This window comes from Papaver somniferum, chromosome 2, assembly GCF_003573695.1.
Source record: "Papaver somniferum cultivar HN1 chromosome 2, ASM357369v1, whole genome shotgun sequence".
Taxonomy (NCBI): domain Eukaryota; kingdom Viridiplantae; phylum Streptophyta; class Magnoliopsida; order Ranunculales; family Papaveraceae; genus Papaver; species Papaver somniferum.
In genome coordinates this window covers 24,107,442-24,179,530 of record NC_039359.1, presented here as the reverse complement: position 1 = coordinate 24,179,530, position 72,089 = coordinate 24,107,442, and the positions used below count along the sequence as shown (strand labels likewise).

The following is a 72,089-nucleotide window of genomic DNA, read 5'->3' as shown; positions in this document are numbered from 1 at the left end:
CTTCTTCTGTGTCGTTTATTTTGGACGCTTTCTGTGGGTCGCATATTCACTGTTTTATTATTTCATCTCCATTTTCATCCTTGTAAACACCCTTTGAGCAATAAATAAATACTTTGAGCGTATTTTTATCATGATGAGCTAAACCCAACACTGGGACGACGGAGGAGGTCGAATTTCATCCATGTGGTAATTTCATTAATTCTTTTATTTACTTTTTGCACTAATTTTAATTGAATTAAGCTTTTAAATTAATTACTTGTGATTTCATTTGATGGAGTATGCTTAGTCCTAGGGATTTTTGATATGCCATGCTTCAGAAATACAAGTAATATTTTATAAAATCTATCTTGGCAATAAACTAGAGTTAATATTTTTTTTGTTTTTGAACTATAATTGCTAGAATTAATTTCTGAACCATTTGAAGAAAAAAAACGGTCGAATCTTTAGTCCCAGTACTCTTGCCCATATTGTTAATATTTTTTGTATATATTTATTAAATCTAAAAATTCCATTTCCTTCACAAGTCTGAAACGAATCCTATTTACTACATCCCACGAAAAATCATAAATCACCATGCCTGATAGTGAACATGTTGTAGTTCACCTTGCTGAGCCAGAGAATGAAGAGACTGATAGAGTCTCTAAAGAGACCAATGAGGGTCCTGTTGAGCCTCACTTCGTTCCCAGAGCCCCATTCCCACGGTTGCTAGTACCAACGAAAAATGAATCCAACTTCAATGACATAATGGAGGTTTTTAAGAAAGTTACCATAAACCTTCCGTTACTAGAGGCAATTAGGCAACTACCGGCTTATTCCAAGTTCCTTAAGGATATTTGTACACGGAAGCGTAATCTTAATGTCCATAAGAAAGCCTTTTTAGCTGGTCAAGTAAGTTCAATTCTTCTGAACCAAACACTCCCTAAGTACAAGGACCCTGGATGCCCTACCATATCTTGTGCAATTGGTAATCACATGGTCGATAAGGCATTACTTGACTTAAGAGCTAGTGTTAACTTACTCCCATATCATGTATACAACCAGCTAGGTCTTGGTAAGCTGAAACCGACCAACATGACACTACAATTAGCTGATAGGTCTGTCAAAGTCCCTCGTGGTGTCATAGAGGATGTTCTGATTGAGGTTTATAAATTTATCTATCCAATGGATTTTGTTGTTCTAGACACCCAACCAGTTCAGGACCCAAGTGCTCACATCCCGGTGATTTTAGGTCGCCCATTCTTAGCCACATCTAATGCTATTATCAATTGTAGAACCGGACTTATGAACACATCTTTTGGTAATATGACTACTGAGTTAAATGTCTTCAATGTCATTAAGTCTTCTGAGATAGATGATTTAGAAATGGTGAACATGATTAGCACTCTAGTACCTGATCCGTTAGCCTCCAATATGCTTGATAATCCATTGTTTGATGAACCCCCCAATGCTTCGGAGGAGGTAGACTTGACAAACACCTTAGCTGATGAGCCTATGCTAGAGATTTTCTTTAATAATCCATTATACGAGGATATTGTTCATTTAGATGAACAATCCCCAAAAGAATCTAGTTATTGTGCCGACTTTATGGACCCTAGAGTCCATCCCATAGACTTTGGTCCATTCGAGAAGATTGTTCACCCTAAGTTTGGGGGTAAAGACGATTCTGGAGATTGTCGAATATCTCTAATCGAAGTCCCTAACTTGGGACTCGAGTCTTGTACGTCTGAAATATTACTAGAGTTTGTTCAGACTCCGCAACCCGATCCTCCTGATACTGTCCAGAAGGTAACCCAGGTATTAGAGACCCATTTTGCGGATGATTCTAGTTATCAAGACACACATTTGAAGCTCAATCATGCGAACCCAGTTGTATTGACAGAAACCTTAGATGAGGACGTATTCCTTCTGTTCATTTTCTAATCCAGTGCAGTTGTCTCATGCTTGTGTTAGCTCTGTTTGGTCTTATGGACCCACAATTGTTTCGACTGTTGGTATACGACTTTGGAAGGTGATAATTCTTTTAGAGGTACTTGATGTCTAGCTAATGACTATAAATTTAGCATTTACTGGGAGGCTCCCGCACTCATGTGATTCGGTAATATCCTTCCTTATTTCATTCCCTCCAGTGGTATCAATTTCTCCTTGTTCATGCTTTTAATTTCATCTTTAGAACATTGAGGACAATGTTAAATTTAAGTTTGGGGGTGGGGAAGAAACTTTTTGTTAGCTTAAACTCCAGAGCCTAGAAAATTTATGCTTATTAAGGAGGGCACTAACCGATCTAAGTGGATGGAAGCATTTTGGTTTTAGGAGTTGAGGAACCAATCTGACTAGATGGAAACATCTATAGAGTTTATTCATAAAAGCACAGAGCTCAGGTGTTACAAATAACATGATAGTTTCGCCATATCTTGTCGAGTCCTTTTCACTTTCTATTTTTACTTTTCGTTTTCAAGTGATTCGGTGGGGCACACGATTCAATTTGTTACCATTGCTAGGGTGAAATAGAGTGACTGAGTACCTTTTACAAAAAAATAAAATAAATTATTATTATTATTTTAGACCAGACCAATAGACCAATCGTAATAAATACTAACACTTGGATAGCAATATGTGTGTGTTCTCCCTGTCTCCGTCGCCTAAACAAGCGTGGAATGCAGGATCCACGGGAATTACCATGTAATCTGCTGATAAGAAGCATGCACTTGGATCCACAAGATCTAATCATGTTGTTAGTTCTTAAATAAATGTGTGTTCAATAAAGTCGACCACTGGTACCCTTGTATATGCCAGCTATGTTGACCTAGAGTTAGGATTATCGACCACTGGTTCCCTTGTATTTGCCGGTCGTGTTGATATTATTCAGACCGGTATCTCAGTAATTTAGGTTAGGTTCATCTTGGCAGAGGCCTTCAGACAGATATGTGAAACACCGTTCACTTTTCAACCATCTACATTTTTCTTTTTCCATCTTCTTGATTTTTTCATGTGATTAGTTTGAATCCGAGTATGATGTCCATTGTGAAACTATCTTAGTAGAGCTCTGCCACTTTATATAAATTTTAGTATGCTTGAGTGCAAACTCGTGTACAACAATTGGAATTTCGCGTCAGGGTACTTCCTCCTGTAGTCAATAAGTATGCCAACCAAGGAGATTCTTTAGTGCCTTCCAAGGTTCTGCATAATTAGCTAGGGTCTGGAGTAAAGGTTTTGTGGGTGCACCTCTGGTAAACCCTCCGGAGACAACACTCCCCCACTAGGGCCACCTAGGGGTTCAAATGATTTTCCTTTCTAGAATAAATTTGCTCGAGGACTAGCAAATAATAAGTTTGGGGGTATTTGGTAGACACATTTTTGTGTCTGAATTGTCCTCAATGTCTCTATTGATAGTACTCGTTTTCGTCCTTATTATGGTGTTTTATGTGTTTGTAGGTATTTTTTTGGAAATAAATAATTTTGGAAAAATCGGCTCGAAAAATTATGCGGAGCATCCCGGAGGACATTTGTTATTCGGACTCTCTGTTTTGGATAAGGGGAACCTCAATTTATAAGAGGCACCTGAGTTGGACACCTGCTAGTTACACTCCACATACGGTTAGGGGGAAGTCATCTTCAAGAATTCAAATTCTGAATTTTGGCGGGAAATACTTAAACAGTTCTGGAAGAATTTCAATTGAGAAAATGAAGGGGTTATGGGTCGATTCAATGGCTGAAATTTGGTAGAGAGATGTGATATAGGTTAAGAAACACAGTATGAGTGACAGGATCGATTAACTTTGGATGGAATTCTCGGTGTGATTCACAAGCCCAAAACAGAGTACGTGGACTGTAACACGAGCAAAAATATGCTTCTGTTGTGCATGGAGAAGTTCTGCTAGCGTTAGACGAATTCTGAGGCGTGTATTAGCTGAATTGGAGCGTGCTACAATGAAGTTTACGTGTGAAATTCCAAAAATGGTAACAAAATATTCTCTTCACTGCCCGAGTAATGAAGGATTATTTGGAGTTATACCGATGTATTTCAGCGTGTTTTTGAGTATAAATATGCTCCTTGGGTCTACTAGAAAAGTTGGCAAGTGAGAGGGGATAGAATAGAGCAACACAGAGTTCAAGGGAATCGATAAAAAAACTTCCAGAAAAGAAAGTTTATGCTGCTGCTGGAAGGGAAGAACGCGAAGAACACACTGACGAAATGGTCGTAGTATTCTAAATACTACTGCACTTTAGGGATATCGTTCTTTGTAATGGTGTTTGCAACAGTTATAAATGCTGCAAACACCCGATTTTATCATTTTTCTCTATTTCATCCTTGTAAACATCGTTTGAGCAATGAATATCAATTTTGAGAAAGTTTACACAATGATGAGCTAAAGCCATCCTCTGGGGCAACGGAGGAAACTATTCGGCCAATGAAAAAGGGGTAATTTCTATTTTAATTATTTATGCAATTTATTATATTTAATTATTTGCCTTGAACAAAGAGTTTTTCCAAGGATTTTTATTAAATAGTTGTCATTTTAATTGATGGTATATGCTTGACTTAGAGTTTTTGATATTCCTTGCTTTTAACTTACATTTATTCTTTTATAAAATCCATTTTTGCAATAATTAAACTATTTAAAAGGAAAAATTTGCATAATAATATTAGTAATATCATTTTAAATTGGTAGAAAAAGTGGAATCCTTAGCCCCAGTTTCTCCAAAAATATTCCAATCACTTTGCTATTTTGTTTCACTTATAAAATTTATTTAAATCTAAAAAAAATTATCTCCTTCACAAGTTCGAAAAGAACCCCAGTTCTTACCACTATTCACAACAACTTTTGAAAATACATCAAAGACTTAATGGGTAAATGAATAACCATAATGAGTTATACAAATATAAAAAATATCTTTAAGATAAGTTAAGAAAACATACGATGATTAAGGACGAGTATAAACAAAATTAAATTGGTTAAAAATTGACTGCGAAATCCTCGACAGAAAATCATAATTCCGTACGTTACGCAAAGTTACAGGGGGAAAGTAAAAGTATTGAAAATTCAAGTTTTTCAGCATGGAAACTTGAATCAGCCTGACTAAGTTAAAATCAGGAGACTTACAAATATCATTGAGTTCATACACATGAGTAATCTGAAAATACTGGTACATACTGATTAAATCCATCTTGAGAATGATAGAATGCAAAACTGTAGGGCGACGTGATGCCAATATTAGTTGATACTGCAACAAAACTGTTGATAGATAGAGAATGTTGGTAACAAAAGTCCAACATTGAATACCTTTCATGGTTAGGATGAATGACATCTTACAAAAAAAAATTAAGTAAACATTAAACATAGGACCCATTGAAAATCAAGTAAAACAAATAGGAGTAAGATGAGAGATTAAATCAATCACTAAACTAAAACCAGAATTCAAAAGAGCTTGAAGAGAAGAAAAAAAAACGTTAAACCAAGTTTTCAGAGATGATGAAAAATATAAACAAGATATATAAGAGAAACTACGAAGGATTCATGAGAGAAAGATGTGATTTAGAAGAGGATTGAAAAAATTGAGTTAATTCACTTTTCGCCTGATTTGCAGAGAGTGTTATAGTTTCCCAGTATTCAACTTGTATATGTCTAAGGTTGAGATAATGCAAACATACCAGAAAAACATTTATGAGCCGATATACACTTAAAGATTTAGAAATATGTTTGAGGAAAGAACTTCTCCATAAATAAATAAGACAACGTTGTTGGGTATAAGATAAAAAAATGCTACCCATTTATGGAGTCTTGATGCAAGGATATAAAGCCTATCTACTAAACTACTAAGCCCTATCTAGTTATATGTTATTTTGTTCAACTTCATTGCAAGCTAAAGAAGATCTAAAAGAGAGAGAAAAAATACCTGAAAGAGAGAGAGGGAGAAAAGTCGCTAGCAAAATGAGGTATAAACTCTAGAGCCTAGTTAGCAATTTTCTCATAATCACTCGTGATTTACCAATTTAACGTATCATATGGTCCCCGACTGATATGACGTCGGCCGTATCATCAGAACTCTGAACCCAGCTCGTGAAATTTTATGAGTTTGTTTAATTATTTACGATTTTAACCGCATTAGAATCGGGCAAATAAATTCTTCCCATTAGTCTACTGTATTTGTTCTCAATTGGCTACTGGGCCTACATCGATTTTTTTAGGGTGAATTTTCATTTTTCCTTTTTTTTCCTAAAGTTTTTTCCTTTTAATCAGACGGCTGGAGTTATAGGGACCCCAGTTCAAAAAATTGATAATAATGGCATTCACAGTCCTAACATCTGAATTTGTTGCAAACACAACTTATATTTAATAACATGAATTTTGGTCAAAATATTCCTAGTTATCAAGGTACCAGTTAAATACAACCTGGAATTTTGTACCATAGTAAACACATACCCCATTATCAGACATGTTGTTGCCGACAATGATAAAGGTTCAAAAGAACAACTTGACACAACTTGTATAATAATGATAAAAGTTCAAAAAAACTTGACAGTTACACTCTATAAGAACGCTAGACTGAAAGATAACTAGAAATAGTGAAAGAACCAGGATGTTTCATTTGTGGAGTCCAACAATAAAAAAATATTCTGACGCGTGATAGAAAGGGAAACAATATAAGTAAAATTTAAGTGTTCATGCAAGTGTTATCCCATCAATATTGCAAAACGAGCCTGTTTTTCTAACCGGTAAACATGTTTTATATTAAGAAAATGGTAAGTACACATTGAAATGCTACTCGTACAGTTTTATTGTAGCCTTGAAAATCTACAAATAGAGAGATCCTTGTAACAGGATTTCTTAGTCCTTGACACTCTTGTGTCATAGTTGAAAATGCTAGAGTCGTTCTCTGTAACCTAGGTTCTTCATAGAACTGTATTCTAGGTTACGACTTTGAAGATTTCACTTAGGGATTCGTGAATCCCGGTCAGACTATATTTTTACATGATAGTTCTTGTATCTAGATTTTGTTTTATTGGTTATTGTAGTTCACAGACTTTAGATCAGTAACAAGATAAATACATAATATTCTCTTAGTCTCATACTTTGTGATTCCTCAAGATACATATCTAAAGTCTTGTTTGATTTTTTTGGATTATTTTTTAGATATAGTTAATAATCCAGGCTTCTTTGCTAACAGAGTATAAGTGTTCCGCATTCGAGAGGTTTGCTGGACTTTTTATACAACAAAAATATTTTTAAACCTATATTGAAACATATCAAAAGGAACATCAAAGAGGTTTATCTGTTAGAGGAAGATAAGTACCAAAAGAAGGATGAAACAACTCATATGCTGTAAAGGACGTCATCTAATGGAATTAAGTGCGTAAAATCTTGCGAGATTCAAGAGCCATAAGGAACATGACTGCAGTTGAATTGCGTGGAAGTTTAACTCGGTCTTAACTACATTCCAGTCCGAAGTATGATATTAAGCTAGTATCTTTAGCGGTTTAATACAATGTAGTGTTCAAGATGGACGAGGTCCCATGGGTTTTCTGTAGGTACAGTTTTCCTCGTTAACAAAATTTCTGGTGTCTTATGTTTTTTCTTTTTCGTATTATATTGTTTATCTTTATAATATGAATAATACAAGTAATACATAATCAATCTAAATAGTTTAAGTCTTTATTATTTGAGATAAACAAGAACTCTTATTGTTGTTGTTAAATTTATATATTGAAAGATAGATTGCAAGTTCATACTTGCTATAATTAGGATCCTTTTACTTCGGATACGACTAGATTGATCTTGGATATTTATTTTTGAAATCGTCCAAGGACTCTTCTATACAATCAGGTATACGGAATTTTGGTCTATACATATTGTTTGTGGAAGAAAAAGATAAAAGTGGAAATTGAACTACTGTCCTTCCTTTTGATTGGCCTTCACAAATATCCCTAACAAACTTTACAAATGTCCCTAGTGGCATAATTGAAAATTTTCATTAAAAACATACTTTTAATGATTCTGTATTTATCCTCCTCACTGCCCCTCTTCTTCAGCACTTCTTACGACAGAAAAAAATCAAATCAATGAAATCGCTCCCACCATCATCTACATCGCTTCCACCACCACCACAATCAGCACCACCAAAATCTACACCACAACTTCGTCACTTCCTGTGTTTGATTTTGTGTTCTATCATGTTTTGCTTGTCCTTATTCTTCAACCAGATCCATCGACGACATCATTTCATCAAAAAAAAATTAATCGATGGAGAAAAGTCGATGAAAATCATCAACAATAACTGAAAAGCGAAGATTAATCAACGAAAAATGAATCGAAAAATAAGTATGATATCTCCTTTAATCGATGGAGATCTGATTTTAGGTTCCAATTATAGATCAAGATCTGATTTAGGTTACGATTTATGGTGGTGGTGTAGCAACGACGGCGGATGAGGTATGTATTTGAATCTAAGTTTCTTTCGGTACTGGTGGTATTATAAGTGATTGTGACGTAGATGAGAATAGTTTAGAACTAAGAAATTGATGATGTATATGAGGTGGTTTTGGTTGGAATGATGAAATTGGTGTTGGATTTGGTTCTGGTTGTTTTTGGTGGTGGTGGCGGTGGTGGTGGCGGTGGTGGAAGCGACGAAGGTAGTGTTTATGAAGCTACAAATAATGATCAATTGTTGTTGTTTATATGTTTTATGGGATCAATTGTTGTTGTTGATCCATTTTATGGGATCAACTCCTGTTGTTGACCCATTTTTTTATTGGATCAACTATGGTTGTTGATCCATCTATGGGATCAACTCCTGTTGTTGACCCAATTTTTTATGGGATCAACTGCTGTTGTTGATCTTTTGAACTCCTATTGTTGACAATATTTCCTTGGATAAGTATAATCATGTTTGTAGTTTAAATTATGCTTTGTAGTTTAAATCATGTAAATTTCTTCCAATGTTGAACTTGTGGTGCAATGGTAGCATGACTAATTCCATGTCGAATGATGCGTTTTCGACTCACGCCAAGTTCACTCCATTTACATGGATCAACTTTCATTGTTAATCCAATTTTATTGGATCAACTTCTACTATTGATCCTTTTTTTTTTGATCAACTATCGTTGTTGATCCCCTAAACTGGATCAACTTCTACTGTTTGTTCTATTTTTATTTGGATCAAATACTGTTGTTGATACAAAAATATATGAACCAGTGGCGGCGACAGTGACGGTGGCGGTGGTGGCGGCGGCGGCGAAGTAGTGGTGGTGGCGGCAACAAACTAGTGGTGGTGGTGGTTATGGAGTGATGGTGAAATATTAGTGGTGCTTGCGGTTGATAGGTGGTGGTTGTTGAACGGTGGTGGTAAAATGGTAGTTGAATGTTGGTGGTGGTGGTGCTAGTGGTGGTGGTGAAGTGGTAGAGGAAGAAATTTGTTCCATTTTGAAATAAAGAAAAATATTATATGGATGAGGGTATTAAGGTAATCTAATATTAAATGGATAAGATTATTAAAAAGTAGGGACATATTTATTGTTGTATAAGGATATATTTATTGGGTGTCAAAAGTAAGGACATATAAATAATATACCCAAGATAAAAACTCTATATACAATCTTCTTCGAGGGTCTTTACTTGACCTACTTGTGATTGTATTAGGTTCTGCCCATACAGGTTGCCAAACGAAAAAGTTGGTGGTCTACTTGGTACCCTCTCCTTTTCAGTATATTGTCAAGATTAGAGCAACTATATTTTGGCATTGACACAAGGGGGTCGACTAAACCTCTTTTATCAAGGGAGAAATTAGATCACTAAAGTCTATTTTCCAAATTATCACAAAAGGAGTAATGGGTGTTGTGAGATGTCTGTTGAGATCTTTACTATTTAGTCCAGAAAACCCGACCCGGATTACTGGCTGGTCCAGCGGGATATAACAATTAATGGCTAGTCCAATAAAGTTTAAAAACATGTTATTTTACCTATATGCCCTGGACCACGTGATGTGTACAGTTTCCGTCCGTTTTCTTTTCATTTTTTTTCCGGATGCATTCTCTATCTCTTCTGCAACCTAACTCTCAATTGAAAAACGCAAACTGCTTCGTCTTTCTTCACATTCAGAAAACTGCTCCCGTCTCTCTTCTGCAACCTAACTCAATTAATCACCATTATCAGAAAAAGATCGAAAAATCACCATTATCAGAAAAAGAAATTGCTTCTTCTTTCAGTATCTGACCTAATTTTCATTAAATTCAATTGAAGAAGAAATGGGTACAAGTAGAAAAATTAAGAGGACGATTACAGAAGAAATTGTTGAAGTATCTCCATCACCAGTGAAAAGAAGAAAGAAATCTGACGATGATTCACCAACAGAAGCGTCCCCTGCTTCTAAATCTCCTACACTATTGAAAAGAAGAAGCAAATCTGTCGATGATTCAACAACAGAAACCTCCCCTACTGCTAAATCTCGTACACCAGTGAAAAGAAGAAGGAAGTCTACCGATGATTCACCAACATGAACCTCCCCTACTGCTAAATCTCCTACACTATTGAAAAGAAGAAGCAAATCTGTCGATGATTCAGCAACAGAAACCTCCCCTACTGCTAAATCTCGTACACCAGTGAAAAGAAGAAGGAAGTCTACCGATGATTCACCAACAGGAACCTCCCCTACTGCTAAATCTCCAACAACAAGAAGTATGAGTAAGGTTCCTCAGGAAAAAGGTAAATCAAATCAAAAACAAAGACAAATATGTACTTCATATTGACATGCAATATTCCCAAAACCTAAAATATGTACTGTTACATATTGAAATGTAGTGTTGGTTAACTAATACATACTAAAATTTAGTATGTCAATTTATATGTGTACTACATATCAATATGTTGTCTGCAATTTGTACTTCATTTTGACAAGTTATATGTTGTACCATACTGATATGTAATGTGTACAAAACTTTTTGATATGTAGTCTGCAATTTGTACTTCATTTTGACAAGTTATATGAGTAAGGTTCCTCAGGAAAAAAGTAAATCAAATCAAAAACAAAGCCTAATATGTACTTCATATTGACATGCAATATTCCAAAAACCTAAAATATGTACTGTTACATATTGAAATGTATTGTTGTTTAACTAATACATACTAAAATTTAGTATGTCAATTTATATGTGTACTACATATCAATATGTTGTCTGCAATTTGTACTTCATTTTTACAAGTTATATGTTGTACCATACTGATATGTAATGTGTACAAAACTTTTGGTTTACAAAAACAACAAAAACCAAGGGAAAGAAAACAGATGATGCTCCTGAAGCAAAAAGAAAAAGAAAAACAGCAGCGGCAACTACTAAAGCAAAAGGAAAAAAAAGTGACAAAGGCTGCTACTCCTTCACCACCAGCAAAGGGGAACAAAATAAAACAAAATAATGCATAATGTCTTATGCAGCTAAAACAAAATAATGCATAATGTCTTATGCATCTAAAAAAAAACTGATGCATAACCAGAAAAGTGAGAAAAGTAATGCATAAGACATTATGCAGCTAAAACAAAATAATGCATAATGTCTTATGCATCTAAAAAAAACTGATGCATAACCAGAAAAGTGAAAAAAAGTAATGCATAAGACATTATGCAGCTAAAACAAAAATAATGCATAATGTATTATGCATCTAAAAAAAACTGATGCATAACCAGAAAAGTGAAAAAAAAAGTAATGCATAAGACATTATGCAGCTAAAACAAAATAATGCATAATGTCTTATGCACTAAACAAAATGATGCAGAAGACATTATGCACGTGCATAAAAATCCATAAATCAGAAAAGTGAAAAAAGTAATGCATAAGAAAATATGCAGCTAAAACAAAATAATGCATAATGTCTTATGCATCTAAAAAAACTGATGCATAACCAGAAAAAGTGAGAAAAGTAATGCATAAGACATTATGCAGCAAAAAAAAAATTAATGCATAATGTCTTATGCATCTAAAAAAAACTGATGCATAACCAGAAAAGTGAGAAAAGTAATGCATAAGACATTATGCAGCTAAAACAAAATAATGCATAATGTCTTATACATCTAAAAAAACTGACGCATAACCAGAAAAGTGAAAAAAAATAATGCATAAGACATTATGCAGCTAAAATAAAAATAATGCATAATGTATTATGCATCTAAAAAAAACTGATGCATAACCAGAAAATACTTCCGTATGTAAATACTTCACTACTGGTGATAGATACTGACATTTTGATAGACTTAACAACATATTTCATTATTCGAAAATAACTACAATAACTACATTTTGATAGACTTATAATGTTTCAAAAACCAAAAGATGTTCTAAGAAACAACAAAAACAGTATTTTCAGTACACTTGTAATGTATGTACTGTAAATGAAATGCTTATTAACCAAATTCAGTTGGTACTGACAAAATCAAAAAGAAAAACGGTAGAATAGAACAAGGGCTAGAGGAAAGAATTGTGGAAAAGGAATCTGGCAACATCATCGATATAACATTCTGCTGCACGTTAAAGCCTGTGATAAAAGAAAAAGAGAAATCAGAACACTACTTGCTTAAAAGTACATTGTATTGTATCAAACTTACTTAATTAAGACATTAATATGTATCTGACTGAAATACATACCTGACACAAAATCATTCTTCAGAAAGTTCATACTGTCGGATAAGATTGCATGCAAAGTTCATACTATCGGTGAGTCAACCAGCTCCACATATTACAGATGCAAAATTTCAAATCCTCTAAAGTTGAAAACGATGTAACCTCATATGAAAAATGATATTGCTTATGGTATACATGAAAATAGATGGAGAAGTCTGGTTTGGGAGAAACGTCAGACATGTTAACCCTGTAAATGATCAAAAAATTAACTAAGTCTCTGAATGGATATAAGTTATACATATTGATATGTATTGGCATCTACTGTATTGCACGATACATACTAAGAGTGTAGGCTATATGTAGTACGTATTGGTATGTAACATGTAGAATAACTAAGTCTCTGAATTCCTATACGTTATACATATTGATATGTATTGGCATCTACTGTATTTTAGTAAGATATATTTGCAGGCTATATGCAGTACGTATTGGTATGTAACATGTAGAATATATTTTACATCATATCAATATGTTTTGAGTTTCATCTTTTATAAATAGAAGAATTGCAACTATATCAAAAAGAGAATACAAAATTACTACACGATCTATCTAACAAAACAAACATATATAAAAAAATACAGTAAAACAAACCTATATCAGATTACAAAGAAACTAAAACAGAACAGCAGCAGAGAAAAGGTGATTATAGTAACATACCTTGTTCAAATCTGAGATTAACCTAATTCGATTTTAAGATACCTAATTGAAACACACAAAAATCACAATGTAAATCGAACGGAAACTGAATTGAACAATGTAAATCATCACAAAACTGAAATCATAAAAGAAAGATAACAATGTACATCATAGACAACTATTCTGATAGAAATCGGATCAGAATAAACCTAATTATTCATCAACATTCCAAGAACAACAGCAGAGGAAGATGATTTACGAGATAAATACCTTGTTCGAATCTGATTTCGAAGCACAGATGATTTACGAGATAATAGCTGTGATGAGCCTAATTGAAAGACGCTACCAGATACTGTGATGAACCAAAACGCAGGAGCAGAGAAAACCAAAGAGAAACAAATCTGAGATGAAAAAAAAGAGAAAGAAAATGAATTTGATTTGTTCGTGGAGTTGTAGAAAGGGTATTTTTGGTACTTTTGAAAAACTTGTCTTGTGTGACCCGCACGTTTTGGACTAGGGAATAAATATTCTGGTCCAAAAACATGTTTTTGGACCAGCGGATAATTTTATTCTAGGGATGGATTAGAGAGTAACCGGTACTGAGTTTCCTGGACTACCTAGTAATTCCTAGATGTCTGTTTGAGATACATGCCTACGGAAACCCACTTATAGACCACATAAAAAATTCTTCATAAGCATCACGTAGAAAACGAAGTTTTATCCAAAGATTAACATTTCCCTTTTTCTCCATTTGTCTCCTTAACATAAATCAAAGATCTATTATTTTTTTTATCATCGATTTTTATGTTGTCTTTTCCTGTTTGAGTGATCTTTTAATGGAATCAATGATTCGTGTCGTTTGGATTGATTGTTTGAATTTCCTTAATATAAGTTGATCTTCATTTGTTTTTAGAAGATTCAGAAGAGCAAAAAGCAAAAAAAAAAAAAAACAAGAAAAAAAGAAATTACTTTTTAGTTTTTTTTTAGTCTTACAGTATGGGTTAGACCTGACCTAGATTGGGTGGTATGGTTCAGCGGTAGAGAAGTCCCGGTCAGCCGGTTTTCAAAATTTAAAACGATTTCTATAAAAATCAATAGGTTATTATTGGAACAAACCAAAATGTTATTAGGTTACCGGTTTCCGGACCTAACCGGTCGGTCCGGTGCGGATCTCAAAATATAGAACATGACCACATTATTATTCCCAAACGAGTCTTTAGGCTTAGTCTTATGGTCTTCTAATCTAGCATCTAGATTGGAAGTCCACGCCAGTTAGAATATCCACCTAAGTCTTACGGTCATTCCAACCTACCATCTAGATGCGCTGAACCATTCCACGTGGTTGAGCTGAATAGGACAACGCAACCATCTTAGACTCGGATCAAAAAGTAAAACAATCTCGCTGAACCATTCCGCGAAAAGTAGAATTTTGGTTGCGCTGAATGAAACAACACAACTATCCGCTATTAGTTGACATTCGAGATTAAGAGAGCACAGGAACCGAGCCGAAAACCTGGACCGGTCCTGAACCGATGGAACCTTACCTGTTTTGTACCGAATCGAGGAAGGGGATACATGTACCGGTCTAAAAAATAGGAACCGAGGCTAGGGAGGTACAGGTACACGGTCCTATCCAAGTCTCATACCGTCCCGGACCGAATGTACCGAGTACTAATAGCCGTTAGATTTAGGGGTAATAAACTAATAATAGCCATTAGATTTAAGGGTGGTATATATAGAACAATAAGGCTAGGGTTTCTCTTTTTTTTTTTATTTTTTTTCCGTCTTCTCTCTCTCTGAGAAGGAAGAACTCCATTAGATTTACAGGGAAGAGTTTTCTTCTCTTCTTCATTAGACTTCAAGTCCACGAACACCAGATACACTTACACCACCTCTCGATCCAGAAGAAGAAGGAGGAAAAATTTCAAATTTGAGTACATCAATGGTGCGCTTGTTAGCTTAATTTTGTAAATTAATCAAAACCCACTTCAATATTTTAGATTATTAATCATGGGTCATTTGTGGTTTTTCATGATTTGCAGTATTAGAAGATGAAAGATCAACAACCTCTTTTTTGAACCTGTACTGAGAATCCAAAAGGGTAAACGGTAAACCCCTTATCATCTATGTAACCTTCTCTCATTTGTTGATTCAAGCATATGGGTTATGATTGATGGAGGTAATGAAATCTTAAAGATTTTTGCGTGTTGTGATTTTGCTGAATTGATGCTTTTAGGGTTCAATTTATTGGTACTAAGTCAAAACTCAATCTCTAAAATTTGTGCATGTGATTGATGCTTTTGTTATTGTTACGTTATTAATTTGATTTGGGTTTTTATAAGTTTAGTTGATTGTCAGATGAATCTATTTTGGTAGATTGGGGTTCTTTAATATGGGTTCTCCCAAAAGCCAAAACTGAACTGGGTGACTGATGGATGAGACATGGGGTACCAATAGCATATACAAAAGGGGTTAGCAATAGGCAAAGTTCTGTGTTATTTATGTTGAATATTTGGTTGAAATGTGCATTAATTTGATCTGTATGTAGTTCCCTGTCATCTAATTTCCCTTGAATGTGAATCTATTTTACCAAGTTCAACAATACACAGGTATCTGTGTTATTCCAACCTAATCTACATTGACAATCTCAGTGATTAGTTTTGCAATTCAGGATATTTACCTAAACAGATGACAATGTTGAATATATACCAGATGACAAAGCTGAAGTTGAAGAAGGTAACATACTAACATATATATATTACATTATTACTTGTTTTTGGTAGTAATAGACATAGACTAATAGTTACTAACTGCTATTACTTGTTTTTGCAGCGTTACTTGGTCCTATCAACAATAATGCCACCACCAGTGTTGCTGCCATGGAATAGATTTTCAAGACTTTGTATTTGCAATTGCCACAAGTGCTACTTGTTACATTTTTTCCACCAGTGCTACTTGTTACATTTTTACCACCCTGTCCATTCAGTGCTACTGCTACTTGTTACTTTGACTCTTTTGCTACTTGTTAAGACTACTGTTTAGTTGTGTGTGTGAGTGACCGTGTCTGTCAGTCTTTGACTCTTTTGTTACTTGTTACTTTTTCAGTTTTTCAAGACTTGGTATTTGAGACTTTTCTTTGCTGGTATTAATATTATTGCTACTTGTTGTTAGTTGTTAATTGTTATGTATTGTGCTTTGAGATATTTTTTAAAATATGGTTGCTCAGTAAAACAGGTTCTTAACAGGAAAAATTTGTCTGGAAAAATTAAGGACCGAGACTAGTACCAGAACCGTACCTGGTACCGTACTGGTCCCGAATAATGCCGGAACCGAGGTACATGGTACAGATACCGGTTCAAAAAGTAGGAACCGAGGCTAGGGAGGTACAGGTACTCGGTCTCGGCAAGAACCGAACCGTACCGTGTGCACCCTTATTCGAGATATATCTGGAGAAAAAAGTAGTGTTGAAGAATAGATAACGCTTTGAGAAAAATTTACAACAGTTTTTGTCTAATCTAGAAACCAAATCTAGCCCACAAGACTTAGCCTTAGGTCCTTTACATAATTGCACTCAACTAAATAGTTTCTCTTGTATCGACCCAATGAACCCGGTTGAACCACTGGTCGAATCATGTGACCCTGTCCCAGTGACTTTTCCGATTCAGTGTCCGATCCTGTTTTTAGAACATTGTTTACGCTCACTGCCCATTTGGAGCTTGTTTCTCGTTGTCATATGGTGTAAAGTCAATGCCAATAATCGTTCTCGGGTATGCATGTTTGTCGGTGTAATCTGCTTTTAGTTTGGTGATACTCTCCTCTCGATCGGTTTGCATTTCCCCGTATTCTGTGGAGGCGGGTGCTGAGGCTTTAAGTTCTAGAAATTATTAGTCGAACACGGCGTTTTCTTCATCATTTCTTAATAAACTTTGCCTAGGATCTTCACTTTAGCAATCACATTGAGATAAAGAACTTTCCATTTAGAATCAAAAAGATTAAGCCATTTGTATCAATAGTGAGTGCCACCACAAATCTCTCTTTTAAACTAATCCCACCATCTAAAATCACAAAAATGGAAAGGAAAAAAGCTTCTGATAGAAGAAAAGAAATATAAATTGAGAGAAAAAGTCTCAATGTTGGAACCGTGTTTTTGGTGAGATGAATGAAGATATTGCTTTTGTGTTCCTAATTAATCGTATAAAAGAAAAGAAATGAAAAATAGTAAAATCATGTTTTTGAATTTTCAATTAGATGATATACGTCGTATATATTGATTTGAAACAATCAGTGGTAGGAAAAACATATAAATACATTGTTTTTTTCTAGATGTTATGAAAATTTTGCGTGTTCAATTTCGTTGTTTTACCTCTTTTAAATGCCACGGTGTTTACATTTTTGCGTTGCCAAATCCGTAGTGCTTAGGTAAAACTAGCTTTTGGATGACGATAACTCCATCCATCCCTAGAGAAATGTGGACTTTACAAAAAGAAAGGGTAACAAAGTTATCGAGCAAGGGGAGGAGCCGAGGGGGTCAGCTGCGTCAGCATATGCATAACAAACTCGGGCCTACGAGGAAGATCCAAAAAAAGCAAACAGAAAATATCCACTATGGTAGTTTCTAAAGGAATCCCAAACAAAAGGTGTCCTAAATTCCCTGTGAAAGATCCAATCAGCAAAACAAAGATACGGCACCTGGGTGGAAGACTAGCCATGAAAAGATGAGAGCTTTGATACGGCAGCCTAAGACTATATTAACAAAGATAAAAATTGTTAATTAATAAATTAATGTGGTAGTACGTTGTTGGAACTTAGCTTGTTAGGCTTCCAACTAGTTAATATAACAATACTTTTTATATTAATAATAATAATGATAATATATTACAAAATATTGTTAATTAATCTCATCAAATTCTCGTAATCAAATTCCCCAGATCTTGGAGTTTCCGTTCAGGTGCGGAGCCAAGAATTTACTTATGGGGTGCAAAAAAAATAATTAGAGGTGCAAAAAAACAAAAATAAGCTTAAATATAGAAGAAGAAAAAAATTCTATTAGGCCTCAAATAGGCGTTGGAGCCAGCTGGATAGGGGTATAAATGCACATCCTTATAATGGGCTGGTTTCGCCCTTGTTTCCGTTGCGATCATACCTTGACTAGATGATTTCGGAACTAGGATGTGCACACCAACCAGCCATATTTATGCTTCAACCTAACAAAAACAACTACATTCTAGTCAAGGAAATCCACTTTCAAACCTGAGAAGGGTTTTAGACATGGTCCACTTTCTTCCTATCTTTATATTCTTTGTTCGAGGTTTTATCTGTCTATTGATAAACTGACAAGGATAGTTCTTGTCCAAGGCTTTAGGTTTCTAAACATGCTCTTATTATTACCCGTCAAACTTTTTGTTGACGACTCTCTTCTTTTCTCTGCGGCTAGCTACTGCCCATAATTTTCAAAATATTTAAGGATTATTTGGGATTCAACTTTGAGAATCTGGTATCATGCTTTATAAGGAAACTCCAGATCATGTAATGGATCAATTATCTTTTATTATGAATATTCATACCCGTAAAATGGGTGAAAAGTACCTTTGAATCCCATTTCGTTTTAGAAATCAAAAATTCAAACTTACATCAGTAATTTACAATATGCGGATGCTAGAACTACCTCCTTGTACCATAAACTTCTTTTTCAGGTTGTTAGAACCTTTCTTATTAAGACACGTAGGTCAAGCTATCCCTCTTTATCAGATGGATGCTTTTCTTATCCCTAAGTATCTTTCCAGAAAGATGGAATCCCATCTCTGTAAATTCTGGTGGGTTGACACCCTTAACCCCAAAGATAAGATACTTCACTTTCTTAGTTGGGATATTCTCGTTTCCCCTAAGTATGAAGGTGGCTTAGGCTTTAGAAATGCTGAACTAAATAACTTTGATGTGTTTGATAGAAATACCTGGAAAGTGGTGGAATGTCCTGATTCTCTCTTATGCACTGTTTTAAAAGCTAAGTATTTCTCAATTTTTGATTTCTTAAATGCTAAGTGTTTTAAAGCTTGTTATTGGGCCTGGAGATGTTTTCACACTATGAAAGTGTTTATCAAAACCTTTTGTCTCTTGGGCAGTGGGAGATGGTCAATTTATAGATCCTTGGTGTGACAAATGCGTTCCCTCATTTGGTCCTGCCATGTCAATCCCCAAGTCCCCCGAAATCATAACCTTAAAGTTTCGTATTTTATCAATCAAGAAACTAGATCTTGGAACATTACTATATTAAGCACTCACTTTGACAATACTTTTGTTGAGAAAATTGTTACCATTCTTTTAAGCCAGGTGCGCTCCTGATAGTAAGGCTTGGGAGTTTCAGAAAATGGTAGATTTAGTATTAAGTCTACCTACACGGGTCTCAAAGGTTTTTAACCTTCCCCACGCAAAAATCTTTGAAAGTGTGTTTGGAAACTTAGAGTTCCACAGTGCATTCAACTATTTTTTGTAAGAATGCTCGAAATGACATCCCTACTAAATTTCTGTTACAACTATATCCATATTGCCTCAGTTGTTTGTCCTAGATGTTCTATTTACGATGAATCTGTTACACATGCTCTTGTTCTCTGCTTTTTCACCATTCATATTTGGATTATTTTTCCTTATTGCATTAGTATTCTTGTTTTCCATGATAAGCCATTGCTTGAACGGATTTTATTCTTCTTTATCTTATTTCTTATTTAAGTAGCCGAGGTTTTTAGTTATCTCTTTGCAGTCTACTTGGAGTAGCAGAAATAATTTCTTGTTTAGTGATTAGAATGAAACTCATGGTGTTGTTATATTGCTAGAGTCAGGGATATATGTTGGCTACTATAAATCATGTTATACCTCGTAGACCCTTCTCTGATGTCATTAGGAATGATAAAACGATCCCTTCTCGTTTTGCTTGGACTATGTACAATATCGATGGTGATTTCGATGGTGTAGAGTATGTGATGAGAGATTACACCAGTGACGCCTCATTTTGTGTTGTAATAGTCTTTGACGTGTCTCCTCCTTCTGAAACAGAGATGCCGTCTATATGGGCAGTTTTGAAGAAATATTTGGAACTAAAGATCACTCATGCCATTATCGAAAGTGATGCTACGGAGTTGAGTGACCAATTTTCTGTTGGAAAGCTTGATGGTGATCAACACATGGATATTTTTTTTAAGGATATCTCCTTATTTAATTCTAGTTTTGTGTCTTGCAAATTTACTTCCCAACCTTTTATTTTGAGTTGTCACATGACTGATCATAAGATTAACATCAAATTTTAAATTATAACGACCACTCCAGTTTCTCCACAAATATAGATCCAAAGATTCTACCAATATAACGATTTTAAGATGCCAAGAACAAGTAGACATGACTAGGTTAAATTCCCATGTTTGGGATGGTTATAAACAAACCCAAGCTATTAAGAACACTGCACTAGAAAGAGGTGTTAAGATCAAAAAAAGATACATTCATTTCTCAAGGTTTTTCATAACTAAGTTAAATGGTCATATTGTTAAAAACAACACCAAATGATTTAACAACGTCGCACAAGACAGTTATATTAGGATCAAGAAATGATTCATCCATTTCTCAAGGTTTTTCGTAATAAAGTAACTATAGAGACTAACTAAATAAAATTAAAATAAGTTATATGGCTCGGCCTGAATCCGTCAAATATAGTTTAAAAATGGAGCCTTAGTGATTGGAGTTGCTGGTGTTGTTGCTCTTCTGGTTTCTTAAGAAGGGCTTAAAGTTTATTTAGTTGTTTATGGATTTAGTTTTCATATGAAAAAACCTTTCTGTAAAACTTAGTCTACCTCACGATTGATGAGCAAATCACAGAGAAAAAAAAGAGAGAGCAAGTGATTGATATAAGGACATCTTAAAAACAAACCCTATAAATCTAATCAAGACAAATGACTACAAGAGAAACTAAGATTACCCATAAAAGATACATGTATATATCTAGTTGTCTAGAAAACATACACACATATATATATGTACATATGTGTATGTGTATGTAAAATACTGTTTCAATTTCAATTTGTTGCTTGGCTAATGAAAGACCGAAAAAGTTTTTATTCATCTGTAAAATGCTGAATGAATTTAAATCACATATACGTGTAGTCGGTATTTTATAGAACGATTTGATTTGTTTTTATTTTTATATTAGAAAGCTCTTCATAAATCTATGATCATCCATATCTATGAGGATCATCATTCAACTGTGGATGTTTAAGCCTTAATATTATAGGGATTGCCCTTGGGGTATTATAGTTGATTCAAAATCTTGTTATTCAAATTTTAAGTTCATTATGCCATGTCATTTTTTTATAAATAGACGGTGAAACAATATTGTATGGAAGGTAAGTATCGGGAAGCGTATGAGGATAATTTTTCAAGCTTCGTGCAAGTTAGGAAGCACAAGTACATAATATCATCGGATAACAACCTGATCAAGGGGGAGTATCTGAATGCTTCTCATTTTCCTCCTTTTTAAAAATATCCCTAAAAGTTATATTTGAAGTTTTCATGATTTTTTACTAGTTTTTTATGAAGCATAAAACTTAACTTGCAATCAAGCATTTTCTTGACGCGTGAAACCCAACTCAAACGGGATTTTTTTATTTTTCACAAAGCAAATTCTTGCTAGCATTAAAAAGGAAAATCTTGGAGATTAAAGGTATTATACTCCCTCCAATCTATTATTTTATTGTAATTTTAAGGAATTTAAAAAGAAATCTCTCTTCTTAATATTAAATCACAGAATGCTGATCATTATATTATTATATAATTATAATTTGTATGTATTGTTTCATAAACTTCAAATTTCAATTAATTATCTTATCTTCGATCTTTTTTTTTTTTGATAGATCACCTGACAAAAACAGGTAAGAAAAACAAACAGAAAAGGAAGAAAAATACAATAACTAAGTAGCATCTGCGACAACAAGAGAAGAAATGCAGTGGGAGATTTGAGGAGATATCCAATAGCTCTGGATATTATGCTGAAAATCATACTTGGCAAGAGCATGCGCAACACCGTTCGCATCTCTATTAATAAAGTTGTAGCTTGTAAGGTATTGATTGGAAACTCTCTTGATCTGACGAATGAGCCGAGCCACCTTCCAAGGAACACGGTACAAATGGTCTGAAAGAGCCTTAACCATTGTCTGACTATCGCCTTCCAAAATGACCTGGTTAAAATTCATTTTGATACAATGTCTATGATAGCTATAAAATAGGCATAATTGAACAAATCAATTATAAGTTCATTATTTAGAGTGTTTGGATCTAAGAATAAACTTTGTAGGTCTATGATACATTGTCTATGATAGCTATAAAATAGGACTAACTGAACAAATCAATTATAAGTTCATTATTTAGAGTGTTTGGATCTAAGAATAAACTTTTGTTGATGGTGGTTTTCAGTTCAGGGTTAGAATTGTAAAACCTAGAATTTAATGTGCCGTCACTCTGCAAAGAAACGGAGCCATGTAAAATGGTGAGTGATTTAACCTCTCCACTGACGCATTTATTGAGAAACTCAATATATATTCTCATGAAATTTATCCAGACTGGTGCATGTAGCACCAATACCAAACATTCTGTAAATTTCGGCACCTTGCTTGTGCTATTCAATTAATATAAGTTTCTTTGAATACTTTCTGTGCTATGTTACCCGGCCGAACCTTAATATTGATATGGCATGACAATTTGTGTTCACTCGCAGCAGAGTAACACGAATTTCCAAGTATCAAGGTTAAGGTTCTTCCACAAAGTATTCAATCGGAAAGCATACTGCTCTCTGGCAATAAACTTAAAGAACTCTATATCAACACAAAAAATTCAATCAATTTTGTGAAAATTCACAAAATTCAAATATTAACCTAATTTGCAAAATTAGGGTTTTGCGCCCTGCGCCAAATATTAGACCTCGTTGGTCGAAACCAAGTCTAGGAAGACTAGGAAATTAATCCGTCGTGGATTAGTAGGTGCAGAGTCCCACCTAAAAGAAAGCAAGGAATAAAGGAGTCGCGGAGAAGGAGCAGCAACAAAAGAAGGTGTGTCCACGACATAGGACGGTCTCCGCCACTTGCAAGTGGCCACACCCCATGTTGCCCAACCGACCTTTATCTTCTGTCGACCAATCAGGTCGCTTTAAACCTGCCACACTCCCATGAGTTTTGGTTGGGCCCATACTTGCCGGCCCTATTCCCCATCATCCAATCAGGTCGTTTTATATCTACCACGCGCACCATAAGTGTGGCCACTCCCATGCTTGGCAGGCCCTCTCTTTTATTGACCAATCAGGTTGCTCTAAACCTGCCACAACATTAAGAGAGGTGGTATTGCGTCAAGTGTCCGACATGCCAAATTGACTTCACAAAGCCAGCGCCCGCGCCAACATGCTAATGGAATGCCAAACAAGCAGGCCAAACGAGCATGCCAAGCGCGCAGGCCAAACGTGCCACTTTACCGTAGTAGCACGCCAAACGTGCCAACGCGCCATGAATAGCGCACCTACGTGCCAACCCACCTTCTGTTCGTGTCCAACGCCATAACAGACTTCAACGTGGTTCTCCTATCCAGTAGCAAGACCTTTCTCTAGTGGCGATGGATGAAACCCTAATTTCCAGTCGTGGCGTAAATTATGCCACTTCGGGCCCCACAACATGCCACGAGCCCTGCGGACTTAAGAAACCCTAATAAAGGCGCCATACCATAGCCATTCGTGGAAATAATTGCTCTTGTGGCCATTTACACATGATGGCCTGGCTATGGTTCCTTTGGCGTGGCTCTGTCATCACTTGCACAAAACGCCATTGTGCCACGGTCACATGTCGCATGCCGGATGTGCTAATTAGGGTTTCAGCATGCCAAACCCTAATTTAGGCAAAGTTGCTACGCCAACGAAGCCAAATAATGTTCCACGGAACATTGGGATTGATGTGGCTACTGGAACTGATATTGCCACATCACAATTGAGTCCAACACCAATGTGCCAAAATATGGCTGCCATGGCTACGCCAGGCGCCACTTGCACCATTGTGCTACTGGCATGCGCTGACCATGCCAATCATGCCACTGGCACGCGCTAAAAGCGCCACTATGCTGTTAACATGTATCAATGGCGCCACTGTGATATTGAAAGGCGCAAATAGGTTGTGGCCATAATCAATGGCCACCCTTTCTCATGAGATACAATCTTAACCATCCAAATTCGCCATGGAATTGACAGGCCTGTGGCAAGTTTCTGGCGACCATCCAAGACAAGCCTAATAGCATCACATGTTATTTTCCTGTAGTAAGTCTCTTGACTTTGAATTTCCACACGTAGCAGACTGCTACACGTTTTCCACGAAAACACTCGACATCAAACACGTCACAAACTTGGGATACTCATCAGGGTATTGGTCTGGCGGTTTGCAGCGTGCGGCGTGCAACACGCCCATTATAAGAGAGTGTCAGGAAACATGGCAGTTAGTGGTGGCAAGAAGTAATGGGTGTAAACAAATCCGTTTCCTTCATCGTGGAAGCGTGGTTTCTGGCGGTTACACATTACTCCACTCTTCGATCACTCAATCACTCCCACTTCCTACGATACCACGGTGCGTTCAATTATGACTTGTATAAATAGGTTTCACCTATTTCCACCAAGCAACAAGTTTTGGTCAGAACAACAATACAGTATCAAGAAAAATACCAAAGAACTGATAGCTTATATTCCGCAAGCCAGTTCCATATTATGATACAAGTCATAAATTGGCCACACCTTCATGATTAACCATTCTGGTTTCAACACCTTCTTCGCTTCCCTCCCTAAGACCAACCCTTCTCCTTCACTTTGTGACCGAAGCAAGCCTGTAACGGCCATTTCTTGGTTTAGGCCAGGATTGTACAGATTGATTTCTCGAATCTAAAGTACTCCCGTGCATTGCATTTGCTTAGGGTTTAGATTCGTTTCTCATCCACACACCCAAATTTACCAAAACCAGCAGAAACAGTTTTCACCCACAAACAATTGGCGACCACAGTGGGAGATTAATATCTCGGTTGCCATATAAAATTCAATTCTCAATTTCATTTCCATCCCAATTAGTCTTAGGCTTAATCCAATCGTTAATTGAAACCCATTTCAGTCAAAGATTCTTTCCAGATGTATTTGGGTCGTTCGAACCTTGCAGAAGCAATGAATAGCTGGCATCCAACTACCACGGAAGACATGACAAAAATGCTAGAGGATATGGTTGCCAGACAAGTCAATATTATCAGGCGGCAAAACGAGACGCTTCATATCCTGAAGAGTATAATAAGCCGATTGTGGAAAGAATCAGCAAAGGCTTTTCCGGAGGATCCCGCCAATTTCAAGAGTAATACGAAGTATGTTAAATATTTGGCTAAAGCATGCGCCTCTACCAATGAGGATGATGACGGAGCACGTATCCACATCATAAAGGAGCAGCAGAAGAGCGGCCAATTGGATTCTTCCAACACACAGAGCCAAGACAATTTCACAAGACCGAGGGAGGAGACTTTCCAGGAGCGCCACAACATCTGAAAGACAAAGGTAAAGAGCCTTTCTATGAAGCCTTGCTGGAAAAAATTTATCTCCAAACCCTCGCAGAAGTTCAAAGAGTTGTCCAACAGTACGCAACCACGACTGCTTTGCTGAAAAGAGAAGCACCTGAAGAGGGGAAAATCTACCAAGATGCTTATGGAAACGAACACTGTACCAATGAGCTGGTAATTGTGGAGAGACCCCTAATCGAATAGAGTATGTGGACGTATCGGGCGAGAGAAAAAAAAGGAATGGCCAACACCAATGTACCATCCGCAAGCGCAGTCAACAAGTCCCATGGGGTTACATCCTCTACCACCAACACCAGCATCACCGGAAGCATCCCCTCTGACGTGATGCCTCTTATTACCAGATACAGAGCCGCCACTACTCCTAATATTTCTTCGAGCATGACGCCTCCAATCATCACCAGGGATGTCACCACTTCTTCGTCAGGATGAGAGACTGGAGGAGCCAGAGGAAACCAACCTTCCCATTACCATTATCGATTTAATGGAGAGACAGGAATTTCTTTCCAAAACTCAGACGGACAAGGCCACAACTCAGAAGGAGCCTCTTCAATGTTTCGCTCCAGAAGCCGCTCCTCTTCAACGTTTCGCTCCATAAGCCACTTCAACGTTCTCTCCAGAAGTCGCCACTCCTCCATGTCAAGTATCGTGATCACAACCATCTAAGGTTCGTGGTTGTGGCTAATTTTTGATCCATCTCGCCAAAACTCGTGGTCGTGGATAGTTTACTCTCCTACGCATCCAGCCAATCCCTTTGCATCCATGGACTCCCATGCAATTCCAGCCAACCTATTTTGATTCCCATGACAATATAGTCTCTTCTGCTTCCAAGTACTGTTGATGTTCGTTTGTCAATACCAGCCAGAGATTTACCATAGAAACAACCATTACAAAGGTAATCCATACTTCTCCATATTTTAGTTTCACATAGAAGAAGTAATGAAGTCACCAGTACGGATGCAAGATGATATCTTTATCATGGTCAACTCACCGACCATACAAGATAGAAACATGTAAACCAAACTTGGGGATTGAGGCTCTGCACGGAATCCCTTCACTGTCAAAGATCAGGAGACACGCTCAACCCAAAAGGCATAGCCACGACAAGGTCATCTACTCTTCAAAGGTGTAAGGTAAGGATATCATCACCTCTCCTTCTAGAAGGCGCCTGCAATAATTTACGAGGCCCACGGCGGGTCCCAAGCCTATATAGAGAAAACAACTTCAGTGACCGAAGAAAGAATGTTTCGTCCATGTGATGTTCCAAGCTATAGATGGTGGATTTTCAACAAGGGTTAAAATCATAAAACCATAATTATAATGCTCCCGATCCAGCAATCGGATGAGTATTGAGGCTCATGTCTCTCATCGAAGAATGAAAGCTCATGTCGCATGAATCTCTAACTGAGTATACTATCTCTCAGAGTATACACAGATGTGCAGTCCTCAGCTGAGGCAACAACGTATCTCATAAATGCTGAGCAATTTCAGTAATTACTTCTATATAGAATCGAAGGATTGGACGGCTCCTAGACAGCTTGCCTACTAGTATAGAGCAATAACGTCTTCAGGGTACAACAAGGTTTTCCCTGACTATATAAAGGATGACGTTTCAACAAGCTCATGTTTCTCAATTCTCAGATAATTAATGCTCCTAGACAGCATGCCTGCTAGTATAGAGCCATCAATTAATTATCTTTAATCGCTAACTGAATATTCAGCAATATTCTACGATTTTTCATAATATTTCGTCACTTCAATTCGTGGTTCTTCCCAGCAGAATTCTACGGGTTAGTGATAAATGTTCAACGTACAGGCTATCGAGTAAGCCTCGACCAAAATGGTGCAAGTGTACTCATCAATAATGCACAAACGAGCACCTGAATGCACGAACGAGCATCCCAAATCACGAAGGAACAATGAACCTATACAAAATAGAAGAAAATAATAAATAATAAAAAATTAATTGAGGCGCCAGGAGACTGGGCCCACCGTCCAGCCGGTCATGCCGTGGCCAGTCCGACGCCCAATTTTATATTTTATTATTTTTCTTGATCTCATGAAAATCTCTTCATTTGAGCAAATATCCTTCGTTTCATGAAAACTCCTTAAATTCATGAAATTTCCCTCAAGTCACGAAATATAATATAAAATTAGGAAAACTCGTGGGACCGCGCCCTAGTCGGCCGGTCATCCCTAGCCGGTCCCACACGCCCCTTATTTTATTATTATTATTTTTTATGTTTCCCTCATCTCATGGAAACTCCTTGATTTCAACAAATTCCTTGGTTTCAACGAACTCCTTGGTTTTATGATATTTTCCTAAAATCATGAAAAATATTACTCACTGGAGTATAAAATTAAGGAAAGTGCCTTGGGACCGGGCTCCTTGTCCGACCGGCCATGCCTTGGCCATAGCCGGTCCCACACTTCATGACTCCCTATTTTTATTATTATTAGGGATGTTTTGACTTTGGGTCACATAAAAGTGACCAGAGTTGCGTTTGGGTCACGAGAGAATTTTAATTAGAGTTTGGGTCACAGGACCGTGGTTGACCGTGTTGACAGTTAAAAAACTAGTTAAAATTTGAAATGACAAAATAGTATTAAGTTTTTAATTTATTTACTAACTCTACCTACCATTTCCGTTTGTCACACGTGTGGTTAAAATCGTCCATGAACAAAGGGCTGAGATAAGCACACTATCCACCAAAACCTAAATCATTCTCTTCCAGTCGTTTCTCCTTCCCTGTAACTCTATCTTTCTCTTTTCTTCATGTCTAGGATTCGGTGAATGCATTCAATTTTTTTGAAAATCTCTCTTTCTCGTTTCTCCTTCCCTGCAAATGGTAGTTCTATTGACTAGGGTACTTAAGCAGAGATCGAGAGGAATTTTGCGTTTGATTTTGTTTTGAGAGACTTAGAAGAACACAAATCGCGGATGAGTAGGCTTTCTGTTTGTTTGATCGAGAAGGAATCATAGAATCGTGAAGAAGAAGGGATTTTAAGAGTTGGAAGAACGGGATCTGCTTTTGTTTGGATTACGTGAGTTGGAAGAATCTGATGATGTTAGGTTAGGGTTGTTGTTCAATGTTTTCTGCTGATGTCGATTGAGGATGAATGGAATAATTGGTGAAGATTAATGGAAATTTAGGGTTTGTAGAGGATATCACATATGGGGTTCTGATGAATTTACTTCTAAGAGCACTTTATGAAGAAATCACGAATCTGTGTTGAATAATGATGAAATTAGGGTTTGTCTGAAATGAATTAAGGAAGTTCATTGTGTCTGCTTGAATTAGAAACAAGAGAAGCTGGTTGAGGATTTGAAGCTGAAGTTAGGGTTTCTCTGAAATTGAAAAAAAAATGAAGAATGGGTTCGAAATAAATGAAATTTGGTTATTCACATGAAGATACAGGTAAGAAAACTGAAAAAAATGGTAATGGTGGTAGTCTTAGTTGTAATTTGTAAAGCAGATGGCGGTGCAGATGAAATAGATGCAGTGGAGGTAATGGAGTCTGCAGCTCAGAGAATGAGAAGTGTGAAAGAATGGATTGATGTTGATTTTGGTCTTCTGAACTGCCTTTGGAAGATATCTGTTAACATCAACTAACGAAGTTAAATAAATTGTAAATAATTTAAAAAAAAATTATTTCTTAAATGTCAACGACGGTCTTGTGACCCAAACTCTAATTAAAATTTCTTCGTGACCTAAATGCAACTCTGGTCACTTTTTTGTGACCCAAAGTCAAAATATCCCTTATTATTATTTCCATAATCTCATGGAAATTCCCTAACCTCATGAAATTCCTCAGTTTCATGGTATTTCCTTCACATCAGGGAAAATACATAAAATTGGGAAAGGTGTTGCGGGACAGAGCTTGCTAGATGGTCGTCCATGCCCTAGCTGTGGCCGGTCTCACACCTTGCAATACCATATTTTATTAATTATATTTCATCATCTCATGAAGATCCCTCGGTTTCAGCAAGACCCTGAATCCTTCATATTTTCTCAAAATGTTGCTCAAACGCGCATCAGAAAATATCGAAACTCTCAAGACTGAGACACGGACATTATGGTGACACGCGCATGTCTCCTTGACCGACCAAGGACGGTTTAGGGCTTGCAAATATCTGGTCCCACATGTTTTAATAATTTTGACCTAATTTGCTCAATTGCTCATATTAGGTCCAAACTCTTCTCAAACAACTGGGAGTTTGCTCAAACGACCATCGGCTGGTCCCACGACCACCAAGAGTCGTTCCCATGACTCCTTGGTCGGTCCCTCATCTCTCCATAATCAGTTTTTACTACCTAACGCTCACACGAGCATTATTTCAATAAATGATTAAACCAGCATTTAATCATCCTTTCACCAACTGGTGTTCAGGAAACTTTGGTATATTACTCATTTGAGAATCTGGGCGTTACATGGTCGACTCTTCATACCATGTAGCCAGTCCCTCTTTCACTTTGTGGTTGATTTTCAATAAATCACCGATTGATCAAAAATTAGGGTTTTGAATCCAGAGCTCTGCAAAACATAAGTATGAGCAGATTCAAATACTAATAATTTTATGATAATCCCGTGATCAACACTTTTATTATTATGCTCGGTCTAGCTTCTAGTGTCTTAAATTAATATTTTATCTTATCTGGTCCTGACACCAACAATTCATCAGACGAGCAACACTTGCTCATACGAGCAATATTTGCTCAGACTAAGGAATATTGGTTCAACTTACTGAGTTGATAATTATGATTTTGGTGATTTACGTTGGGAAAGGTGTGTTTGCTTATAGTTTTGGGACGTTGAAGACGTTAATTCTTTTTTTACTTACTGAAGATAGTTGAACAGTAATAAATGTTTTCCATTTTGGAATTTTCTTCATGAGGTAATTTTCGTGCTACTACTAAGTGGGAGTGGCGTTGGTAAAGTGAAGCTTGAAACTGAACTTTGGCATCACCAACTAATGCGCTTTTTCGACCCATCACTCGGGGTTTTTTCTTTTTCTTTCTAGGTTAGTGTAATTTCTCTTCTTTACTTTCTCATTTCCATTTTATTTGTTTATTTGTTATTTACTTCCCGTAAAAACTTTGGGTACGAAGAAATTCTTTCCTTCAAATCAAAAATAAATAAATAAATATCTTGTGATTATTGAAAATTTCTAGTTTACAAGCATGCGTCTATTTTTTTAGAGCATGAGTTTGAACTTAAAACCAACTAGTGTACTAATAATTCTCCTCAAAAATAAATAAATAAAGGATAAATGGTCAAAATACCCCAATTTCGAGGGTATGGTCTGAGAAATGCCCCGAGTTTTTATAAACAGTTAAAATGCCCCAATACGTTAACTCTTCTATTAATAAATTTGGCACAAATGCAACTTCTCACATGTGAAATTAAAAGACAATAACAACCCTTCGGGGTTAAGGGTTTAAGGTTTAGCATTCAGGGTTTAGAGTTCAGGTGGCGAAGGAGGAGGTGATGGTGGTTCAGGCGGTAGTTCAGGCCCTGGGGGGCTCATGCGGAAATGGTGGTGGCGGAGATGACGGATTACACTGCACCAAATTCAAGGATTAGTAACTATATTTCGCAACAGTTTTGCCTCTGTCGCGAATTTTTAGTTGCGTTCAGTTGCAAAATTTTCGCAACAGTTGGGATTTGTTTCAAATCTCGCAACTGACTTTTTCTGTTGCGATTTGCAACAGATTGGATTTGTACGCATGCGACTCGTGGGTGTGGCTGCCCACACTTTTTAGCTGATTCACTATTCAGCCTGTTCAGATGGTTGGGAAAGCTAACTCGTATTTTTATCTCTCTTTTATAATCGGTAAAAGCCATTCTCTCTCTCATTCTCATATCTCTCTCGCTCTTCTCTTTACTTTACCTCTTCCTATTATAGCAACCATCGTTATCATCTTCATCAGATTCAAGCCTTCATTGTTGTCGTCGAATAAGAAAGCTATCCTCATACCAGCACATGAACTGTTTCTTCTCCTTTTTCATTTCACTTTTATGAAGTAAACCTAGATTCGGTGCTTTTTATTCCCCTTCAAAATCTTTAACCCGATTTGGATTGTTTAGATAAACACAAAAACACAATCTCTATGACTCAAATTAGCAGTACAGGGAGAGGGCAGTGCTATTATGATTTCTTAGACTCCCTAAAATTAAATCTCCACTGAAAACCCTAGATTTGGTCATGACCAGATTGAAAACTTCATCTTCTTCTCGTTTGAATGATTTTTTTATCTACCGTTTCATCTTCTTCGTTGTGGATTCCGCGAATCAACATCAGTAAGTATAGTTAGGGTTTTCATGTTTCTCTTTTTGATTTGAAGGTAGAAACTAATCTCTTTTAAATTCTTTTTCAACATGTTCTAATGGGTGATTGAAGGTGATTGAAGCATGAATATCAGTCCTAATGGGTTTAAGAGATTGGGTTTTCCCCAATTTTGAGTCCACGGTTAGGGTTACAGGGCTGTGAAGATGATGGAGTTGATGTGGAGTTATAGGAACAGGAATTTGTGGTATCTGATGATGATGTATGAAGTTGTTTATGGTCCTGCTTGATGCTGATGGGAAAATAGCATAGCATATTTCCAGATTTTTATGAGCAGCCTACAAACATAATTGGACTAATTCTGGTAATCTCTAACATTTCTAAATGTTCTAAAGATTGCATCTTTTTAAGTTATAGAGATTTTGTTAAATCTTGTGTTTGTTTTTGATGGGTTGAGTGTGTTAGAGGTGATTAGTTTGACATTTTAATATTATATTTGATGGGTTTTTGTTTTTAGAGAAGTGGGTTTTTAATGCATTTGCTTATATGATTTTTCCTGATGGATTAATTGAAATTTTGGTGACAAATATGTGTTTATCTGGTGTGGATTTTAGGTTGAAATTTTGGGTTTGATTTTAATGGGATTCTAAAAATTGGTCTTCATTGATAATTCTATATCATGCTTTGATTCAATATATGTGATTTCTGTTTTAGACTACCGCTAGTGTTTAATTGAGATTTTGTCAGTGGATATTTGATTGGTTAGTTGATTTGCTTGTAGAGACAAGGCTGTGGTGGTTATAAGGATCGGACAGCGATTGTTTGATTGAATGTTTTATGAATTTTGCGAAGGTATTTGTATTGTTCATACAGGATAACAATATTGAATTCTAGAGAAATTTTTGGCCGAGTACTTAGCTCCTTGTGCTAAGAAGAGGTGGTGCATTTCTCAGGTATGGAAGTGGCCGACAAATGACTGGAGTTTTTTCTCAGGTATGCTCTAGAGACTCTTTTGCATACTTGTTGTGTGAAGCATTTTTGTCATGGTCTACTCATAGTTTTACCAAAATCAAGTGATATTAGTAGTAGGTCATTCGATTTTTAGCCAAATAAGGTTGACTTGCTGATGACCTTTTTCCCCTGTACCCCATGTTAAAAAGTTTTGGTTCAAGCTTATTCCTGCTTTTATCATGTTTAAGGGTGCTCGGACTTTTATATCTTGGTCTCGAGCTTCTCTTAAATACATCATTTTGGCACTCTCTGGAAATATGGATGATGTACTAGCTACATATAAGGTGCTACAATTTTTCCGTATCTTTTTTAGTCTCATTATTTGTTTTACAGTCATGCTCTTGTTTCCAGTTTACCAAAATTACAGTACTGATCTGTAGTTTTGTACTAAAAGATTCTTAAGGTTGTTAGTAATCTCTTGTACAAATGGTCTCATGTTGGTTACTTCAATTTTTCTTATAAAACTTGCTTGTATTTTTTACTTCATTTTACTTTTGCTGGCTTTTTACTGTTTTAGCTTGCATCATTACAATTGAACATCATGAAACATGTTGAGATACGCAAACTCAAGCAAGCAGAATCTAGTTTGTGAATACTTATATACGAGTATTGATCTTAAAGACCCAATGCATAACATACCTGTGAATGATAACTTAGGATTCAATTTTGATTGTTATTTGTGAATGTTGAGTTTGGTATTTGCAAAAGAAATAATCTCAGTTTCTTGAAAATCCTGTAGCTACTTCGGATTTCATTTGTGTTATAGCCACTTTTGACCATTATCGGTCTATGCCTGTAGTAGCTATTATGCTCAAGGAATGAAGAACATCCATCTTAGAACTGATTTCAAGACCAGAACAACTTATTACAGCAGTTGCTACCTTAGCTCCATGATATGTCCATGTTCAATTGAATTAACTTAGTTGATTCAGATGTCCTACAACTCCTCTAGACTTAACTTGTCTAATAGCCAAACATTTTATATGACATGTTTCAATCTGTTGCTGGTAAATGATATTGCTTGATAAGTTTTTACAAAAATTCAAATCTAAGATTCCTTAGTAAAGCTGTTGGCTATATTGATATTTTTCTTTAACAATCGTAGGCTTAACTTTTTTATTGGTTTTGCAGGCTGATACCTGGGATGAATCAGCATACGGTGAATGTTTCCTCGCAGTTTCACGGTTAGAAAGATGGGCATGAGAAGATGTCTAAAAGCGATGTTTCATCCGCCATCCTTATCGAATATGATGAGGTATATAACTGCTAGTTCTCATAAATTTAGTTATGTGCATATGATGAGTTATACAATTGGCCCTTCATCTAGTTCTGCACGCTCCATGTCTTCAACTCACTTTGTTGTCCTCTCTGTGTAATTCTTATTGACACGGTTCTTGTTGTTCTTAATGAACCAGGAAGTTGATTTTCCGAGTATGTCCTTGCAAAGGATTGCATTATCGTTTAGTCTACTAACGAATTGCAGGTATCATTTAGTCCACTAACATGTGATAAAAAGAAGCCTAGTGTATGGTTCAACCACTCTTAAGTTTGTTGGTGCTGCCTTATCCCATAAAACATTAACATCTGGTTAAAATGTCACAGAAACGGAGTTTGAAGCTGCTCTGGTTGCGGCCTTCAGGAGGGAAAAGGAGGAACAAATAGCAATGCAGTTACTGGCTGTTGAAATTCAGGCAGCAATGCAATTGGTGAGAGAGCTGACTTCATATCTTGCATGATAAAATCTAGCTTGTTCTTTGCTTTCAGGAAATTATTTCTGAAAAATTTAGGTTTGATCTCTACTTTGAACAGGCCAAACGAAGGGAAGATGAAATTAAAAATCTGAAAAATGCTGCTTTGATTTCGCGAGGCCGGAATCAAAAGGTTGGAGGAAGTTGCATCTGGGAAGATCTCAGCTGAGGTGCATCTCTTACAGGAAAAAAAGGAATATCTGAAAGAGGTGGAATTACAGTCCTTGGAGTGAAGCTCCATATAAGGATTTGCAGAGAAGACTGCATTAGGAGGGTTATCCTTTGATGGATTCTTGGCACCGGTATGTGCATTCACTACTTTCGCTTTGTTTGCTTTCTCAAAGAAATAAAAGATTTTCATTTACTGGAGCTTATTCTTTTATTCCTTCTGAGTTTTCCCAGTGTGCTCTCCCTGCTGTGTGTCAGTTTGGAATTTCACTTCTTTAAATGCAATATATGACATTGTTAGATCTGGTTAAAAGTGTATCCTATTTGGTTTACATCAGATACCAAGGAGACATTGCCTCTATCCTGCGTATAACCAGACGAAGAAGGTTAGATCGCAAGAAGCAACAATCAGATATAAATGTTTTCTAGTGCTTCGTCTTTGGACTTAAAGGTACTGGGAAGTCATCATTGTTGAACTATTTTCTTGGAAGGTATGGTACTTGTTGAAGATATTGATGAACTAAATTTACGGAGTGATATGTCAAACCTTGTAGAATCATACTGATGTTTATCTGTTTGGTTCCTTATCTTATGAATAAGATTATACTTGTCATTCTTTTGATACTACCCACAAAATTTGCATGTCCTTAGACCTTTTGTGATGTTTTTACTTTCTGTGTAAGAACAAAATTCTTATTGATGAACTTTTCCTTATCTTAACTATAAGAAAAAAATATTTTGATAGTTTTGTTGGATTAAAAACTTGATCGTGGCTGGTTTTTACAGTTAGGGAAACTTGGTTTTGTTACAGGGAACTCTATGACCTGGTTTTGACCACTTTAATTAGTATAATTCCTTATCCCTTCTTTTCATTATATGTCAACTTACTTTCTTTTTTTGTTATTTCCGTGCTTCAGTTACCAGTGATGGAGACATTGCATAGTAGGAAGCTGGTCCATGCTAGAGGTTGTTAATCATATGCCAGAAATTTTCGTTTCAAATGTAGCTTAGTGTATGTTTCTGAACCCGGGTAAGTATGTGCTCGAGTCCCTTTGGAATACATAAGCTACGTGGACCGCCATCGCAACAAGGTACATATTGTAGTTACACAATGATGCGTGTTTGTACACCACTTGACTAAGCAACTTTTTTTGGTCTCTAACCTAATCTGGGAAATGGGAGGGAATCTCATATTGATAAAGTATGGATGATTCCTTTGTATAGTTGGGCGTTAGGAGGGAATCTCAGCTGGAAACTGGACTATAACACTCCCTCTCTGCTCACCCGTATGTTTTTCTACTGAGATTTCTTTATTTGGCTATTACTTGTCATTATTTGAAAGCAAAACAATTTTGGAAATAACTCTATGTTTGCTATTAGTTACATCCTTTCTCATTCCTTATAAACTGAAGAGTAAACCCATGTATGCCTTCTCTTTTTGAATTGTAAGATTCCTTTGTTCAATAATAAACAATCATGTGGTGTAGAAATTTATGCATGTTTGTTTTGCCTCTAAAATCTGAAGCATTTCAGTGAATTTCAGTACTTGCTGAAAAAGTTGCAGGGAAACTCTGCTTTAAGCTGATTAAATTTGACCGGTCAAAACCACTATTTTCTTTATGTTGCAAAAAGTCATATGTGTGCCAAATTCACTATTTAACTGTTTTAGATGAAAAAGTCGATGGAATGGGACATTTCAACTTTTTCCAAAAGGTAGGGGCATTTTTGAAGACGACACCAAAATTGGGAAGTTTTATCTCTTAGCCATAAATAAATATCAAATGAAATCGAATTATACACATTTTCACAATCTTTAAACTTGGCTTTATTATAAATTACTCCCTCCGTCCTAAATTATTAGTCCGTTTTGACTAAGTCAAGATATTAAGGAGACCGGAAGAGTTTACAAAACTATCCCCACTCAATGATATATTACTACTAAAATTAAAAGGAGTATATGGAGTATGTACGAAAAATACATTGGTAATTATAATATTTATAGAAATGTTTAAACAGAAGATAAAAATAAAAATCTTTATGGATTGATATAGTAGATTTGTTTCATATTGAGGAAGATATCATTTAATATTTAGATTGGTGATATTTAAAATAATTTTATAATTATAGAAATTTGAAGGATATATTTGAGAGTTTGACTAAAAAATATGACTATAAACAGAAACTGGACAGTATTTTAGGACAGACGAAAATAGAATAGAGGACAGAAATTTTAGGACAGAGGGAGTAATGTTTATTTACTAAGATGTTTTTGTGTGTAAGATTAGATTTCTTCTATCGCTATAAATGGAGACATAAATCCTTGTAATTCTACACACATCTAGTGAGAATTCTCTCTACTTCTTCTCCCTATTTCTGTCTCCTTCTCTTTTTGTTAGAATATGTATACCGAGATGGATATCGAGGTTGTCAAGTTAAAGATAAAGTGACAAAGACTCAAGTCATACGTCAAAGGTCAAAATGAAATAGTCGAGACTCAAGCTACTGGAAGATCAACGGAGATCAAGCAGTACAGAAGATTGACAGAGATTGAGCTAAGTTTACATAAATAGAAGATCTTGTGCAATTTAGCTTATTTTCTATATAAGAAAGTATCTAACTAATTTCCTATATTTTCTATATTCTAGTTTATTAGAATATTTTATAGTTAATTAAGATATATTCTCAAGAATAAGATAATATCTTGATTAATTAATTATTTACATATTCACTCTATAAATAAAGAGTGTCATTGTAAATGTAAATCATCTCAGCATAATCAGTCTGGAGATCAATATTATTCACCCCATGGGTTTGCTTGTGGACGTAGGTCGAGTTGACCGAACCACGTTAAAATCTCTGTCTCATTCTCTTTGATCTATGATCCCTCAATACTTATAATTTATTATGGTATCAGAGCGGGGAGATCCGCTCAAACTGCTTCCGCATATCATTTTCATCGATTTTGTTCGGGATAGAACATTTTTTTTTCCTTCTCGATTTCATTTTGGCACCGTGATTCATCACATATTGTGGTTTCGTGTCAACAAGTTTACTCATCATATCTGTTTTTGATGAGATCATCATTGTTTTTTTTTTCACCATATGATTCTCAAGTCGAGTTGTGGTCGATAAATCAGTGTTCAAGTTAAACACTTCGAGTCTCTCTGTGTTCAACTTGCGGGGATGTTAGAATATATATATATATATATATATCGAGATGAATATCGAGGTTGCCAAGTTAAAGATAAAGTGACCAAAACTCAAGCCATACGTCAAAGGTCAAAATGAAGTAGTCGAGACTCAAGCTACTAGAAGATCGACGGAGATCAAACATTACAGAAGATTGACAGAGATTGAGCTAATTTACATGAATAGAAGATCTTGTGTAATTTAGCTTATTTTCTATATAGGAAAGTATTTCTATATTCTAGTTAATTAGAATATGTTATAGTTAATTAAAGATATATTCTCAAGAATAAGATAATATCTTGGTTAATTAATTATTTACATATTCACTCTATAAATAAAGAGTGTCATTGTAAATGTAAATCATCCCAGCATAATCAGTCTGGAGATCAATATTATTCACCTTATGGGTTTGCTTGTGGACGTAGATCGAGTTGACGGAACCACGTTAAAATCTCTGTCTCATTCTCTTTGATCTATGATCCCTCGGTACAAAATGCATCATTGCAGGCTTCATATTTTGACTCAGTTATTTGCATATTCTTTTGGCAACTGCATGATTCAAAATGAATTATACTTTGGTTCTGTTTCCTTTTTCTTCATTACGACCTTCTTCTTATCTTCCCTAATTTTCAATCTTTACTTTGATATTTAAAAACCTTGCCCTAGTAACCACCACATGCAAGTAGACTTATAAAACTGGACAATAATTAACGTTGGTTGAACAAAAAAGAAAGAAGATAAAGATGATGATTACATCATCATTTTAGAGGCTGCTTGAATAGACCGATTCCAAGGTTGTTGAGTATTGCTCTCTAGCTAATGAAACACACTAATATGATAGGTTGTAAGACTTCAAAGACTAAGATGTTTGCACTAACCTTATTTTGGGTCTGTCTGTGGCTTGTTTACAAAATGTAAAGACTTTGTTTAATTAGGCCATCTTTCAAATTTACTAACTACTAATCATCTAAGTTGGTTGAATTTGAAATGGATTTGTATAGATGGACTTTCATTTACAGCTCATAGACTCACACTTTGTCAATGCGTGTTCTACATTACCCTGCTAAAGTTTCTAAAATATAGTAGTATTTTATTTTATTGTGCCTTTTCCTTTAATAATGTATACGAATGACTTCGATTGATTTTGATGCGCGTATGATGTTGAGGAACGATTCGTATCAAACGATCCTTATTTTATCCGGAATTTGTCATGCAATTACGTAAAGAAAAAAGAAACTTAAAAGAGATTTTAAAAGTTAAGCAAAAAAAGAAAGAAATAAGCAATTAATCTGATTTTTTTTCTTTACGTAAAAGGAGAAAAATGATTAGCCAAAAGGGGTCTGAACTCTGAAGTCTAAGAAAGAAAAATGTTTATGCTGCAACTGAAATTAAACCTACAAAAAAAATTTCAGAAATTATTATTTCTTGTATTCTGTGTGGTGTGTCCTCAATAGTTAAACTTAAACATGGAGATTTCATTAGTCTAATAACCTCGTTTCAAGATACAAGAGTCCCTCTAACACCCAATAATTAGTATTTTTCTCCAATTTCTTATATCCTTCCGGTTCTTTTTTTGCTAAAGAAAAAAAAGACAAAAACACAATAATTTAGACAAACCGAGTCAATGTAGTTTCCACCAACCATAACAAACAATTATACTGTAGTTGAGTTAACCTAATCTCTTCTTCTCAACACCATCTAAAATTATATATAATCTCAACCCTCTAGCTAGCTCATCCAACATCAAATCAGTGACAAATTAGAAGAACGAAAATGATGAGAAACCCATTTCCTCATTTATATCTATTAGCCATTTTCACTGTTCTTTTCTTATCTAAATCCTCTCATCAAGCTCTCTTAGATGATGTTAGTATCCCAGACCTTAAACTAGGCGATGCTTTCATCCCAAACCCCAGACTCCAAAGTGCTTTCGTCGCTCTCCAAGCATTGAAACATGCAATTGTATCTGATCCAAATAAGTTTACGTCGAATTGGTACGGACCCGATGTCTGCAGCTATAATGGTGTTTATTGTGCACCAGCTCCTGATGCTCCTCGCATCAGAACTGTTGCAGGAATTGATCTCAACCATCAAAACATTGTTGGTACATTACCATATCAACTTGGTTATCTTACCGATCTCGCCCTTTTTCACATCAATTCCAATCGTTTTTATGGAGGCATACCTGAAACTTTTAGGTATATGCGTCGTTTATTTGAGTTGGATGTCAGTAATAATAAGTTTTCGGGTAAGTTCCCCTCAGTGGTGTTTTATCTGTCTTCACTGAAATTTCTAGATATTCGGTTCAATGAATTCTATGGGGATGTTCCTTCGAAGCTCTTTGATATGAAACTCGATGCACTCTTTATAAACGACAACAAATTTCGGTTCACTATTCCGAAAAACTTCGCCAACTCCACTGTTTCCGTGCTTGTATTGGCGAATAACCAACTGAATGGTTGTTTCCCTTCTGATCTGGGTAAGATGGCAGGAACACTGAACGAGATTATTACCACGAACAGCGGACTTAATGGTTGTTTACCACCAGAGATTGGCAAGTTGAATCAGTTGACAGTTTTTGATGTCAGTTTCAATAATTTGGTTGGGCCATTGCCTGAGACAATGGGAAATATGAAGAGTTTGGAGCAGTTGAATGTGGCACACAATAAATTTTCGGGAAACATTCCACCAAGTATCTGTTCTTTGCCTAAATTGGAGAACTTCACATACTCGTACAATTACTTCTGTGGCGAGCCTCCAAGCTGTTTGAAGTTGCCTGACAAGGATGATAAAAAGAATTGTATTCCATATAGGCCATTACAGCGGTCATTTATGGAGTGTTCTTCGTTTCTTTCTCACCCTGTAAGCTGTAATTCATTCGGATGTTCATTAAGGACACCACCACCGCCCAAGCACTATTAGATAAGCATTATGATAGATTTGTAATATGTACCACTTCTACGATTTTATGTCAGGTTTTGTTTGTGTTTTGAAACATAGGTATACATGGGCTTATAAAAATGCCAAATGAATGTAATTCCACTTTTGTTAATCGGGTATAGCAGTGTAGCGGACATTATTTGAGCAATCTTTTAATACTTCGTGGTTTTACCGGCATTGTTGGGGATCGAAAAAATCATGATTTATAAAAGGATGTCAGTTCTACTAAGTGTTGATACTGTTTTATATAGGACAAAAAGATCTCACCAATCCTGACCGTTGGATCGATGAAATGGTATCAGCACTTAGTAGAACTGGCATCCCCTTTATAAATCGTAAAAAGATGAATTATGCATTACAACATTGTTGTGCTAAATCTTATGCATTACAACATTGTTGTGCTAAATATGATGATGCACCCGAATAGCAGTACTGCTCTTTACTCCAAGGAATACTAGGCTAGCTGTGTAGAGTCCACCTTTCCGAGTTAATCGTGATTCTTCTCTAATTTTCCTCTTCTATGTATATCAACTTAAGAGTGTTGTTTCTTAGAGTTAAGTTAGGAAACCCTATACTCGTAGGAATTTTTTTTTCTTCCAAAGCTTTGTATATTGCCCCTTCCTATACGGTGATATATAAAATTGTTTATTCTTTTCGGGGATTTAACCTCGTTAAATACTTTTTCTTTTTGTGCGTGCGTGACTCTGTTCTTGGCAATATTGAAGTACCACTACAGCTGTGCATGCTTAACGCTTTCGCAGGTTTTGGCGCAACAATTGGTATCAGAGCAAAGAGACGCTCTTGCATACGGGTATTCATATTGCAGTAAAAGTGAAGGTATTTTTTTTTGAAGATTGCTTGAGGTATCTGATCTTAAAGGTTCTGTTTTTTTTATCTATATTTGGTTTTTTGTGAACAATGGTTGATCCGATAGAACAATTGGAGTCCACAAGTAAAGATTAAAAAAAAAAAAAAAAAAAAAAAAAAAAAAAAAAAAAAAAAAAAAAAAAAAAAAAAAAAAAAAAAAAAAAAAAAAAAAACTTCATTCACATAGGTACAAGTTTTGCTATCTCAAGCTCGTTGTCAATGTTGGGTGATCAAAACTATATCTTGATTTCTTCTACTAAGTCAAGTTTCGGATAGGTTAGAATTGTAGTTGAGTATCAGATATCACCCTTGAAGACTGCAGATCGGCGAGGACATTTTGCAGAACTTTTGTATCATGTATGTGAATACTGAACCATTCTATTTTACTCATTATACTATCATTTTATCTATTGAGACTATGTCGTATTACTTATAGTAGATTAACAAAGAAGATGTTTCGAGTCAAGCTTGTCTTGTGAAAAATCTCGAAATATGATTTAGCGACTGGATGTTCAAAAGTCCTTTACAATATTAGTTCTACGAATTAATTTGAGGATCAACTGAAAATTGCCCATGAAATTATTATATCACTTGAGAATGTTTCAATCATCAAAAGAGAGATATATAAACTTACTGAATTTTTACACAGGGTAGGTTGGCGAACTCAGTTTGCAAACCATAAATATCTGAAATTCATAAATACAGGAAGGTTGGCAAACCAGTTCGTAAACCATAAGTTCAGTTGGGAACAGTTCACGAACCTGGTTTGCGAACCTTCGTGAACTGAATTTTATAGGTTAGATTAATTGACTAGCAGTTCGCGAACCCAGTTCACGAACTGCAGTCAACTGAGTTTCGGAGTTTAGTAGGGTTGGCGAACTCGGTTCACGAATCGTTGCACCCTGGCTTGTGAACAAGCCCTACGGTTGGCGAACCGTTGTACCAACTGTACTAACAATGTTTAGCAGATGCTCAAAGACTTTATTGATTTATCAAAACACTTAGGTGTTTGATTCATGATTAATTTCTTAGGTGTTTGAATGAACATCAATCAGCTTTTAGTTCTTTGGCTAACTTGATAAACTAAACAGTCATTATACACGGTTACTGAACTCGGTCTAACTGAACCTTTGTGTATAGTCTTTTATTGTAGTTTGAGACCTATTTTGTTTACTTGATTCTCAAGTTATCTTAGCTTGAATTCTAAGCTAACCCTGGTCTTTGAAAAACTACAAATAGAGCATCTCTGTCAACTTGGAAAATTAATCCCTGACACTTTGTGTCCTGGTTGATTATAGAATCGCCTTTGTTGACCTTTTAGGTTTACGACTAAAAAGACTTTTCTTGGGGATTCAAAGCTAGGTCCGACTATCTTTACCTTGATAGTTCGTGAATCCTGATCTTGCTTTTCTGTTATCGAGGTTTTCGTAATCTCTTTCATAAAAGATAGATATAGTACTCACAAAGTTCTCTTCGTCTCAAACTTTGTGATTCCTCAAGATAGATATCTAAAGACTGATCTTAATTGATCTTTCGACGATTTTTCTTGAGAGATGGTTAAGAATCTAGGATGCTCTTCGGGGGTCGTAAGTTCCGGATTTGTAAGGTTTGCTAGCTTGGTATTGCAAACAGTTTTCTACACCTTGATCTTTGATCTAAACGGAAATCAAATAGGCTCATCTGTTAGAAGAATAGGTGGTTCAGTCTCCACTTACCTTTTGTTGAAGAATTTCTTCAAAAGATTCGGTTGATTTTTGCCTTCAAACGGTAGAATGTAGTGATGTCCGATTCTCAACTACATGCTTATATCCTAATCCGAGACTTAACTGATTTTAGACTAGAAATCAAGACATTGTTTTGATCAACTAAATTTGACAACAAGCTTGAATAGCAATACTTGTGAGTTCGACCGAGCAATGCTCTAACAATCTCCCCATTTGTCAATTTCAGTAACAAAACTATCAATACATATGGCTTAAAAAATAAATCTTCAAAAACTTCTTGAATCCATCATGCTTTATTTCCTTGGTTTCTTCATCTCCTCAAATTATTCGTTGCTTCAAGTTGCAATGGTGCTGAACGTGTTCAACTCAGCATCGTTGTTGTTGAAGATTCATCTCGATAACAAATTTGAAAACAAATATTCTCAATCGTCGTTATACAGAAACATAGTATTATCATCCTCTCCAAAGTTGAATTGTATCACAACTTCGAAGTAATACTACGGTGATATGTTTCTCCCCCTTAATCAATACTTACATCTTTTTCTTAATAGGTGAAACATATAGATATTGATTCACTCTCCCTTACATAATGATCCGTAAACCATATGTATGTAGTGCGAAACTACTAATTAATTCTCCCCCTTTTTGTCAATAAAAACTGGCAAAGGTATGAAAATCATGGGATCGTAAAGAATACAATCAAAAGATAGTTCAGGACTTAATGGAATTACATATCAACTTTTATTTAGATGATATCACATAGTATGAAATACTTAGCGCTCATCTAGGAGATTTAAGATACAAGTATCTCCTTTAAATTCCACAGCCACACACCACACAAAGATATAGCAATTAAGCACAAGTTCATTTAAGAACTTTCCCCCATTTGATGTCATTCCCAAGAGAACAACATGAGTGACCTTACTTTAACGAAAAAGAAGGATTTTGTCGGACATTATCAAATCACATGGATTTGTATCCTAAACATTGACTTAAATTAATCTCAACGCCAGTTACGAACAAAGGGATAATTTTAATAGGTATGACCCAACATAAGAAGGGATAATATAGTGCAGTAATAACACAGAAGTGTGATCAAAAGTAGATCGATACTGCGAAAAGTTCTCACAAAGTTTGTTCTATTTTCAGTTTATAAAACATAATATATTTAACTTCTGAGCATATATGAGATATCAGTTCAATTTACAAAAAGTAAAAGACACATATATCTCATAAGACTTTGCAATATATTAAACCAATAATGATTATGTACTGCAAGTTCATCTTCCAAAAACTCTAGAATTTAAATAAATAAATCTAAAAACATGCACGATGAAAATCGTTGGAAATAGGTTATCTAATCACAATTTATGCTATACCAAACCCTAGTATCCTTCTCGAAAGCAAGAATAAATTTTCACAAGAAGTTTCTTAGAAAAATGAAAGTAATCGAAGGAAAATTTTTGACTAATCCTACCATTGTTTTTGTTGAACTTCTTATGGATTTGACACGTTTAGAAACTTAATTGAAAAATAAAATCATTCAAGGCTAAAATACCATTAAAGTCATTAACACTAATAAAATAGTTCCAACATAGTTCAACAGAAGTAACTTAAAACAGACATAACATATGAAAACATAATAAAGAAACTATTTATGCCACATTGCGATAAAAGTCCTCAGCAATCTTGTATATTGGTTCAACCAGGTCTGGATGAGCTGTCATGGCGTATGTCAATTGCTTATGCATGCAGTCAATTCTTTGTTGAAGAAGAGCAACTCCAGGATTGGCAGGTTTCTTCATTTTGCTGATGTCAGTCTGAATTAAAGGAGAAGGACGACCAACACAAGTTCCAAAAGGAGGAATTCCAAGGTGACTGCAGATTCCGCTGATAAGACATGGAAATCCAAGATTTTTCTTATGTTAAACCATATGTATCATTTGACGAACAATCAGGCCATAGAAATCAATGTCTTCACCCGAGACAAGAAAACAAATCATCTCATCCAGGGTTCTGCTCCAGAGATTCTTGTCAAGTGTGACGGTTTAGGTTCGCCACTGCCTACTTGATGAATATCTTCAAATGAAGGCTTATATTATCCACTGGTAGTTTTCTTCCTGACCAGGACATATTCCTTCTTAAAAGCATTTCAGATAGATGGTTGTGAGTTGGTCTACGACCTTCAGGTTGAGGAATAGCAAACGAGTGCTGGAGAGGTAAATTTAACAGTTTGTCTTGTTGGTTGACCTCAAATGTAATTCCTGTGACCATGGTATCAAAATAACAGTTTGTCTTGTTGGATGCACGCAAGTTCGAATAAAACTGACAAGTCATTTTAGGGTGGGAAAAACCCGTACCATCATGAATATAGACCCATTCATACTTTCTCATGAACTCATGAAATTATGGTTCCTGAAAAGTACGATCATACGCCCTTTCCATTAATAAAATCTATATCAAGGAATCGAATGTATTTTTTGCAGGCAAAAATATTGATAAAGTTAATTTGACGACTAGCATCGAAATAAGGTTGGTGAACGTCTATACGCATCATCATCATCATATTCATCATCACTATCAATTACTCTTCTACTTGAGACTTCACCACTATTATACCTTCTCCTAAACATGCTAATTGAGAAAGAGACAATAAACAGTAGGAATCGATCGGGTACTTAGTTGGGTGAGCGAATAGTTGGTAATGGTGAAGTTCCGGAACGTTGAAGAAACATAGAATCGTTGTTGACCCGTTCAGTAATAACTTGAGATAAGTTCAACGGTACCAAGAAATCGAGAAGACGTTAGGGAACTGAACTTGGCAAGGATTCAGTTTAACGAACTCTTTTGGCTTCTCATGAGAGTTCTCGAACAAAAGAGATGAAGATAAAAACAAGAAATGTTTTTATTTCTTTTTATAAGGTAAGCGAACCACTTGAACCAGTTAGATTTGTTCTACAACACGATCTGTACCAGTTTGTGCACGCTAGATGCGAGTCTTACGTGTACAACCAAGATCAAAATTTTGTCAATCATTTTCATCACAACATATTATCTTTATTTGACAAATGAATATTTAGCTCAATAAATTATTAAGATTTAGAGCACAAAAAATTTATTGAAAAATTAAGAATAATTTGAAAATCTTTCTATGAAGCAGAGCTCAAAATATAAAGAAGTCAGGGAAAGGATGATTATTAGTGATACTAAGAATCATAGAGTGACTTAATTTAGATATCTTGGTGGTTTGCTCAGAATAGATCCACAATAAGGCTTCTTTCTATTAGAGAACTGCTCGGTCGAACTCGCAAGCGTTGCTATCCCAAGTTTGTTTGTCAAGTTTAGTTGTCAAAACTATAAGTCTTCATTTTTAGTCTACTTATAGCTAAGTTTCAGATTATGATAGAAAGTGTAGTTGAGCATTAGACTTCACATCGTTCATCGATTGAAGACGAAGAACTACTAAGGGGAGCTTGTGGAACTTCATCAACAAAAGTTATGTGGAGAATTGAACTCTCTATCGCTCAAAAGTCTATATACTCTATCTCCTATTTGAGACAAAAATTGTATAGCTATATAGACTTCGATTATACACATTTGAGATTTCGAGCTGAGTTTATTTCGCTTACATATTTCTCGAAATATATGTTGGCAAGCTTTCGCTTCGACCAAGTCTATCTTATATCATGTGAAAATTTCCGAGTAACATCTTACATGGTTTGTGTGATACAATCATTTAGTGTTGTCTTGGAATGTTTCGTTATGATTATTTCAATAACTTGAAAATTGTTGTGATGCTAATAGTGTGTGAAAACGGCTATTGTCATCCTCTAAGAAAGTTTTAATGATTGAAATAACAGCGTGTTCGTTTCGGATAATTGAACACCCAGTAATTGGATTACAAGGGAATTGAGCCAATTATCTGAACTGAACAACTTAAACCATCTCGGAATTGGATTCCGCGTTAATCCGATTACCTCAAAATTCCCGTTTTCTATTGCAGTCTGTGACCAATGCAATGGAATCCGATTCCCTGTAATCATGGGTTAAATGACTCAATTACCCTACTTAATGAAATTTCATCGCTTTCACTGTCTTCGCCAAACTATCTCCGACCTAAAACCCTTTCACCTCTCTAAAACTCTCCAAATTTTTATTTGTACCACAGATTTATGTCATCTTCGACTAGGGATCATCAACCGTCAAATTCCATTTGATAAGCTAGCGTTAAAAAAATAATTTTGAAAGGTACAATTTGGTATCAAGGTCATTCTATATGTTGCATTCATATTTTCTCATTCCTTAATCTGAAAATCTGAACCGAACGCCTAATTTTTGCTGAATGAATCAATACCTCATAATCTGATTACTAGAATTGGATTCCCTTGTAATCCGATTACCTGGCATCCAATTATTGGAAATGAACAGGCTGTAAGAGTTTAGAACACTTAACCATTATTGGATATTGAAAAAGCGGGGGTACAACAACCACACCCAATATTTCGCTTAGCAATCTGTATGGACAAACTCCAATATACTTTCTAGAGAATCAACTAGACAGTCAGACTTAATCTAAATAAAAAGTATATCAAAGAGTTTATATCTCAATCTCTCAATTTGATATATACTCAAGCAAATAGAAATCTGCGAGTCTTTATCAAATACTAGAGAGATAACTTGTATGGCATCAAAGACCAATATCCAAGTGTCAATCAATTTAAATCAACAACCAAAAGGTCGGATATTCTAATTGATTGAAAAACTCCCAACCTGTGATATATCAATTATATAACAAAATATAACGCGGAATAGAAATAACACAAGCACCAGAATTTTGTTAACGAGGAAACCGCAAATGCAGAAAAACCCCGGGACCTAGTCAAGATTGAACACACACTGTATTAAGCCGCTACATACACTAGCCTACTACAAACTAACTTCGGTCTGGACTGTAGTTGAACCCCAACCAATCTCACACTGATCCAAGGTACAGTCATGCTCCTACATATCTGATCCCAGCAGGATGTTACACACTTGATTCCCTTAGCTGATCTCACCTACAACTAAGAGTTGCTACGACCCAAAGTCGAAGACTTTAATAAACAAATTTGTATCATACAGAAAAGTCTATAATGATAGATAAATCCGTCTCCCACAGATATACCTACAAGTTTTGTTCCGTCTTTTGATAAATCAAGGTGAACATGAACCAATTGATAACCCGGACTTATATTCCCGAAGAACATCCTAGTATTATCAATCAATTCACAATAATATTATTCGACGCGGCGAAAGAAGATATTTTGGAATCACAAACGATGAGACGAAGATGTTTGTGACTACTTTTATATCTTGCCTATCGGAGATATCAATCTCAAGCCAATCCTTACGATTGTACTCGTACGATAGAATATGCAAGATCAGATCACACAACTACGAGAAAGTAGTATCGTTCTGGCTTCACAATCCCAATGAAGTCTTTAAGTCGTTAACCTGGTTTAGAAGAAGAAGCCAAAGGTTAAAGGAGAATCGACTCTATCTTACACAACTAGTATCACACGTAAGGTGTGGGGATTAGGTTTCCCAGTTGCTAGAGTTCTCCCTTATATAGTCTTTCAAATCAGGGTTTGTAATCAATGTTAGCTTGGTAACAAAGCATTCAATATTCACCGTTGGATGAAAACCTGATTAGATTCAAGCTAATAGCTTTCAACCGTTAGATCAAAAACTTAGCTTGTTACACACAGATGAAATGCACGTTTCTAGGTTTGTGTAACCGTACCCAAATATGTACATTTGTTTGTTCAACAATAGTTAACCAAATGGTTAGCCATATGGTTAGCCATATCAACCATATTCTTCTTCACCATAACTAGTTCAAGTGACTCAAATGAACTAGTTAGAGAGTTGTTCAATTGCAAGGAAACCTTATGAAACTACACAAGACACAACGAAACAAAAACAATTTGATTCACTCGAGTCGGTTTATGAACTTTATAGCCACGGTTTGCAATTAGCATTCCTTAGTTTATATAAACATGAGTTCACAAACAATCTCCTTTAGATATAACCTAACTCAAGTTCGCGGACTGGGTTCGCGGACTTAAGTTCCCGGAAGGAGTTCTCAAACTCCAGCAGATTTTCTCGGGTCAAGAACTTCCGCCAGTTCGTGGACTGGGTTCGCGGACTTAGTTCACGGATCTTGTTTCGGTTCTCTTGATCAACAAAGTTCGCAAATTTCGGTTCAAGGAATAAGGATTTATACATATATGTGTTTCCACAACAATGCTTATATCCATCATTGGTTATATAATCTAAACTCTCATTTCAATCACTGAAACATTCTCAGAGGACGTTATATAGTTGTTATTCACAAATCATTTTTCGTCAGAGCAATTTTCAAAGTGAAGGAAACATGACATGACTTTCGTCACTAGGTAAAGATGAACTTGGGAGAAATCTTACCAACACATATTTCGAGAAATGGATAGGCGAGATAAACTCCGCTCGAAATACCAATGTGTATAATCAAAGTTTATATAGCAAAACGACTTTTGTCTCAATATAGGAGATAGAGTAGATAGACTTTTTAGTGATAGATAAGTTCAAGTCTCCACATACCTTTTTGTCGATGAAGTTCCACCAGTTTCTTGAGTAGTTTTTCGTCTTGTATGATGATCCTCCATGGAGTTCTTGAGCTCAACTACACTATCTATCCTAGTCTGAGACTTAGCTATAGTAGACTAGAAATCAAGACTTACAGTTTTGATCACTAACATTGACAAACATGCTTGAGATAGCAACGCATGCGAGTTCGACCGAGCAATGCTCTAATAATCTCCCCCTTTGTCAATTTTAGTGACAAAACTATCAATACATATGGAATACAAAAAAGATAAAGAAACTTAATTAGCTCCTATTCAACATGTCTAATCTTCAACATTACTCGAAATCTTCGTCACTTCCAAGTACTCCAATCCCAAAGGTTGTAAGTTCAGCATCATCGTTGTTGAAAATCCGTAGCTACAATGAGAAACCATAATTCTCGATCATTGTTATACAGTGTCATAGTATCATTATACAACATCAAAGTTCAATTGTATCACAACTTTGACAACAATACTATGGTGATATGTATTACTCCCCCTTAGTCAATACTCCATCTCACATGGAAACCACTCCCCCTTACATAATGATCCGAAAACCATATGTATTTGTAGTGTGAACTACATATTAATTCTCCCCCTTTTTGTCAATCAAATTGGCAAAGGTACAAGAATGTGATCCTAATGAAATTTCCGAAAGAGATGTTTCATGACCAAAAGTAAGCATATATCATCTTGTTTAGATGCAATCATAAATCCGAAGCTAAATTCATTTATCAAGGAGTTTAAATATACAATATAACCCCTATAATATTCCACAACCGCACTCCCTGCAAAGATTTGGCAATTAAGCACAAGTTCAATTAAGAACTCTCCCCCATAAAATGTCATTCCCGAAAGAACAACAAGAACGACCTTAATTTCAAAAGAAAAGAAGGAGTTCTTTGGACATAACAAATCACATACAAATATGAATTTGAATCCAAAAATATACAATTAAATTAACCAAAAGAGAACCTATGATTAATTTAATCGGAAATGTTCAACATAAGTGAACTTATGGAGACTCAAAAATACTCAATTATATTAATCACAAGAAAACCCATAATTAATCTAATCGGAATACACAACCAAATTAACCACAAAAAGTAATCAATTTAATTGGTCATGCTCGACATAAAGTATCTCACGGAGCAACAACTAAGCTAATCATAAAAAAATAACAAACTCAGTCGATAATGCTCAACATAAGTAACCTTATGGAACAACACAGTATATACACAAAAATTGTGGATCGGAGATCGACATAATACCGTGGAATAAGCAAGGACTCATTATATTTTCCATCACTATTTGCACAATGACATACAATAGACATAATCCTTGTAAACAAAAGATTTTAACCTATCCTCCATCAATAATTGACATGATAGGCTTAACTTTTGTATTTGTCAAAAGTTCATTCCTTCTTTTATCAACACATGCATATCGACATATAAAGGAATTAACTTTTGACAATGTATGGGACAATCATAGTTCACGGACGCAAACACACATATCCCATAACAAATTGCAATATATAAAACCATAAAGATTAATACTGCAAAAATCATCTTCCAAACAGTTTTAGAATTTAAACAAATAAACCTAAAAACATGAAGATGAAAACGTTGGACATAGATATGTGTAATCACAATAATTGCTATTCCAAACTCTAGTTATTCTTCTAAATAAGATCAAAAAGAAGATTTACTAGGTGTTTGTGGGTGAAAACCGTTTCTGCTGATTTTGGTAATTTCGTGTGTGTGGGAGAGAAAATAGTTTAAACCCTAAACAATGTACTACACTGGAGTACTTTTGATTCGAGAAACCAATCTGTACAATCCTGGCCTAAACCAAGAAATGGTCGTTCCAGGCTTGCTTCGATAACAAAGTGAAGGAGAGGGTTGGTCTTAGGGAGGGAAGCGAAGAATGTGTTGAGACCAGAATAGTTGATTCCAGAAGCGTAGGTGTTTCGTGACTTGTATCATAAAGTTGACTGGTTAGCTGAATGAAAAGCTAGCAGATGATTTCTGGATGTTGTATTGTTCTCCTGACCAAAACTTGTTGTTTGGTGGAAATAGTTGAGACCTATTTATACAAGTCGCAACAAAACATACCCTCGTCTCGTAGGAAGTGGAAACGATTGAGTAATGGAAGAAGGGAGTAACAGATAATGCCTGGAATTGATGTTTCCATAATGAAGGATATGTTTCACCATTACTTCTTTCCATTACTAACTGCCCCGCTTTATGACACTTTGTTGTAACGGGAATATTGCACGCCGCACGCTGTAAACCGCCAGACTAATATCCTGATGAGTATCCCCCAGTTTGTGACATGTTTTGATGTCTCGAGCGTTTTCGTGGAAAATATGTAGCACTTTGCTGTGTGTGGCAAGTTGAAATTGAGAGGCTTGTCGCAGGTAAATAGCATGTGATGTTATTAGGCTCGTCTTGGATGGTCGCCTAAAACTTGCCACAAGATCGCCGGCTTGGTGGAGAACTTCGATGGTTGAGATCGCATGTTATGAAATAAGGGTAGACGTTGATTGTGGCTACCTTGTGTTGGCGCCTGAAGATGGCGCAGTGGCGTTTTTGGTGCACGCCAGTAGCAATGCGGCATGGCTGGCATGGCTCGTGCATGCCAGTGGCACGATGGTGAAAGTGGAGCTTGGCGTACCCATGGCCATTAATTTTAGGCGGCTGGTCGCCTGAAAGTTGCCACAAGTCTGTCAGCTCGGTGGCGAACTTGGATGGCTGAGATTGCATCTCATGAGAAAGGATAGCCGTTGATTATGGCTACCTTTTGTCGGCGCCTGGAAACTTTGTTTAAATTAGGGTTTAGCATGTCTAAACCCTAATTAGCGTATATGGCATGCCGTTTGGCATGTGCGCCTGGCATGCGCGTTTTTGGCAAGTTAGGCATGTCGTTTGGCATGTGCGTTTTGGCAAGTTAGGCAGGCTGATTGGCATGTGCGCTTGGCTTGCGTGTTTGGATGGTTTGGCATGCTGCTCGGCATGTGCGTCTGGCACGCGCGTTTGGCATGTTGCTCGGCATTTTTGGCATGCCGATTGGCATGTGCACCTGGCATGCGCGTTTGGCGAGTTTGGCATGCGGCTTTGCATGTTTGGCATGTCGATTGGCATGTACACCTGGCATGCGTGTTTGGCGAGTTTGGCATGCTGCTTGGCATGTGTGCCTGGCATGCGCATTTGGCGTGTTTGGCATGCTGCTTGGCATGTGCGCCTGGCATGCGCGTTTTGCGGGTTTGGCATGTGCGTCTGGCATGCGTTTTTGGCGCGGGTTTTGGGAAGCCAATTGGCTTTCCGACCATCTGGCGTGGTTTTCTCCTTTTTAACGCTGTGGCGAGTTTGAAGCGACCTGATTGGTTAATGTAAGAGGGTCGTCCAAGCATGGGCGTGGCTACACTTCTGTGTGAGTGTGGCGGATTTAAAGCGACCTGATTGGTCGATGGGAAGTGGGGCCGGCAAGCTAGGGCGTGGACACACTTCCAGTTTGATATGGAGGATTTAATCGCCTAGTTTGGCTAAGCATAGTTTTTCGACCAACGGGGTCTAGTGTACTGCGCAGGGCGCGAAAACCTAATTTTGCAAATTAGTCGGGTTTATGAGTTTGTTGTGAGTTATCACAATAATTAGCTGGATTTTGTATGCTGCCATAATAATCCTTATCTACAGAATGCAGCGTGCTTTCCGTTTGAGCATTTCGTGCGATGGCCTTAACTTTGGTACTTGGAGGTTCATGTTACTCCGCTGCGAGTGAACACAAATCCGTCATGCCATACCGATATTAAGGGTTCTGTCGGGGAACATAGCACAGGAAAGTGCTCAGTGAGTCTTGCATTGGCGAGGTGCCGAAATTTACAGAATGTTTGGGGATGGTTGCTACATTCTCCAATCTGGATAAATTTCATGTAAATATATTGAATGGCTCAATAAATATGTTGGTGGAGAGGTTAGAACTCACGGCACTGTTTCCTTGCAGAGTGACGTCAGATGCAAGGTTTTACGATTTTGACCCAAAGCTAAAAACCACCATCAACATTAAGTCCCCTGCTTAGCACCTAACAGTGGCATTGTTGCGAGGTAAGCATGAGATGGTGACAGACGAGAGTAAAATCGAAAGAGCAAGACGTGAAGAAATTTCCACGGAAATTCAACTAACCTTTGGCGGAAGGCATGAGGAATCTGTGCTCCTTGTGTTGGCGGATTTTGCATAAATTCGTCTTGGCCATGGGATGCTGGCACCAGTGCGGCATATTTGGCTACTGGTTGAGGAATGGTTCATGGAAACAACACTTTGGACTTTGGCTATCAGACAGTGAAGAAGAAGCCGGTGTTTTTTGCATAATGGGCAGAGATAGTGCGGCTTTTATTACGGGGTGATGGAGTCATGGTGTTGCTTGCTAGACTGTGGAGCAGGCGGATATGGCGTTGCAACTTGGCCCGCGGAACGGGCGCTGGCCGGTTAGGTCATGGAACATGCGGATATGGCGATCAGCTTCAGTCCGCGGAATGGCGGAAACTGGCTTCAGTCCGCGGAATGGTGGAAACTGGCTTCAGTCCGCGGACTGGCTTCAGTCCGCGGAATGGTGGAAACTGGATTCAGTCCGCGGAATGGTGGAAACTGGCTTCATCCGCGGAATGGTGAAAATGGCACTCAGAAAGCTTGTTGGCTGGATCACGGAATGCTGGAGCGTTGGAGAGTCGGCTTGACCACGGAGTGCTGGAGCCATGAGAGTTGGCTTGGCTTGGCCGTGGCGCTGCTGGCTTGGACGTGGAGCCATTGGCGTCATATTGGACGTGGAGCCATTGGCGTCATCTTGGACGTGGAGCCATTGGCGTCGGCTTGGACGTGGAGCAGTTGGTGTCGGCTTGGCCGTGGAGAGGGGAGATGGCGCTGCTTTGGCTTCAGTCCGTGGAAGGGTGGAAACTGTCTTCAGTCCGTGGAATGGTGGAAACTGTCTTCAGTCCATGGAATGGTGAAAACTGGTTTCAGTCCGCGGAATGGTGAAAATGGCACTCGGAAGGCTTGCTGGATGGATCACAGAATGCTGGAGCGTTGGAGAGTCGGCTTGACCACGGAGTGCTGGAGCCATGAGAGTTAGCTTGGCCACGGAGTGCTGGAGCCATGGATCATTGCAGGTTGAGTGACTGGTGTTCCTCGTTGTGGCGCGCTTCTGGTTCGGTCATGGAGCGGAGGTATTGGCATTGGCTTGGACGTGGAGCCATTGGTGTCGGCTTGGCGTGGATCCATTGGTGTCGGCTTGGATGTGGAGTCGTTGGTGTCGGCTTGGATATGGATCGGGGAGATGGCGCTGCTTTGGATTCAGTCCGTGGAAGGGTGGAAACTGTCTTCAGTCCGTGGGATGGTGGACGACTGGCTTCGGTACGCGGAATGGTGGAAACTGGCTTCAGTTCCGTGGAAAAGTGGAGATGACGCTGCAACTTTGGTTATGGACCAACGATGTTGGTAATGCAACTTTGGCCACGGAGTGCGGATGATGGTTTTGCAACTTCGGCTACGAATTGTTGATGTTTGGCGCTCGGAGCGTTGACGCTGGCTTGACCGAGGAGTGTTGCAGGTTGAGCGGATGGTGTTCCTCGTGCTGGCACTCTGCTGGTTCGGTCATGGAGCATGAGTGTGGTACGCCCAGTCATATATTCCCGTTCATGGAGCAATAAGAAATCCTTATTCTGTTCAAACTCTAGAAACTCCGTCCGCATGAAAAGAGGTATCGACCCTCTTCTGTTTTTTGTTTCTCGTCTGGATTCGTGCTTCCGTCTGCGGTGTCTGGATCCTCTTTGTCATTTTTTAGCGGCGGTAGAGTGAGTATTAACGACAACAAAGCAATCTCCAACAGTTATAATCAGCAGCAAGGCGGGCCAGGAGAACTCAAGGTAGGTTCTCTCGCATGTAGCCACTCAACAGTAGCGTCGATCTTCTCTAGAATGTGTAATAAGGTTCAGACTCTAGAAGAATGAGTAGCTAACCTCTCCAGTGAATTCCAAAATTTACCAAACTCAACTGCACTCTTGGGATGGATGGATGAAATAGTGTCAGGGCTAATCTTGGAGATCGTGGTTGCGTTGTTGGTCCATCCTTGACTGTACGTTATTTGGTGTCTGGACTTTCTGATCGCGATGATGATATGATGTGGATGCTTGTATGGTCGAAATCTTCATTGAGTGAAGTAGACGAGTTGAGATACGTTCCGTTACCGATGTGCTGCTATCAAGTCTTCAAGGACTTCGTTCCAAGCGACATCCTTTGAACCATCTTCTGAATCTTAGACTATTGTATGGAATGGGATGCGGTGAGCAGTCCCCGATTACACTTGTGTTAGATCTGATGGCGTGGCCGGATATGTGAATGTGTCTCTGTGGCGTGCTTTTTGGGTCTTTGATGCACGCGTACGGCTTTAACCTGGTTGAGGGGACTGAAAGCGTCCCATGCTGGTAGTCCCCATGTGTAGCCTACTTTAATTGCGTCGCATGAACGACGAAGAGGTAGAAGTGAGAGTATTATGTTGTTAATCGTGGATTCCTCTGTTTCTTCAAGAAAATGTTTCAGCCGCGTCTCTGGGGTTATCTCATGAATCTTTGATGGTTGTCGGGATGGACGCGATGAGCAGTCCCCAGTCGCACTTATCTTTAGTTTCTGAAGTTGTTTTCTCTGAGCAGGCTTGGGATCCTCCACGACCTTGTAAATTATTGCAGGCGCCTTCTAGACAGAGAGGTGATGATATCCTTATGTTACACCCTTGAAGAGTTGATGACTTTGTAGTGGCTATGACCTTTTGGTTGACTGTGTCTTCTGAGCTTTGACAGTGAAGGAATTGCGTATAGAGCCTCAGTCCCCAAGTGTGGTTTACATGTTTCTTTGTAGTGATTATTGTTATGGTGAAGCTCTGGTTGGTATCAACAAACGAGCGGCAACAGTTCTTGGAAGCAGATGTGATCAGAAGAGACTACATTTTCGTGAGAACAAAGTAGTTTGGCTGGAATTGTATGGGCGTTCATGGAAGCAAAGGGATTGGCTGGATGCGTAAGCGAGTAAACTTTCCACGACCACGAGCTTCGGCGGGATGGATCAAAAGGTGGCCACGACTACCAAAATTGGCTGGCTGTGATCATGATCCTTGACATGGGGAATGTGGCGGCACGACCCTTGGCGGGAAGGAGTGGCGGCTACGACACGATCCTTGAAAAGAAGGAGTGGCGGATACGACACGATCCCTGGAAGGAAGGAGCAGCAGCTACGGGAATGAACCTTGGCAGGAAGGAGGCGTTGAAGTGGCTTAGGCTCTTGGAGAGGATGTTGAAACAGAGCGGCTGCTGTAGCGAACGTTGAAGCGGAACGACTTCTGGAGAGAACGTTGAAGCGGCTCCTGGAGAGGAACGTCGAAGCGGCTCCTGGATAAACCTCCAATGAGGGCGCTATTGACCCTTGACTTAGAAAAACGACTCGATACAATATGGTATATGGGAAGACGGCACAAATAGTGATGGTCGGCAAGTCGTGTTTTTCTCTCATGGGAAAGAATACGCTTCTTCTGTTTGATTTCCCTTGCAACTCTCAGAGCCTCGACGGTTAAAATGTTGAAGTTGGAGGCCGCGTCAATCAGCGTGTTGTCAAACTCGACATCTTTCAAGTGAACAGTGGTTAGGAGTCCCCGGTCCCATCTATCAATCGTGCTTTCCAGGAGAGGTTGGGGTTTGGGAACGACTTTCCTGGTTGGAAACAGCTGCTTTCCTGATGCAGTGCGGTTGAGGGATGCAAATATGTCTTGACGCTGCGCCTTGGGGAAATATAGAATCTCACATAAATGCTTCATTATAGACTACACGATTTTGTGGGCCAAGTCCCCAGAAATCATGCATCTCCTGACGGAAAGAGGGTCTTCGTGAACTCAGGAGGGTTGCTGATTTTTTCTGCCTCGATTTTGGAGAAGTCATTCCTGATCTTCACGTGTGATGAAATTGGATTGCTAATTCCCGTCTACTGGGCGTTCAAGAGCAACGCGAGCCTCTTCATCTATAAACGCGCATCTTGTTGAATTGTCTGCGTCGGATATTAAAAGTATTCCTTGTCAACTCCATCTGGGGTTGACGTGACTCTTATGGTGGCCGCTCCATAAGTGTATTGAGGAAAATAGGTATCTCTTTCTGAGTTGTATCCATGTCTATCTGAGCCTTACGATAACCTTTTGTCTTTCCATCAAATCAACAGTGGTAAGAGGAGGTCGGCTTATTCTGTCTCTTCCAGTCTCTCGTACTGGTGGTGGAGTAGCAGCGCCTCTGACTCTGATGATCATAGGTGTAGCGCCTGAAGGGACATTTTCCGCGCCGCTGGTGTTAGCAGGTGGCGCATTAATACCATTGGAAGAAGCGTTACCATCAAAGATGATTTCAGCGCTAGTGTTTTCAGGGTTTGTTGTTGATCCGGACCTGAGTTCTATCATCTTGAGATCGGAATTGAAAAATGAAATTGGAAATTGATTTTGCAACCGAGAGATTAATCTCCCACTGTGGTCGCCAATTGTTTGTGGGTGAAAACCGTTTCTGGTGATTTTGGTAATTTCGTGTGTGTGGGATAGAAACTAGTCTAAACCCTAAACAATGTATTGCACGGGAGTACTTTTGATTCGAGAGATCAATCTGTAAATCTTGGCCTAAACCAATAAATGGTCGTTCCGGGCTTGTTTCGGTCACAAAGTGAAGGAGAATGGTTGGTCTTAGGGAGGAAAGCGAAGAAAGTGTTGAGACCAGAATAGTTGATTCCAGAAGCGTAGGTGTTTCGTGACTTGTATCATAAAGTTGACTGGCTAGCTGAATGAAAATCTATCAGATGATTTCTGGATGTTGTATTTTTCTCCTGACCAAAACTTGTTGTTTGGTGGAAATAGGTGAGACCCATTTATACAAGTCACGACAAAACGTACCTTGGTCTCGTAGGAAGTGGAAACGATTGAGTAGTGGAAGAAGGGAGTAACGGATAACGCTTGGAATTGATGTTTCCATAATGAATGATACGTTTCACCATTAATTCTTTCCATTACTAACCACCCCTCTTTTTGACACTTTGTTGTAACGGGCGTATTACACGTCGCACGCTGTAAACCGCCAGACCAATACCCTGACGAGTATCCCCCAGTCTGTGACATGTTTTGATATCTCGAGCGTTTTCGTGAAAAACATGTAGCACTTTGCTACGTGTGGCAAGTTAAAATTGAGAGGCTTGTCGCATGTAAATAGCATGTGATACTATTAGGCTCGTCTTGGCTGGTCGCCTAAAACTTGCCACAAGATCGCCGGCTTGGTGGCGAACTTCGATTGTTGAGATCGCATCTTATGAAATAAGGGTAGCCGTTGATTGTGGCTACCTTGTGTTGGCGCCTGAAGATGGCGTAGTGGCGTTTTTAGTGCACACCAGTAGTAATGCGGCATGGCTGGCATGGCTCGTGCATGCCAGTGGCACGATGGTGCAAGTGGCGCTTGGCGTATCCATGGCCATTAATTTTAGGTGGCTAGTCGCCTGAAAGTTTCCACAAGTTTGTCAGCTCGGTGGCAAACTTGGATGACTGAGATTGCATCTCATGAGGAAGGATAGCCGTGGATTATGGCTACCTTCTGTCGGCGCCTGGAAACTTTGTCTAAATTAGGGTTTAGCATGCCGAAACCCTAATTAGCATATATGGCATGTCGTTTGGCATGTGCGCCTGGCATGCACGTTTTTTGCAAGTTAGGCATGTCGTTTGGCATGTGCGCCTGGCATGCGCGTTTTAGCAAGTTAGGCATGATGGTTGGCATGTGCGTCTGGCACGCGCATTTGGCGGGTTTGGCATGCCGATTGGCATGTGCGCATGACATGCGTGTTTGGTGAGTTTGGCATGCTGCTTGGCATGTTTGGCATGCCGATTGGCATGTGCGCCTGGCATGCGCGTTTGGCATGTGCGCTTTGCATGCGCGTTTGGCGAGTTTGGCATGCTGCTTGGCATGTACGTCTGGCATGCGCGTTTGGCGGGTTTGGCATGCCGATTGGCATGTGCGTCTGGAATGCGTGTTTGGCGCAGGTTTTGGGAAGCCAATTGGCTTTGCGACCATCTGGTGTGGTTTCCTCCTTTTAAATGCCGTGGAGAGTTTGAAGCAACCTGATTGGTTAATGTAAGAGGGTCGGCCAAGCATGGGCGTGGCTACACTTTTCTGTGAGTGTGGCGAATTTAAAGCGACCTGATTGGTCGATGGGAAGTGGATCCGGCAAGCTAGGGCGTGGTCACACTTCCAGTGTGTTGTGGCGGATTTAATCACTTAGTTTGGCTAAGCATAGTTTTTCTACCAACGGGGTCTAGTGTACTGCGCGGGGTGCGAAACCCTAATTTTGCAAATTAGTCGGGTTTATGAGTTTTTTATGAGTTATCACAATAATTGGCTGGATTTTGTATGTTGCCATAATAATCCTTATCTACAGAATGCAGCGTGCTTTTCGTCTGAGCATTTCGTGCAATGGCCTTAACTTTGGTACTTGGAGGTTCATGCTACTCCGCTGCGAGAACACAAATCCTTCATGTCATACCGATATTAAGGGTTCTGCCGGGGAACATAGCACAGGAAAGTGCTCAGTGAAACTTGCATTGGCGAGGTGCCGAAATTTACAGAGTGTTTGGGGATGGTTGCTACATTCGCCAGTCTGGATAAATTTCATGTAAGTATATTGAATGGCTCATATGTTGGTGGAGAAGTTAGCACTCACGGCACCGTTTCCTTGTAGAGTGACGTCAGATGCAAGGTTTCATGATTTTGACCCTAAGCTAAAAACCACCATCAACAGGCAATAAGACCTTTGAAGAATTCTTTATACCCCGAACTCCTTGTCGTCAACAGCTATTGGGACATAAGGTTCATTAAGGTAGGAGTTAATATCAATAAACCTTTTTGACTGATGTCGGACCAGGTCCTTCTGAATCTCATGATTCTTATACACAAAAGCCTTTATATGTTGAATCTCCTTTCACATCTCCTTCATCACTTCAAGAACATCAGAAAACTTCTGAGAGTTTGAAGGAATGGCTCTTGGCTTCCTCACATTCCTTTTTTTTCTTTTCAATGTCGGAGCTAACGGAGATTTCTCTTTTTCCTTCATGATTTATGGCTTGACAATCACATTAACATCCTTTCCATCAGAATACATGGTACTTGGAGCATCCATAGGCGTATGGGTTTGTGAGAGGAAATCACAATCTCAACAAGTAGTCTTGAGATAAAAATAAGTTTCAAGGAAGGAAAAAGGAATGTAGGGTTTCGAAACCTTTAAACAGGTTCGTACACGTCCAACTCTTAACCCTATAAAGGGTAGAATTGTCGATAATAACCCTCCTTTATTGATAGACAAGGGATTCTAAAAATTAAGAAAAGAAGAAAAATGTACAAAATCTTGTCTCCTTTGATCAGGCACATGAGACAAAATTTTCAAATCAACACAATCAAGTTGCGTTGCGGTGAACAACGATTTGTCCACCATTTTCATCTTGAGAGGAATCCACATACCTCTGTCTATCAAAACGACTCGACCATACTTTCTTCTCTAATGGTCTTGGATTGTCCTTGGAAACTAACTTCTTAGACGAAGATAAAATCCTACTGTTTGAAGGGTTAAAACTGTTTTTGCCGGTTTTGGTAATTTTGGGTGTGTGGACGAGAAACGAGTCTAGACCCTAAACAATGCACTGCACGGGAGTACTTTTGATTCGAGATATCAATCTGTACAATCCTGGCCTAAACCAAGAAATGGCCGTTCCAGGATTGCTTCGGTCACAAAGTGAAGGAGAAGGTTTTGTCTTAGGGAGGGAAGCGAAGAAAGTGTTGAGACCAGAATCATTGATTCTAAAGGTGTGGTTGTTTACGACTTGTATCAGAAAGTAGAACTGGCTAGCAGAATGGAAAGCTATCAGGTGATTTATGGATACTATGTTGTTCTCCGACCAAAACATGTCGTTTGGTGGAAATAGGTGAAACCTATTTATACAAGTCATAACAAAGCGTACCCTGATCTTGTGGGAAGTAGAAACGATTGAGTGGTGGAAGAGTGGAGTAACGTGTAATGTTAGAATTTATGCTTACATGATGAAGGGAACGTTTACACCATTACTTCTTTCCATTACTAACCGCCCTTCTTCATGACATTTTCTTGTAACGGGAGTATTGCACGCCTCACGCTGTAAACCGCCAAACCAATACCCTGATGAGTATCCCCCAGTTTGTGACATGTTTGATGTCTCGAGTGTTCTTCGTGGAAAACATGTAGAACTTTGGTAAGTCAAAATCATGAGACTTACCGCATGAAAATAGCATGTGATGCTATTAGACTCGTCTTGGCTGGCCACCTGAAACTTGCCACAAGTCTATCAGTTCGGTGGCGAACTTGGATGGATGAGATTGCATCTCATGAGGAAGGGTAGCCATTGTTTATGGCTACCTTCTGTGGGCGCCTGATAATGGCACAGTGGCGCCTTTAGTGAATGCCAGTGGCATTGCGGCATGGATGGCATAGTTTGTGCATGCCAGCGGCATGATGGTATAAGTGGCGCCTGGCGTAGCCATGGCCACAGGGTTTAGGCGGCTGGTCGCCTAAAAGTTGCCACAAGTCTGTTAGTTTGGTGGCAAACTTGGATGGCTGAGATTGCATCTCATGGGGAAGGGTAGCCATTGATTATGTCTACCTTCTGTTGGCGCCTGATAATGGCACAGTGGCTCCTTTAGTGCATGCTAGTAGCATTGCGGCATGGATGGCATAGCTTGTGCATGCCAGCGGCACGATGGTGCAAGTGGCGTCTGGCCTAGCCATGGCCGTTGTATTTTGGCACGTTGGTGTTAGATTCAAACATGGTGTGGCAACATCAGTTTTAACGGCCACATTGATCCCCATGTTATGTGGAACATTGTTTGGCTCGGTTGGCGCGACAACTTTGCCTAAGTTAGGTTTGGCATGTCGAAACCCTAATTAGCGTACATGGCATGTAGTGTGCGGCAGGTGGCACGTTTGGCATGTGCATTTAGCATGCCTGTTTGGAGTGTGCGATTGGCATGCCGTTTGGCATGTGCGCCTGGCATGCGTGTTTGGCATGTGCGCCTGGCATGTTTGTTTTTGGCATGTTTGACATGCCGCTAGCATGTCGGCATGGTTTTGGGAAGCCAACTTGGTAGGGTAACCTTTTGACACAATTTCCACCCTTTTTAAAGTTGTGGCAGGTTTAGTGCAACCTGATTGGTCAATGAAAGCAGGGAGCCGGTCAAGCATGGGCGTGGCCACCCTTTTGGTGCGCGTGTCAATTTTAGTGCGATTTGATTGGTCGAGGGAAATAGGGACGGTTTAGGATGGGGCGTGGCCAATGGCAAATGGCGTCGGTTGGCCTAAGGCATGGCCACGCCTCTTTTTGTTGCTGCTCCTATCTAGCGGCTCCTTGTTTTCTGATTCTGGGCAAGATTTTGCATATGCTAATCCATGGAGGATTAATTACCTTGTTTTCCTAGGCTTAATTTCGACAAGCAAGGTCTGATATATTGCGCAAGTGATGTGATTTGTAGATAGTGGTAAAAAGTGATTCGATTCTCGAACTTGTGAAGGATAACTTTAGACTTAAATTCAAAACTAAAAAGAAAACTCGCTAATAATTATAACAAACATCGACAAAGTTGGTATCAATATTAAAAGAACATTGAGGCTAAGATTCCACTATTTTCCAAGTTCAAAGTGATTTGGTCCAAATATTTATATTCATGCAATTTTCTCGTTTAATTTGATTCTAAAATATTGCAACTAATAGATTTTCAAAAGTAATAATTGTAAATATCAAGTATGAAGCATCAAGAGTCTATAAACTAAGCATACTCCATCAAAATAGATCACAATCACTCAAATAAAAAAATCATATTCAATAATAGTTCAAGGCAAATAATCATAATAATAATTGCAATAAATTAAATAAAATAGATTGTACAGCTTTTTGTTGGAAAAATAGCTTCCTCTATCGCCTCAGCAATGGGGTTTATCTCCTCATATTAATCACGATCTCAAAATAATTGTTTATGGCTCAAAAGATGATTAAAAAGATGAAAAGTGATAATACAGACGATTCGCAACAGTTTGCTAATGTTGCAGAATCACTGTTACAGGGAGAAATAGTAGATAAAGACCTAATGCAACATCTGTGATGAACGACACATAGGTACCGCTGTGAAACAACGATAGTTTTCTGCGACAGTTGCTTGTGCGTCAATGTTCTTCGTGTTCTTCCTCTTCAGCAGTAGCAGCAGAATAAGGTATTTTCCTGCAACTCGATCTCTGGAGATCTGTGGTGTTCTCAACTTCTCTGAAAGGCTTTGTACCTCTTATATGACTTATCCCCTCTCCTTTTATAGGCCACAGCTCGATTAAATCTCCCCCAAAATCTTGGTTTATCTCCACAGCAAGTTTCGGAATTTTCTTCCCTTTTTATTCTTTTTTATGCGTCAACTGAGTTGGTATCGACTCTCTTAATGATAGAATTAAATCTTTAAGGGAAGATATTCTCTAAATCCACCAGATAACTTCCTAAGATACGCCGAATAACCCGTGATATTCTCCACCTCTGTTTTCTTCCAAGTGACGTTTCTTCCTATCTTTTTCGAATCCGAGACAAGTACCTATGTTGTTTTAACCTAACAGGATATTCCCAATCGAACTGCGACAAAAAATCCATCTAAATATCTCGAAATTCTCCAACAAAATCTTCCCAAAAATAACTCGAACAACCCGAGTAACTTTACTTCCCTGTTTTGCTTAAACTCGGTTTCTGTCCCTTTTTCTTCGTATCTACAAGTCTTACCAACCCTGTTTTGATGAACCAGGGTAGTACCATATCATTCCCATGAAGAAATATGCAACAATCTTGGTCAAGTCCATTTTCAGAAGTTCACGCAGAAACCAAACAAATTTCCCGCCATTTTCTGTTCGTATGAAAGTCATGAGGTGGAGTGCCCCTATCCTCTGAAGGGGTGCGAATAGCAATTGAGTACCACTTATCATTTGAGGTGCCCCTTATCAAAACTGAGAGTCTGAATAGTAATTTTCTCCCACGAGCGCAAATACCACTTTTCGAGCCAATTTTCCCGCAAAAGCTTTGATTTATGATTTTTCGTGGGTTGTAGTAGTAGTGGTAAGGATGGTTCGAACTCTAAGACTTGTGAAGGTGAAGGATTTTTAGATTTATAAAAATTATATACAAAAATATTGACAAATTGGTAGAGAGGTACTGGGACTAATGATTCGGCCAATCTTCATAAAATAGGGCTCAATGAATTATTCTCGACAATAATCGCTCAAAACATAAGTTATATGGACTCTTATTTTGCCAAAGTAGATTCTCAAAAAAATTAATTGTAAATGTTAAGCATGGAACATCAAATCACCTAAGCTAAGCATGACCCATCTAATCAAATAACACCCAATTTAATCAAATCATATTTCAATTAATTTTTAATGCAAAAGTCTTAAAAAGAATTAAAAAAATTACCCATATATGAAGCTCGGCCTCCTCCGTCGTCCCAGTGTTGGGGTTTAACTCATCATAGTAAAAATGCTCTCAAAATAATTTATTATGGCTCAAAAATGGTTTACAAATGATGAGAATATGAGAAATACAATAAAACCAGAGACCTACGACCCTCGGTGATAAAATAAGATTGTTGCCGCTGTGGAAAATAAGACTGCCTGATGTACGACCCAAAATTGTGAGTCGTTATTACTGTAAAAAAACGACTGCTTTTGCAGGTCCGTTCTTCGTGTTCTTGGTGTTCTTCATCAGCAGCAGCAGCAACAGAGTTTCATCAACTCTTGATTTCTGCTTCTCTGGACCTCCTCTCGACCCCAAACTCTCGACACCCCTCTATGCTAACCCAAGAGTTATATTTATACACCTTTGTACCAAGAATAACTTCTCATTAATCCAAAAAATCTTCCCATTACTCGGCAGTGAATGAAAATATTCCCGATATCTTATTTTCTTTAATTCTCTGATTTGTTACGGATTGTTCCCTGTTTTATCTCTTCACGCGTCATCCTTGAGCTGTAGGGATTGTTTCCAGCCAATGGAATCAACCCATGCACGTCTCTTCCATCCAAGAATTCCAAGAATAGAATATTTTTCCTATTTTAGAATATCTTCCCTGATTTGATTACCACCGGTTATCTAACCAATTTTGACCGAATCCAACACCCATACCAGCTCTATCTAGGCCCTAGGAACAAACCCATTTAATTTGGGCCATTGAATCTCACTGGAACACCTTCAAATCCTCAACCCTAGTCACGGCAGTTCAAGAACAATTTTACCCGCCAATTTTTGGTTTTTGAATTTGGGATGAAGATGTCCTCCCCCTAACCAGAACTGGGGTGCGAATAGCAGCTGCCTTGGGGGTGACCTGGGGGTGCCCCTTAGTAATTAGGTTAACCCTTATCCAAAAGCGAGAGTCCGAATAACACTTGTCCTCCGGGGTGCCAAAATCAACTTTTCGAGCCGAATTTTCCAAAAATGTTTATTTCCTAAAAATACATAAAAACACAATATTAGTACAAAAATAGAGTTCCAACAATACGGACATTGAGGACAAATTAGACACAAAAATGTGTCTATCAAGCTTATTTCTCCAAAAACACCTACAAAAACATAAAATACCAAAATAAGTACAAAAATGGGTACTAACAAAATAGAAAATCGAGATCAAAATAGATACATAAATGCGTCTATCAAATACCCCCAAACCTATTATTTGCTAGTCCTCGAGCAAAAATAAAATAAAAATAAAATCCTAACTCACTGTCGCAGGCATCGTCGATTGCATTTAGCGTATGCAATAAGCCTTTAAACCCCTAGGTGTCTCTAGTGGCGGAGTGTTGTCTCCGGAGGGCTTACCAGAGATATACCCACAAAACCTTTATACTCCAGACCCTACCTATCTATAAAGAACCTTGGAAGGCACTAAAGAATCTCCTTGGTTGACATACTTATTGACTACAAGAGGAAGTACCCTGATGCGAAATTCCAATTGTTGTACACGAGTTCGCACTCAAGCATACTAAAATTCATATGAAATGACAGATCTCTACTCAGATAGTCGCATCCGAACTCAGAATCAAACAAATCACATGGATAGATTAAGAAGATGGATATAGAAAAACATAAATGGTTTTGATGTTGACTAAGGTGAACGGTGTTTCTCATATCTGTCTGAAGGCCACTGCCATAATGAACCTATCCTAATGGACTGAGATACCGGTCTGACTAATATCAACACACTGGCATATACAAGGGTACCAGTGGTCGATAATCCTAACTCTAGGTAAACACAACTGGCATATACAAGGGTTCCAGTGGTCGACTTTATTGAATTTATTCCAGTTGGTCTGATGGTCTGGTCTCAATTTCTCTCTCTCTCTCTTTTTTTTTTTCTTTTTTCAACTTTTTTTTTCTTTTTTTTATGGCTATCTCAATCACTCTATTTCACCCTAGCAATGGTAACAACTTGAATCATGATCCCCAACTAATCACTTAGAGAAACATATTTTAAAAATGAAAAATAAAAATAGAAGTGAAAAGGACTCAATGAGACATGACGAAACTACCATGTTATTTCTAACACCTGAGCTCTGTGCTTTTATGAATAGACTCTTTAGATGTTTCCATCTAATCAGATTGGTCCCTCAACTCCTACAACCAAAATGCTTCCATCCACTTAGATTGGGTAGTGCTATCCTTAATAAGGATAAATTTCTAGGCTCGGGAGTTTATTTATTGCAACGAAAAGGTAACGAAAAGTCAAAAAGTTCTACCCCACCCCCAAACTTAAATCTAACATTGTCCTCAATGTTTCTAATTAAAGAACAGTACCAAAAATATAATTAACATGAGGAAATAGTAAATAAAGAAGTCGGAAAGATAGTACCTGGGTGAAGTGTAACCAAAAAAACTACAAAAATAATATACAACATACAAAATCGCCTCGATGGTCAATCAAGGTAAACATGGTCCTCCAGAGGGACCTCCTCAACATCACCTGTAGGAAAAGGCTCTAAGAGGGGCTTCAATCGTTGACCGTTAAACTTCAAAGAACTACTACCATCTGGTGTCTCAATCTCAACAGAGCCATGAAAAAAAAACAGTACGGACCACAAAAGGACCGGTCCATCGAGAGCGCAACTTCCCGGGGAATAGATGCAACCGAGTGTCATATAGAAGAACTTTTTGACCTGGAGAAAATGACTTTCGTAAAATATTCCTATCATGCACAAGTTTCATTTTGTTCTTATACTCCTTAGCACTATCGTATGCATCTCTACGAATCTCGTCCAACTCATTGAGCTGGAGATTTCTTTGAGCTCCTGCCTTGTCAATTGAAAAGTTTAAGTTCTTAATAGCCCAATAGGCTCGATGCTCTAACTCAACAGGCAGGTGACATTCCTTTCCAAATACTAAACGATAAGGTGACATTCCAATGGGTGTCTTAAACGCAGTACGGTAAGCCCATAAGGCATCAGTAAGCCTCGACGACCAGTCTTTCCTATTTGGATTAACTGTTTTCTCTATAATACGTTTAATTTCCCTATTGGAAACCTCTACCTGACCACTAGTCTGAGGGCGATATGGGGTTGCTACTTTATGGTTAATACCGTACTGTTTCATTAAAAGAGCAAACGGTCTATTACAAAAGTGTGAACCTCCATCACTAATTATAGCTCGCGGCATACCAATACGTGTAAGTATATTCTCTTTCAAAAACTGGACTACGACCCTGTGGTCATTTGTTTTACACGGAACCGCCTCAACCCACTTAGACACATAGTCTACAGCGACAAGTATGTAAAGATAACCAAACGAAATAGGAAATGGACCCATAAAATCAATGCCCCACACATCAAAGACCTCAATCACTAAAATAGGGTTCAAAGGCATCATATTTCTACGGGAAATGGTTCCTAACTTCTGGCAACGCTCACAAGAAACACAATGACTATGGGAATCTTTAAACAACGAAGGCCAGTAAAATCCACACTGCAAAATCTTAGCAGCAGTCTTCTTAGCACTAAAATGACCCCCACATGCATGTTCATGACAAAAGGAGATAATACTAGACTGGTCACTCTCAGATACACATCTCCTAATAATCTGGTCCGGACAATACTTAAACAGATAAGGATCGTCCCAAAAGAAATGCTTAACCTCGGCTAAAAACCTAGAACGATCTTGCTTACCCCAATGTTGAGGCATTCGACCAGTAACAAGATAATTCACTATATTTGCATACCAAGGTGATTGGGAAACAGAGAACAATTGTTCATCAGGAAAACTATCCCTTATAGGAAGGGAATTATTAGGGGAACTAACAACTAGCCTAGACAAGTGGTCTGCTACCACATTCTCTGCACCCTTTTTGTCTCTAATGTCTGGACAAAATTCTTGTAACAAAAGGATCCATCTAATCAATCTAGGTTTGGTATCCTTCTTAGACAAAAGGTATTTCAAAGCAGCATGATCAGTATAGATTACGATCTTAGAACCTAATAAATAGGATCTAAACTTATCCAAGGCAAACACGATGGCTAGCAATTCCTTCTCGGTAGTTGTATAGTTCATTTGGGCATCATTCAGAGTTTTGCTAGCATAGTAAATCACATGGAGTAATTTGTTTTCTCGCTGACCTAGCACAACGCCTATAGCATAATCTGAAGCATCACACATAATTTCAAAGGGTAGGTTCCAGTTAGGTGCCTGGACTATCGGGCAGTAGTGAGTAAAGTTTTAAGCTTATCAAAAGCCTTTAAGCAAGCATCATCAAAGACAAACTTAACATCTTTTGCAAGCAAATTGCAAAGAGGTCTAGAAATCAAGCTAAAATCCTTAATGAATCGACGGTAAAAACCTGCATGCCCTAAGAATGACCTAATATCTTTTACGGTTTTTGGGACCTGTAGAGTCTTAATAAGGTCAATTTTGGCTTTGTCTACCTCTATACCCTTTGAAGAAACGATGTGCCCTAAGACAATTCCTGATTCAACCATGAAATGGCATTTTTCCCAATTAAGCACTAAATTTTTTCCTTACACCTAGTCAACACTAATGTCAAATGATGCAAGCACTCATCAAAAGATGAACCAAACACTGAAAAATCATCCATAAAGACCTCTAAAACCGTTCTACCATATCAGAAAATATGCTCATCATACAACGCTGAAAAGTCGCAGGGGCATTAACCCGAAAGGCATGCGTCTATACGCAAAGGTACCAAAGGGACAGGTAAAAGTGGTTTTCTCTTGGTCTTCTGGGGCAATAACGATCTGATTATATAAGAGTAGCCATCTAAAAGAATAGTGACTATGTCCAGCTAATCTCTAGCATTGGTCGATAAAGGGAAGGGGAAAGTGGTCCTTCCTTGTGACCTTGTTCAATTTCCTATAGTCAATACACACACCCATCACGTGGTCACTCGGGTTGGGATTAATTCATTATTATCATTCTGGACTACAGTGATACCTGATTTCTTGGGGACAACCTGAACAGGGCTGACCCACTTACTGTCTGAAATTGGGTAAATAATACCGCATAACAACTTAAGCACCTCTTTTCGAACTACCTCTTTCATGTTAGGGTTCAGTCGACGTTGCATCTCCCTGAAGGTTTGGAGTCTTCCTCTAAATGAATCTGATGCATACACAGTAGGACTTATACCCTTAATGTCTGCTATAGTCCACCCTAAAGCTTCCTTATTGTTTGAAGTACTTTTACTAGCCTACTCCTGATCACTATCCAAATCGGAAGCTACAATCACAGGTAAAGTCTCAGATGGGCCTAAAAACACATACTTAGAGTATCGGGTAGTGGTTTAAGGTCCAACTTTGGGGCTCTTCTAAAGAAGGAATTAGGGTAGTCTCAAAACTGGTAACGGTTCGAACCTAGCTTTCCATCTATTAGTGTCTAACACAGGGGTAGAATCTAATAGAGCATTCACTTGTTCAATAGTGCTATCGTCATCAAAATCTAAACCAAAATGGGATAGACAACTTTCTAATGGGTCTTCAAATAAAATGTTTGGTAATGACTTCTGAACTAAGGCTTCTATCATGTTCACCTCTTCAACACATGTGTCATCTAGCTCATAAGGTAGCTTACTGACATTAAAAATGTTCATCTCTATAGTCATATTACCAAAAGATAAATTCATCACACCATTTCGACAGTTAATGATCGCATTCGACGTAGCTAAAAACGGGAGACCTAAAATCACAGGTATCTGGTTCTCTGGGTCAGGGACAGGTTGAGTATCTAGGACCACGAAATCCACTGGATAGATAAACTTGTCGACCTCAATAAGGACATCCTCAATAACACCTCGAGGAATTTTAACAGACCTATCAGCTAACTGCAGTGTTATCTGAGTAGGTTTCATTTCACCAAGTCCTAGCTGTAAGTACACATGGTACGGAAGTAGGTTCACACTGGCTCCTAAGTCAAGTAAAGCTTTTTCTACCCGGCGTTTACCTATTGTA

The 72,089-nt window shown here is 37.9% G+C and overlaps 1 protein-coding gene and 1 long non-coding RNA gene across 8 annotated transcripts; both read left to right on the top strand.

The window, feature by feature from the left end:
• Positions 1 to 31,789: 31,789 nt before the first annotated feature.
• On the top strand, positions 31,790 to 36,636 carry LOC113347159. 7 transcript variants are annotated; one of them, XR_003358767.1, is made up of 11 exons: positions 31,790 to 32,212; positions 32,313 to 32,562; positions 32,980 to 33,050; positions 33,152 to 33,191; positions 33,398 to 33,493; positions 34,341 to 34,464; positions 34,625 to 34,692; positions 34,812 to 34,915; positions 35,019 to 35,259; positions 35,464 to 35,616; positions 36,043 to 36,636. It is a non-coding gene; the product is annotated as an uncharacterized LOC113347159 (long non-coding RNA). The 7 variants fall into 7 exon arrangements; XR_003358763.1 differs by lacking the exon at positions 33,398 to 33,493; XR_003358766.1 differs by lacking the exon at positions 33,398 to 33,493 and having other exon boundaries at positions 32,980 to 33,191; positions 36,043 to 36,216; positions 36,350 to 36,636.
• Positions 36,637 to 40,041: 3,405 nt separating this feature from the next.
• Positions 40,042 to 41,366, top strand: LOC113353049 (leucine-rich repeat extensin-like protein 6). The gene has a single exon (XM_026596770.1). The coding sequence runs from the start codon at positions 40,088 to 40,090 to the stop codon at positions 41,234 to 41,236; it is 1,149 nt and encodes a 382-aa protein (XP_026452555.1). The 5' UTR covers positions 40,042 to 40,087; the 3' UTR covers positions 41,237 to 41,366.
• The last annotated feature ends 30,723 nt before the right edge of the window (positions 41,367 to 72,089 follow it).

What these genes read in the sequence shown, in the direction of transcription:
- LOC113353049 (XM_026596770.1), top strand. Translation starts at nt 40,088, where the DNA reads ATGATGAGAAACCCATTTCCTCATTTATATCTATTAGCCATTTTCACT.